Source organism: Python bivittatus, unplaced genomic scaffold, assembly GCF_059951505.1.
Source record: "Python bivittatus isolate LINGU-HERP-01145 unplaced genomic scaffold, Pbiv_v1 ctg000340_np1212, whole genome shotgun sequence".
In the NCBI taxonomy this organism is placed as follows: Eukaryota; Metazoa; Chordata; class Lepidosauria; order Squamata; family Pythonidae; genus Python; species Python bivittatus.
In genome coordinates, this window is record NW_028277056.1 from 23,000,534 (window position 1) to 23,072,622 (window position 72,089).

Sequence of the window (72,089 nt, forward strand, 5' to 3'; positions counted from 1 at the left end):
GGATACGATCCAAAACCGAAACACTCCCTGTGCAGACACAAAGGTAAGTGGGGCTGGAACATAAGGAGCAATCTATCTGGTTTTCTTCAGTTTTGCTAAAAGCTGTGCCAGCTTTGATAAGCAAAAGCTGCCTCTAGGTGGCCAGCTAAGAAGCTGTAACATAATGGGAAAGTGTTGGTTCAAAGCCATCTTTCAGACCACCAATGTGTTGCAATTAAATGACTAATCTCCCACCCATAGCCATCCTAGATCCTTGAACAGCCTAACAGAATATTAGCATCTCAGTTTTCTTTAAGTCTATTTAGCTGGTCCTAGAGAAATATGGGATGGAGTGAATTTAGAATAAAACTTTCCTCAAATATTTGTACTCTAGATGTTTCATCCCTAAAAGATAAACACAGAGGCATATTATTCACATGTACCCTCTATCAAACCACAAAAACTGAGAAAAGGATGGACAAAGAGTTAATTATTCTAGTAGTTCTACTGGAAAGGACCTCCATAAGAACTTTTCCAGCTATGAGGATCCTGCTCAAAGGTTCTCCTTCAGATTCTCCCTGTCTTCCAAGGAGACCCAATGATAACTCTTGATAAGGTTTTTTTTTTTTTTTCCTCCTGTGCATTCCAGCTTTTAAATGTTCAGTCAAGGCCCTGTCTTTTCACTGTCTTATTACTGCTCTTTTAATTTCTCTCTTCATACATTGCAGAGTTAAAGGATGGGATGCACTATGACTAAATGTGTTGAAGGTTTCAGGTGGGCATTAGATAAGTTCATGGAGTATCAGGATCTCAGTGATTAGTTATTAATCATAACTGAAGCAAGTTTATCTCCAGCATCAGAGGCAGAATACCTAGCAACTCTGGAAGAATAAGAGTGCAAAGGTGTTGTTTTACTCTTGTCTTGCTTGTTTATATTAGCCTACATGCATCTTTTTGCCCACTTTGAGAACTGAACTCTATGTGCTAGATAGCTCTTACACATATTCCAGCATAACTTTTATTATACACTTATAAACCCAACTTTTAGATACCAATTCTTGTTTCTTTTAAAATGACATATGACAATCTCTCTTATGCTCCTATGTCTGTACTTTCTGCAAGAGAGAAGATGTAGATGGAAGAAATGGCATAAACTTTTATCAGAGGGGTGTTTTTTCCCCCAGATAAAAGCAGTATTTGCCTTGGATGCTGATTAAATGGAAATACAACAGTAAACAATGTCTTGTTTAGTAACATCGCGTCTCTTATTCTGTCCAGACATTACTCCTTCCTACAGTAGCATGTTTAAGGCTTTAGTGTTACTGAACTAAAAAGAAACAAAAAAACAAGCAAAAAAGTGTTATATCAAAGTAGGTGATATTGTAAAGCTATTTAGTCATGATAATTCTAGACCAAGGTTGTTTCAAGATGAAGTGTGTTATTGTTGGATAGTCCTGCTTTATTCTTACCATTTTACAGTATCTGATTCCAGCTGATCTTGTCTTCTAGTTGTAATTCTCCTACATTTTCTGGGAGAAAACTGGAGCATCCTTGGTAATGGTTTGTCAGTTATCCTTATTAGACCATCTTAAATGTTGTTTGAATCAAGACATATACAGTACATAGTTAGTTTAAAAATACAGGTAGTCCTTGATTTACAAACATTTGTTTAATGACCATTCAAAGTTATGATGGCACTGAAAAAAGTGACTTATGACTGGTCCTCGCACTTACGACTGTCACAGCGTCCCTGTGGTCATGTGATCAACATTTGGGAGCTTGGCAACTGGCATGTATTTTCGATGATTGCAGTGTCATGGGGTCATGTGATCACCATTTGCGACCTTCCCAGGGGGCTTCCAACAAGCAAAGTCAATGGGGGAAGCTGGATTTGCATAGCAGCCGCAGTGATTTGCTTAATGAACATGGCAAAAAAGGTCATAAACTCGGGTATGACTCACTTAACGACTGCATCACTTAGCAATGGAAGTTCTGATCCCAATTGTGGTCATAAGTCAAGGACTACCTGTATGTATGTATGTATGTATGTATGTATGTATGTCAAAGCTATGGTTTTTCCAGTAGTAATGTATGGCTGTGAGAGCTGGACCATAAAAAAGGCCGAGCGCCGAAGAATTGATGCCTTTGAACTGTGGTGCTGGAGAAGACTCTTGAGAGTCTCCTGGACTGCTAGGAGGTCAAACCAGTCAATCTTAAAGGAAATCAACCCTGATTGCTCATTGGAAGGATTGATAATGAAGCTCAAGCTCAGATATTCACCTAATGCGAAGAGAGATCTCTTTGGAGAAGACCCTGATGCTGGGAAAGATTGAAGGCAAAAGGAGAAGAGGACGGCAGAGGATGAGATGGTTAGATAGCATCACTGAAGCAATGAGCGTGAAACTGAGCAAACTCAGGGAGGCAGTGAAGGACAGGAAGGCCTGGCGCAATATGGTTCATGGGGTCACGAAGAGTCGGACACAACTTAACGACTAAACAACAACAACAACCTGTATGTTATTGGCACCAAACTGTCTTTCATAAGAGCACCTTTAATTAAAATCCATATTTTATAGATTTACCCTGTGAAATAATTTATTGACTGATTTGTGCATGCTTTTATTTCTGCTTTATCCTCCAGCCCCATTTTCCAAGGATAATAGCTGCAGGCTACTTTATAAATTATCTCAACAGAAATAACTCTTATTTTGTCATTTCATTTCCTGTAGATCTCTGCTTCCAGCACCTTCTCTCTATGGAGAGTTTATTATACCTTTTTTTCTCACTTTATGGAAAAATAATGAAACTTCTGGAAAAAAAATTAAGAACATAAATAAATCTTTCAGTTCTATGTTAAATTCTCCTTCTTCCTCTTAACATTCGCTTCTACCTTTAGAGGCAAACACAAGAAACTTCTGATAGGCTTAAAACATCTTTTTTTTCCCCAAAAGATACAAATCACTGATGACTACACACAATTTTAGAATAAAAGTGGCTTCATTCTTTCCTTCATCAGAAATTACATATACTTTAATTAAGGTGCTATAACAATGTTAGATATCTGACATTGCTACAGTTTTGTTTTTTTTTAAGATTTTTTTATCCCGCCTTTATTATTTTTATAAATAACTCAAGGTGGTCCTCCTCCTACTTTCCCCACAGCAACAACTCTGTGAGGTGAGTTGGGCTGAGAGAGGGGGAGAGAAAGAGACTGGCCCAGTCACCCAGCCAGCTTTCATACCTAAGGCAGGACTAGAACTCACAGTCTCCTCAGGTTTCTAGTCTGGTGCCTTAACCACTAGACCAAACTGGCTCTCATTGGAAGATATATTCTTATCGGAAGATGTATTCCCACTGGAAGAAGTTGGAAGATATAGACCATTAACTTGGCTAAGTAAAATATAAATAGGCAAAAATATCCATGGGTCACAGACAACCACAGCCCCATTTTTGTGGCCCCACGACTCCTCAAGAACTGGTATTGACTTTCACTGATGAATCAATTATTAAGTTTATCGTCCTCCCCTGACCTCCAAAGAGCTGAAAATGTTGGGGCCACTGCCCCAGTTGTATCATTATCACATCCCCTGCAGGCATCAGGGGCTGAAAATTTAAATTTTTAAATGTATTTTAAATTTTAAAAGAAGGATGTCTCTTACTAAAAGAAAGGGACTTGCTCCTGATACACACCGACTGTAGCAGCTTTGTTAAACGATAGAGGCCATTTCCTAAAAAAAAAAAAAAGCAATTGCACCATCTTACATAGCCAAACCAGTAGAGGGCAGCTCCACCATATTTTAAAAGCATAAAGAATAATTGTTTATGAAGCAGCAGCTATTTACAGCAGATTCCAAATCAGGTTAAGCCTCTTTTGTACTAAAACCCTTAGGATTAAATGGAACTAGCTATTCCAACGGAGTAGATTCAGGATGCTTTCAGACAAACATGACAAGGGTTACCAGTCAGAAGACGTACAGCTGTTTCATTCTTCTCACCCTTAAAGAGTTTATTATGGAAAGAAAAAAAAGGCACATACAGCTGTGGAAAAACTTGGGAGAGTTACATCTGGAAGTCAACATTGCCTGGGCCTTCCATACCATTCTGTGAATGAGGCGGAATGTTACATAATTCAAGCTTCACTTGGAAATAACTCCAAATTGATCAGCTTCAGCAGTCCACATTTTATAGTCCTCTTTTGCATATATAAAGTCAAATACAGCCTGACCCTGCGATGGAAATAACTTTTAAAGATAAAGCCATTTTCAGCACCAACTCAGTGTTCTGTTGCCTGATGTGGAGATTGATCCATGAAATCCCACCCACTCATTTTCCAAGACTAAGACAACATTTCAAAAATGTTGAAGGAACAATTCAACATGAACCCTTACTCTTTTTTTCTGCCTCTCTAAAACTATCTGATCCAGAGGGCTACACTTTAGAGCCAGTTTTATTTTACCTTGTTAAAACTCAGTAAAAAAAGATAGTTTGCTGAGAACTCCTCACTGGCTGTGTTCACACAATGTTTTTAAACAAGTCACTTAAATATCTAGTGGGTGCATATATACCAGATGCTAAACCTGGTTAGTTTTAACCTTGGTTTGTTTTCTGCAGCTAAGCATGTTGTGCAAAGCCTATTTGGGCTTTTTAGGGTTCAGTGTATAGGGAAACTCAGAAAAGTGATTAATTAAACATGTTATATAAATCCAGCTATGATGTATAAGCAATGACCCCATTTCTATGTTGTCACTATCAGGCTAGAAGGCACCAGACTTTGGGAAGATGACCTAATGAATCCAAATGCAGATGCTTTCTTCTTTGTACTGGATATAATTCTCAGCAAGATGTGCACTCCTATGTACATCTCTCTCCATGCTCTGGTGCAAATGCAAAAGTACATTTTAAATATTCAAGGAAGTTGTGCTTCCATACACCGCAGCTTGTTATTCTCTTCACTGATGGCTATCAAATAGTATTAACTGAATTTTGCTACCATTAGAGTGCTACAGGGTTTGGATCAGATGTTCCTGAGGTCAGCACTTGCTTCATCCCAGTTTCCAAAAGAGGCTTCTGTATGTTAGAAAAATGTGGTGGCAAAACTCAGTGCTATACTACCAGTCACGGTCACGGTTTTCAGGGTGTAGATTTCTGGTTTTCCTGTCTCTGAATGCTTTCCTATGTAAAATTCCCTGTGTGTTATAAATGAGCATGTCAGGGGGAAATCTTTAGCGCAGCCATCTCTCTGTGCTGTGTTAAACAGCACCTACCACGGGTAGCGCATGCTGTGGTCTGGCATGGAATTTTTGAGTTTGCAACAGAATGATCTTCCTTTAATATCTATGGAAGAACCAGTACTGTAGTGGGTAAATAAGGTCTGTAAGACCTAGACAAGTGGGGAAACGGTCTAGAAGCTTGAAGAGGTTAGAGTCAGGACTGGGACCAGAATGTGAAAGAGAGAAGGATGGTATAGCAGAAAATACATGATTGTGTTGGAGAAAGAAAAGGAATTTGTAACAGAGAAAGGTATTGGAATGCTAAGGTGACTGAATGTTTTGGAATTTAGCTGAGGTCTTCTGGAGAGTGCGAAAAGACCCTGATGCTGGGAAAGATTGAAGGCAAAAGGAGAAGGGGACAGCAGAGGATGAGATGGTTAGATAGCATCACTGAAGCAATGAGCATGAAACTGAGCAAACTCAGGGAGGCAGTGAAGGACAGGAAGGCCTGGTGCGATATGGTTCATGGGGTCACGAAGAGTTGGACATGACTTAACGACTAAACAACAACTTCTGGAGAGAGGTTAAGGACCAAAGAGATGAAATTGTGAGAAGACAAAAGTGAATATTGCTAAAAATGTGGAGAGAGGAATGCTAAAAGAGAAGATGAAAAGAAGAAAGTGTAAGATTGTTGTTACAAGTGGGAAAGAATGGTTCAACAGAAATCAGTTGGAAATAATTTCATCTCTTTAGCATGGTCATATTCCCTTTGAAGGACCAGGCTTCTTGAAGGAGCTTACGGGTACTTCTCAACCTTACACTATCCTTAACTGCTCAGGTAATGGCTGTCTTCTTTGATTTACCAATTTCATTTTTTCCTAGATAGGTGTGGTGTGGCCTCCATTATTTACCTGCTGGTTACCTCCTGAATATATTACTGTAATATGCTTATGTGAGGATGCCCTTAAAGCAGTGTTCCTCAACCTTGGTCGCTTTAAGCTGTGTGGACTTCAACTCCCAGAATTCCCTAGCCAGTCCACACAGCTTAAAGCAGCCAAGGTTGAGGAACACTGCCTTAAAGGAATCCCAGAAACTCCACTGGGTCTAGAACGTAATAGTCTGGCTTCTGCTGGATGTTTCTCACTGGGAATACATTTAATCTAACTTCCCATGGTTTTCCAAGTCAAAGTCAGTGCTTGTTGTAAGATATAAATCCCTTTATTGCTTGAATCTGTATTCCTCAAGGAGTAACTTCCCCAGTATGTTACCAATCTGAAGCTCTGCTTACCCACTATGGCTTTGGTAATGGTGCCAGCTAGAAACAACTAGGGTCAAGACCTTTTCAGTCGTGCCCTTATGCTATGGAACATTCCCCTTGAGGTCCAGACTTGACATTCCTTAGCCAATTTTAAGAGAAATCTGAATGCTCTTTTTTCTTTTTTTAATGTAAGCCTTCCCTTCTTAATTGCTCTTTATTATTGATGAATATTAGTTTGGTATTGGATTCTAAATGGTTTTCTAGTTCATTTGCCAGGGATTTCATAAAGGGGACATCTTGCTTTCTTCAAAGCCCTGAATGAACTCTGAAAGTCAAATTAGAAGTAGTAATTTGTAAGAGGACACATCAACACTTATGATCTGGATGTTTATGATCTGTTTCCTTTTTTAAGGAGTCATCTGGGGTCAGTCAGCCTCTAAACTGTATAGAAGGCAGGCAGGCAGGCAGGCAGGCAGGCAGGCAGGCAGGCAGGCAGGCAGGCAGGCCTCCTTATGAGACCTCATTTTCTGTGCTAAAGAATTTTGCATATCTGCAGTTTGGGACACATGGTTTTGCATAAAAGTATAAATCAAGCGTCCATCCCATCTTCTCAACAATCTTTTGCCAATCTATCCCTCAACCCACTCAGCCCTGATCTTCCTGCTGTTTACCTACCAATCTTTACATATAAGTCCATCATCACTACCAAAAGTAAATAATTTCTATATATCTGTTTATCCCAATATGAGTATGTATTCTTTTGTAAACCTACAGAGAATAAACCCGATTAAGCATAACTGAAAGGACTTCTGAATAGATATCTCTAGGATTGTGATATGTTCCTGGGTTTTCCTGTTTCTGAATACAAACATTTCTAAGAAATATGACAGAGCACTTGGAATCATGTGGAGAAAACCTGTCCTGGTAGAAACGTCCTTTTGTTCTCCTCTGTCCCAGCATTAAATCAGAATGATCACGCTGAACCGCTGTTTGACCAATAAATATACCCAATTCCATGCAATTTAGCTTTAGAGAGATTCTCAGAATCAGCTGAATCTTGAAGTGGCAAAGCTATTAAAACTTTTCCAAAAATGTTAGGGGAGAAAAAAAGAGGAGACAGATGTGCAGCTATTAGACAAATAGATACTTCATGATAGACAATAGGTGTTAAATAGTAGAGGAAATAGAATGGGCAACAGTGTGTCTGGGCCCCCTAAGTTAACTTGCATGCACTGAAATAAGATTCAGTTGGACTTCTATACATGGAATGGGTTGAAATGGGTGGATTAAAATGCTATCTTCTTTTTGCCTGGGGCAACAAATATTGAGTAAGCACTATCAATATGTGATTTTTTTTTGTTGCTTTCTTTCTTTTCCTAAGATGATGATGATGATGATGATGATGATGATGATGATGATGATGAAGAAGATGATGAAATGTTGTACTTTAGATTCTGAACTACTGTTGCAAAATAATTCAACCATAACTGAGGAAGTTCTGAGCAGCACAGAGATAAATCCAACAGTTTACCTCTGTAGGTGACAGGGATCTACTGCACTTCACATTCAAAGACAATAAGGTGCTTTGGAGTGAACCATGTCACACATGTCAGCACCTCCTAAAAGAAACTGCATTTTTTCCTGGGCTCAGATGGTAGCCATACAATCCCACAAAAAATATGTGTTTCGAGTGAAAGAGGTGCCAGCAATGCACCCATACCCTCTCCACAGCACCTTGTCACTTGCTGTCAGCACCTTCACACAGCTTGGGTGTGATACCCTACACAAGCCACTCATGTACAACTCTTGACTTTTCTGATGCTACCACTTTTTCACAGAAAAACATCTTCAATTGTCATGACAACCTACAAGAGAGAGAGCAAATAGCAGAAACTAGTACATTAGCTGGGATAGGAAAAACCGTACAGAGGAAGTAAGACATTTTAATATTTTTAGATTTCATCTTTCTTTGTGGGTTTAAAACCTAGATTACATATTGAAATTCAACTGGATCAGTTTTCTAACTACCACAAATGAGATATGAATGAAAGGATACCTTGCCATTGTGCCATGGTTACAAAGACACAGGAGGTCTGTTCTCTTGCTGATTAATCAGAGAGGCGTCCAGGGTGTGTTACATGGGTGCTCAATAAAGCGCTTTTAAATATTTTTATATAAAACTGACAATTCACTTCACATTAAGAGGATTCTAAGGAGCATACATATGCCCCTCAGCAACTAATTTCAACTGCAGCCAGATTTTGAACTGAACAAAATTGGCTCCAACCACCAACTTTCTGCCATGCAGGCAAACAGCCAAGTGTTGGACTCCTGCCCCTTCATTACCACAATAGCAACAGAGAGTTTGAAAAAGTCCTTCACTTACCAAATTTGGTAACTTCCATTTGCCTTTTCTTAATTCGGGTATTAAGATGAGCAGCCAAGGTATCAAAGGTTGCTTCCATACTTCATTTATTCTTTGAGGCAACTCCAAAATGTCAGCAATAACTTCAGCCATGACAGAGGGCAAGTCCACCAAATACACTCCCTTAAAGCTTGCAATTGCCATCAAATTAGCCAGCTAAAGGAAGTATTTTGTAGCTAGTCTAGTCCTGGTCTCCTGGACGTTACCTGATCCCTTTTCCAGAATTTGGACTTGAGGCTGGAAGCAACTGTTTCAAGAAGGGGTTGTTTTCAAAACCAATTCTATTTTGGGGCATAAAGGAAGAGAACCTGTTCCTTTAACAACATAACAGCCTTCTGGATTTGGCCTAACCCCATCTAGTCCAACATTCTATAGAAGCCAACCAAATGATAATAGGAAGCCCCAAACAGTGCAAGAATTGAAAGGTGCTTTTCTGCTCTGTTTCCCCAAAATTGGTATTTAAAAGCCTTTTATCTGTGATATTGTACAGCCCTTGATTATTAGGCACTGCTAATTTCTACTCCATGAATTTCTCTAACTTGCTTTTAAAGTCGTCCGATTAGGTGGCCAATCACTATGTTTGTGGTATCATATTTTGATGAGGTGGACTACACTAAACAGTATATACCAGTGTTGTCCAAACTTGGCCACTTTAAGATGACTGGACTTCAACTCCCAGAATTCCCCAGCCAGTGATGCTGGCTGGGGAATTCTGGGAATTGAAATCCACTCATCTTAAAGTGGCCAAGTTTGGACAACACTGGTATATACACACTATAATTGGCAGGTGAGGGAAAGAAAGTAAGCAATAAAGTCAAAAGGAAATGCAGAAGCTATGGAGAGTATTGATAGTATCCCTTGAAGATAGCCATGGAAGCCTGATCAATGCATATCATGCCATTAAAGACCAAAATGATGAAACAAATCATAGTGTTAAGAACTTGGTTTTGATTCATGCCTTATCTTTTCCCCATAGGCACTCAAAATAAATAACAATAAAGAAATACATACAATATCTGTCATAAAAACTCTTTTGAGTCCTTTCCTAAAAGCAAAAAACGTGAAGGCGAAGCACAGCTTGCCTAACTGGGCCTGTGTAAAATAGATTAAGAACAACAAAGGAGAAGGCACAAGGAATAGATTTTATTTATTGCTCCCTGGAAAGCAAAAATTATACAGATGGATTAAAGGCTCCAGTCAGCCTATTTTCTGTCATGTTGATTCAGCAAAGCATCAATACTCAATCTCAAAAGAGTCAGTTCAGTTAATTTTATTCTACTGCATACATCAAATTATGCACAGCAAAATATGCGTATCAGGCCAGCCCTACCATTAGGCAGAGTGAAGCAGTTGCCCTAGACTTCAGTTGCTAGAGGGAGGGAAGAAGCAGTGGTAAGGTACTGAATTTCCATACAGCATGTCTTGCATCTCCCAAAGGTTGCCTCTGCCTCCTTGGCTGTCCCCTTCCAGTTATATTAAGAAGCAATTGTTGGCATTTATAGCTGAACACTTTCAGAGGAGACAGCTTTGGAAAATATGGGACACAACATTACATCTGGCTGCTTCTGAAAAGAAACAGCCAAGTTATTTAGGGCGAACAGATATTCACACATGGTTTTCTGCAGTAGAACGGTACCATCAGAAAATGCCAACTGCTGGTGCCTCACATCTTAATTGTTATAGCATGCAATCTTCACAATGTGAAGATTCCTCAACTCTTAAGGCTTGCATGTGCTCAATGGAACTGAATGAACCAAGTAAATTGAATTTAAATGGACAGGGTAAGAAATCTTGTAACATTTAAAAAAAACCAATAAACAAATTACATGACATAAGCTTTGAAGATTAGAGTCCTCATATGTACCTGGAAATATCTTATATATAACTGGTTTATACATCACATGGATTGAGGACCTTCAGTCTGCAGGCCCGATCTGGCCCATCAGGTTAGGCTGTGATTATATTACTAGCTGATAGAGAAATAAGTCAAGAATTTAGTGTGAATGCATTTGTGTCATTTTGTTAGACGTGCAAGCAGTAGCAACTCTAAGCTATTGCTCAGCAGAGAGGCTTCAGGTTGTTCAACCCAGTTCTACTAAAGTAAAGAAGTATATACTACTATATTATTTTTAAGTAATATTAATAAGAAAACAACTATTTCAATAAAACCCCTGGGATATGATGTGGAAAACATAAATGAGCACAGCCAGAATTCTATGTGTGGCTTCTGCTTTCACAATACAGACATACTACTACTCATTATGAAGTGCATTTGGCAGCAAACATCATATCTACTCATGCAATAAGAGTTTTACATATTGCTCTGCAACATTTGAAAATACATATTTCAAAACATAATACATTGAGTGTGTGTGTATTCTCAAAAATAGAGGACCTTTTCTATGTTGTTGCCTCTACTCTGGAAAATCCCTAGAGGATTTTCATGGCACCGTCATTGCAATCTTTTGAAGCATTTCCAAAATGCATGTATTTTACCCTAGTGTTTCAGCATCCAGAATCACTTTATTGTATTTTTCCTAGCATTATTACTGGGATGATGGTTATCTTTAGACTCCAACAGATTTGCAGAGGTTTACAACATATGAAATCCATAAAACATTAAAAAAAAAAAAGCAAACTAAAATCTGAATCCAAGCTTCCCACACCAGAAAATTCCTCAGGAGTTTGGCTTTGACTGCCATCCCAAACGTAGTAAAAGAGGGTACCCTTTGGATCTCCAGAAGTGAGGGGTTCTATAATGAGAGTGGGGAGGAGAGGGAGAAAACAAGAAACCCTGGGCTCTAGTACCCCCTGACCCTGGTCTCATTCGGGACAGGAATTCTCCACATGCTGCTCTTGGCAGAACCTTCCAGATGAGATGATTCTCCCTAAAAGAAGGTGGTCCTGCAGATACCCAGATGCAAAGCCATTATAGGCTTTATCAGATAAAACCTGTATGTTTGATTTTTAGTGTCTGTTTGTTGCAGCCGAAGTGGGAAAAGAATTCATTTGAGATCAAGCACTTCAAGCTGGGGAAAGTAAGAAACAGAAGTAATAGCTCCAAGGTAGAGTATCTACTTTACATGCAAAATGTGATAACTTCAGTCCTTTGCATCTCCAGCTTTAAAAGGTAGGGAAAGCATGCAGAGACTGGCTTCTGGGATTTTTTCCAACCCTTTTACCTGGAGTGGCCATAGGGGGTTTCTGTATTTTCTTCTGTGCAACGAAGTAAAGTTTGTGTCTATGTTTGTGCCCTTTTCTCCCCAGGAACTAATCTGGACGTGGGCATAAACACACTGTATGTGATGTGCATGTAAGAGAGAGAGGGAGAAATGCTAATCTGAGCAGGTGCATATACCTGGCTTCTGTGTTTCTGCTGTTCCATCATGTTGCACTCAAGCTTATGTGCGTATGGGTGCACTAGGAAGCACAGCACAGGTTGCACACTTTGCTGTGGATCACAGGACCAGGATGGGGGTTTAGAATGGCACAGATGGCAACATTCAAGCTGCTGTCTCTCCTAGAATGTTTTGAGGATTTTTTTTCTGGAATATTTTTCTCTAGAGCCTCCACCAGATCTGGTCCATTTGAAAATGTGGTGGTGCTTCTGCTTATTTTTCCCCCCAAACCAAATTTGTCCTGTTCTGTTTTCAGAGTTATCCTGCTGACAGACAAATAGATTGACAGAGTCCCAATCCCCTTAATTTCTTTCCATCATTCCACTGGGTTAGAAAGAATAAAGAGAGTCTTGGGAGAGACTCTCTACCTGAGATTCTGAATCAGGGCCAGGTAACCTGTGTACTAAATGTTGCTGGACTGAAACTGTCAGCATCTTTATCCTAGTGATGCTGCCAGGAATTTTCCTTCAGCAACTTCCTGAGACCTCTAAGTTCCCCATCTCTAGGCTTGAGAACTACTGCCAAGCAGGAAATATACCAGTCTAGAGGAACAAATTGCCTGATTTTTGACAATTTCCTCTGAGCAGAAAATCTGTCTCTAACTGTTCTATATCTGATGTTGGCAAACCTTCTGCTTGTTACTCTGAAGAGCAACTTGGTGATGTATTATGGTTCAGCTCCCATAATTTTCAGTCAATATTTCCATCCTACCTCGGAATTATGAGAATTGATGAAAGTCCAAAAATTCTAGGGAACATAAAACAAAAGCTCTAATTTTTTTTTAACATCACAAGATACTGATTGGCATTCATGTACCCACTGTTGTGTTGTTTCTTAGCTTGGATACTGCAGTGTTGCCCAGAAGTCCTTTGTGCAATTTATTTAGCTCATATGACTTATATTTATAACTTTTTCTTAGAGTTGCTATGGTTTCCATTACATTCATCCCCAGCTCATTTTTCTTTATCTCCATCATTGCAATGTCCTCTTCACTACAATCTTATGTGTGATTTCTTTTTAGTTATAATTTGTGTCATTCTAGACCAGTATGGACAAAAGATCCTCATTAAGCCAATGGTAGCAGAAAAAGCATTAGAACAGTAAAAGGATTAAAACAGTAATTTCAGGCAACCAGAATCATAAAAGGCAACACTCTGGCCCGTTCATTGACCAAATCTAGAAAAGTAAGAGAGACTGGTTTCTTCTAATTAAAACAATGTCACTTGTGATTTGTGTATCATTATAAACTGCAGCACAGTAGTATATCGCAACTGTATCTCTTTTGTTAAGTAGTTGAGAAGCTCAAGGGGAGGATCTGATTTTGGAACTGCTTCTCTTTAAATATAATTTTCAAATAAAATAATAATCAAAACTACCAACAGTTGTTAAAGAAGAATAATACACATACATATATTGTTTTTCTGCTACAAAACAGACTGTTTTATAGCATCACTGCTGTAATCTAAACTGCAGTCTTTAACAGTTGCTATGAAGTTTAAGAAAGTAATTAAAAATCACACATTTAATTACAGGTTTCCTGCCCAATATCTACTTCAGCCCCAACTTACTTTTAACAGACATACTGTGAATTATCAACAGCTTTAAGAACATTAATTCTTGGCTCAGCAATTTATTCATTAGTAATTTTAGGCATATTGTTTCTCAGCTGAACTTTGTTAGCTCTGTAAGATAGAACTGCAGAACAACAAAGGGGAGAACAGGAGTGAACCATTCTAAACACTAACATGGAATAAATGTTTAACAGCTCTAAATGATACTGTAGGTTTAAGAAATTGAGTATGTTTTATGAAAATGTTGAAAGTGGCAATCCCATGCAAATAAGGAAAAAAGTGTTCTTGGCATTTAATAATATTAAAAATCGTTCTGTAATTTTTCACAATAAAATTCACAATAAAAACTAGTATTGGTACTTAAGTTATTCTTTCCATTCCACACTGATACACTTCCAAATTGTTCTCAAGACTGCACTGAAAATTCAATAATAATAATAATAATAACAACAACAACAACAACAACAACAGTCAGTTGCAAAAGACAGCTTTACTTGGAACAGTTTATATCCTGCGACGATATCATTAACACCATCAAACAACATCTGCCCATCCCAGCTCCTTAGGAAGGACTTGATAGGTGAATAAAAATGCCAGATCCAGTCTAAACAACTGGCTAACTGTGCGAATAATAATAATAATAATAATAATAATAATAATAATAATAATAATAATTTTCATTGGATGTTCCCATTAAAGGATCAAGAAGAGTTTTCAGATTAAAATCAAAAATTTAAAGTACCTTTCGTCGTCAGAAGTAGAATAGCTGCAGTGAGACTTCAGAGAAACTGCTGCACCTCTCAGTGCTGAATTAGTATTTAATAGTGCTCCCTGCTCCAACAAAGAAATACTGATACCCATCTTCTCCTATCATCCCTGTAGCAAGTGACTAAAGTGGTAATCTAGCACATCTGGAGTACACAATTGGATTTCCAGAAAATAAAACAACAGAGCAATCCAAATCAACTGGGAGAAACTAGCAAAGATTGCCAAATCCAGTAGGTAGGTAGGCAGGTAGAATTTTGAGAATGATTTTTACCTTTAACATACAAGTACTTTGTGTTCAACTTAATTATTTATTGTGATATCTAGCATTTTTTTAAAAAAAATTAATGTGCATGTATTCTCAATAAATTATCATGCTGAAATTATCATGCTGATATTTTAGGATTCCAAAGATTTCATCTATCTATTTTTGTCTATTTCTGAAGTACAGAAAATGTGACAGCAATAAAGCATGCAGTTTCTTGTAAAGAAAAACAGCAGAGGGTCCTAAAAGAGTTTTATGTTTCCCATGACAGTCCTTATTTTCCTTGCAAATTACAATGCCAAGTCCACTTTCTTCACACAGGAAAACAATAAATGGATCTAAAAAAGGTTATGCTGTTAAAACTGGAAAATTTGGTGAGATACTGATTCCCTCATATGCTTCCAGAACATCACTGCCAACTCAGCTACAGCAGGAGTGCAAAAGCTGTCCGCAGAACAAAAACTGCCACATGAAAGAAAAGTGAGTCATCATTAGGACATTTATTATGATTTCTTCTGTTCAAGGTAAAAGCTGCCTTTTATTGGAAATGAACACAATGTACCATTCACAGTCTTGACACAAGATGACTTTCTATTTAAATTTCAAGAATTCTGGCTTGAACTGAATCATCTTGTATATGCTCATGCTGCTTGATCATTCCCACTTGGCTCCTCCTCAAATGGGTGTGGCTAAACAAAACAGGAAATCCATCTATGGTTTGTTTAGCATTATGTTTGTTTAGCACTGATTGGTATCTTGGCTTTTTCTTCTAACAAGCCAAAGAGATAGACTAGAAAAAAACAAACAAACCTGGATTATGCTTATGGCTTTTAAGAGAAAGAGAGGACAACAATCCCCAGTTCTCATGTAAAGCTAAATCACAGATAGGACATTCTGGTTTGTTTATCTGCTTCCACTGGGAGGAGGAGCCAAGCACCAACAAGCTTTCTTGATTACTTACATTTAATATTATGTGGAAACTGGTGTAATGTGTTGTAAACACAACCTGCATAGTTTGTCATACGTAGTATAATAGGTCTCTCCCCATCTGAGCACTTTCTCTTCCTTACTGAGCCAAACCAAATCTGTCTCAGCTATTTTATCTTTCTGCTAGGAGGAACAGCATTGTATAAATAAAATATTATTAATATTTATCTACAACTGTAGACATGCCCAAAAATTCTGTCAAAAAGTTGGTTATCAAAATGTATAAGTAATTACACATGAAATCGTTGTAAAGCAAATAAAAGCTAAGTGTTAACTGTTTGGTAGTTTACGTGGGAATTAAACTAAATTAAGCTGAACCTAAAATACATCAACAAAGAAGAGATACCAGCTAATTAGAGGTTCCATCAGTCACTATCAATTATGATCATTCTTAATATATGCTGGGGAGGGAAGGCAGAAAGACTGCCAGAGATCTGTGTATCTTCCACTTTGCTTACTGGCGTCAAAAATGACAAAAAACGGGCAGCTTTGGGGCAATTCCTCCAAATGCAAAGATACAGAGCATTTAAATACTTATCTGACAACAAAACCTTAAGTTTGGATTTTCATAACTTCTTGAAACTCATGGGATGCAATCCCTCTGACTTGCAGACAGCTTGGTTTGGAATTCCCAATCCATGTTAACTTTTCTAGAAACATATTCAGAACCAAAACCTGGCAGGAATTTGTATCACACAACTTTCTTCAAAAATAAATAAATAAATAAACAAACAAACCAGATCCACCCATACAGAGGATCACTTCAAGATTTCAACTGTACTTCATGTCTGCACAGATCTCAAAGACAATGACACTGTTTTGTAACACTTTCCACGTACACTATTAAAATATTGTTAGGCATGAACATAAATTGCTACATCTGGGAATAGCATAATGTTTTATAAAAACCAATGACAAATACTAAAAGAATTGAATTTTTTTTAAAAAAGGAGAGGGAAGAGAGTATTTCTGGATTTCAAGAATGACAATTCTATAGCTTCAAGTTTAGAGTGTCACTGTGTTCCAATTCAATATCCTATATTGCAAACACACAACTAGTGTTCCTAAAATATAATTCAGAAAAAGATGAGTGTAAAAACCAGCTAAGCAAAACCTTGCAATGGCTAGTTAAATCACTAGTCATTGGAATATACACACATACAGTTTTAGAATGGCTAAGATAGTTGAAGCACTGATATTTACCTTGCTCACAGTGGTATATAGAAATTGCTATGGATTTATATCAGAAACAAGAGCAACAGTGGTCCTGAAATTTCAAATAACAAAGTATAATGCAAGAACTCAGATCCCAATGCTTCTGATTTTGATGCAGCAACTGAGCTAATTGCATTTAATCCACTTGCTACAGTAAACATCCACAGGACAAAACTGATATGCATATTTCTACAAGTGATGGATATGATGCCAAAGAGCTGTGTTTGGAGACATACATTTCCTTTCACAACTTCCAGGTGTGCTAGGACTGCAACTACCAGAATTCCTAGCCTGCCTGTCCAAAGATTTCTGGAAATTCTGGGAGATGTAGTCTTGATATATCAGGAGGGCAGCAGATAGGGGAAACTAAAACAGTTTTGCCTTATTATTGGATTCTAGCAAATACCACTGTAGCCATAGCAACCTGAACGCAGCATAAAATGATCCCCAATATTTTCAGTCTAGATCATACTGATAATCTCTGCATAGAAGGGGAAAAGACAAAATAAAAACCCACATTCAAGGAGGTCAGGATCTGATGCTAATCTGACAAACAATACAGCCTAACATCAAGGATGCATTATTTTAATTTCTTCCCATCCAATCTCATATCTGATTAGCAGATAAAACTATATGGACAAAAATAGGACACTGGCATTTACTGTTAAAGTGCAGACCATCAAAACTACACAAGGATTCCCTCACTCTGCTTATCAGTTCAACATTCTTCTATGGAATACTACAACCTCATTGTATTGCATTTTCATTTGTTCCCTCAAAGTGCAAAAAGAAAAAAAAATTAAAAAGGAATCTTGTCCATAAGAAAAACACAAGCCTAAAAGGTTTCAGAGTCCTTCCAACATTTTATAATTGAAAATCTGAAATCCTTCATAAAGAGTTGTCTTCAGGATTAAGCGGATCCAAACTCTGACATCCACTTCTCGTACTTCTCCAGATCTGCGGCTGAAACTGACTTGGAGATTTTCTTCAGAGCCAAGTCAAAGTCCCCTTTGGTGACAGGCATCTGAAGCTCTTCTTTAGAGAGAGCACGGATCTCTTCTGGTGACAAGCCGTTAATGCGGCGCCTCATTGCCATCAATGAGGCATCCCTAACAGCAAAAGAAAGTACATAAACACTACATATTAGTAAGGATGTATAACAGTAAGACTGAAATCACCATTTTACTTATTCATGACAGTTTTTTGCATTGTCAGTAAGAATTCTATTAAATTTCATTTCTTGCATTTAAAATCAACAGCATAAAAACTTGCATTTGTTTACACATTTTCTTTAAAGCATGAATTCTTGTATGGCTTATCTCCTTAAATTTTGTAATTTTCCAAGCCCAAAATAGGACTGCAAAATTTGAATAAGTGTACATCCTGAAAGCTGATTGTTCTAATTGGGATTTTAGTCCAAGTAGTTAATAAGGAACCAAATAGATTTCTATTTATAAGTTGCAAATTCCCAACAGGAATAGGTAAAGCATTTATCCTGTCTATCTGCTTACCTCCACGTCCAATATAGAATCAAAATATATGATTCTACATTAGATGTGTTCAAGTAGAGGCTGGACAGCCATCTCCACAGCTGTAGTGGGGGGGGGGCAAGGGGTAGAGCAGGTGGAGGATTAGAGTCCATGGTCTAAATCAGTATTCTGGGAGTTGAAGTTCACACATCTTAAAGCTGCTGAAATCGAGAAACACTGGTCTAAATGGTCCCTTCCAACTCTATGATTTTATAATCAATCCCTCTTGACAAGGTTGGCTTAGTTGTCTTCAGGAGCTAAAGATGATACAACACAAAGGATGTTTTGATATGAAAATCCACCAACATATCTAGCAAATAGGCAGACGTAATGAAAGCTATACAGCAACTGTTCTGTAATAATGTATAGAAATGTTACAGCAATTATTTAGATCACGAACTAAAAGGCAGTTTAAATTCTATCACCCAAATGATTCTCCATTACACTATGCAAAAAGATCATAATCTGGTTGGAAAATCAATTTAGTATACATAGTTGGATACAGAATATTAAAAGAAGCCTTCTGCACTTCCTTCTGGGCATCTTATCTTCCTCAGCAATTCTTTTACATCACAGAACTGTTGCTAATACTGTATGTCAAAGAAAAGGGCCAAAGATGATGCAAACTGGAGAAGGACACCTACCAGAAGAACAAAACAGCACAAATACCAGCTTTACATGTAAGCCGACCCATCAGATTACACTCCTTCAAACAGTTTTAGGCTTATTATGCTGCCCTAGAAGGTGTCTCTTTCTACTGCCACAGACACTGCCACTTGCCACTGGGGACTTTTCTTCTTTATAAAACTAGACAGTGCTATAGACCAGTGTTCTTCAACCTTAGCAACTTTAAGATGCAAGCTAGCTGGGGAATTCTGGGAATTGAAGTACACACATCTTAAAGTTGCTAAGGTTGAGACACACTGCTATAGACAGAATTAAAATTCAGCCAGGCAGCCTTGCCAGCACTGGAGACTTAGCAAATACTTGACCCACTCCTCAAATATATGCAAGCTAAATAGCAGAGTTGCCTAATCAAATATTGTGGCTGCTGTGACATCTGCCTATTCACAAAATGACTGAGGATGGTGGGCATGACAAATCACTAAATATTCATCTGTCAGAAGGCAAACTGATGAGATTTGTTCTCTATCTTCCCCTCTAGCACTTTCACTTAGATGTTCAATATCACCCCAATTTAATTTTTTTTCTGTGCATGTGGGCACATTTCCAAACAAGCACTGTTGAACAGCCACCCATTATTTTTTACTTCACAACAAAATGTTAGGCAGCCTAAATATATTCTTAGAAATAAAAATGCTGGCTAGAAATTAGCACTTTGCAATATGCCCATTTTATGTTTTCATTAAAAGAATCTGAAGAAAAATAATTAGATGGGGCAGGAAACTTTCTCCAGTGGTATCTTCTTGTCCCATATACTCCATCTGGATGGGCACGCTTCAGGTGCCTTTTCTGAAGCAACGTCATCCAATGGGACCTAGAAAGCATGACTCTTCCACTGCAGCGCCTGCTGTCTGGAATGATCTCCTCTGATCCTGCTGACCTTTAAAATAACATTAAAAACATGACTCTTTCCTCTGAGGCTGACTGGAGTTCCCACCTGGAGGGGTGTAATGTATATTGTGGATTCCCAATCACCTATTAATTGTTAATTGTTGTGATTTTAATTGTAATCTTGTTCACTACACTCTGCCCAGTTCTATTTCTTGTTCACTGCCCAGCGTCACAGTTGTTGAGATGGACAGCCATATAAATATTATCAATCAATCAATCAATCAATCAATCAAAAAAGGTGCCCGGGGAACCATAATTTGAAGTGGAATTCTAGGGACCAAGTTGAATGCTCCTAACCCAAAGACACCTTCCCATGGAAAACAAAGCACCTGCTCAGCTATATGGTGTCATATTGGGTCATTGCCCCATTACGTAACACTTTCTCAGGAAAACTACACCATCAGCTTAGCCACAGGACATTCAGAAGGCCAATGAATGATGATAAGTTTGGAAAAAAATACTGGAAGGGAGCAGATCTCTGGGAAAGCAAAAGAAAGTAACTCTCTAAAAAGAAACTATGTTCATGGAATAACTGCCTCTTTCTCCCTTCAAGGCCCTGCTGTCTTTGTAGTCCTGTCCCATTACCTCATAGTTATACCCTAATGGCCTCACTAACCTAACTAAGCACATGATATGTTATAGCCACTAAAATGCCTAGCTGCTATATCAAATCACATTCTAATTTGCATAAGTCTATAAAGAGGGACTATAACTCCAGCTCTCTTTAGGCTGGTCTTTTACTCCACGCTGTCAGTGATCCAATTTGTCTTCCAGTGTAGTGCATCTTGGTCTCCAGTTTAAATGAAGCCCTTTGAGGGAAAATATTTCTTACTGCAATGGGCATTATTGGACATTATACTGCCTACCTGGTACTTAAGAGTACTTTTTTTTTAGATTTTTTATCCCATCTTTATTTTGTTTATAAATAACTCAAGGCAGAGAACATACCTAATACTCCTTCCTCCTCCTATTTTCCCCACAACAACAACCCTGTGAGGTGAGTTGGGCTAAGAGAGTAACTGGCCCAAAGCCACTCAGCAGGTATTATTACCACCCAGTATTAGAAATACAATGAACATAAATGCAAGCAATATATAGATGACAGAATATCTGTAGCAGGAAACAAGGCCTTTTTCACTAGAAGTGCACAATATTAGGAAATCCTCTCCTGGGGCAAATGGTGGAAGTGAATTAAGACCAAGGACTTTAATGGGGATTATTGTTACTCAGTATTGTACTTGTCACCCATGTATGAACCCTGAAAAAAAATATGCCGTATCTCCAATGAACTCCATTTGCTAGCCACAAACATACTACTTGACAAAATGTTAATCTCAACAATTTCAATGACTCTGAGAAGCCATTTTATAATTCAGAACATGGAAACAAACTCCTGTTAACAAGCTCAAACCATTTTGGCTTTAGTCATAAAATATTCTGTTAATCTGACCATCCTTTCATTTTCAGCCTTGAGAAGGTTTAACGGTAAAAACTGAGTTAACCTGTTACTCTTCCACCTGTTTTTGCAGTATGAATTCAGTATTTCACTGAGTGAGTAATGAAGTAGTATCTGCAGAGGATTAAAGATAAATATTTCATTTATTTTTCAATTGTATCTAACCAATATTTTGGTGAGCTTTGTGTTTCTTCAGAAACTTCTTAGAGATCCCTCAGTTAGTAGGGAAATACAGAGAACTACTGAATATACTTCACTGACAGTTCAGAATAAGCAAGAATAAGGCTTAGTAAGCTTGTTCAACATCCTTTGTGTAGAAAGAGAATATCCTAAAAAATCCCAAAGATTTTCTGTACCACCTTGAGATTATATGAAAAAAAAAAAATACTGGTTCTTCTGCAAAAAGTGAGATTGAAGGAATTTCCAGAAAAGTATGAAAAAATGTAAATTCTGAAAGATTCAGAGATCAGCAATGTTCTTGGAAAAGGGTGTTGTATATTCTAACCAGTCTAGACAGGAAAGCAGGATACCTGCAGACGTTAGTGATATCAGCACCAGAATAGCCTTCAATCTTCTCAGCAATTTCTTCCAAACTAATGTCAGGATCCAGTTCGACTTCCCGAAGATTAATCTTAAGCAGCTCTACTCTGCCTTTTGCTGTAAAAATAAAGTCATCTGATTAGAGGAAACTGACAAACAAGTCAACATTTCTACCACATTTAAAGTTATAATTTGGTTTTCTCTGGAGGAAAAAAACTCTTAATCAAAGGAGTTCTGCAAGCAATTTTGTTAATGGCTCTCGAATACTCTTCCCTAAATTGGTGCTCTTTAGATGCAATGTTACTACAGAGGCCACATAGGTTGCATGCTTGGAGAGAAAGTCCCAAATCCAATGTGAGTAGATTGGACGTGATGATTATATCTTAAAACTATGAAGTATATAACAATGTTTCAGGAAAAATAATAGGTAGCTTTGTGTATTCACCTAGGGTTATCTAAAAACAGATAGGTTCTTTTTTTCCCTTTATTTAAATTTATTAACAATGAACATTACAGTGGAGTATATATAGAGAAACAAACCTTATAACCTTATTTAATTAGATTATCTAGGAATCTGGTACTGGGTAATAGACAATTGTTCTGCCTGTGTTGTACATAATTAATAAGTTTAAACCAGATGAAGTAAAAATAATCTTCTGTATTAGTATGATGGTCTTTTTTGGGGGGGGGTGTAAGTTTTTACAATAAAGCTATTTTCCAGCATATTTGCCACCAGATAAAAAAATTCAAACCCTTTCATGTTTTCCAGGATCTTGTTACTACCTTTCTGGCTATAATAAGAATAAGATCTATATAATAAGATATACAATAAGATATATAGAATAAAATAAATAATAATACATAATAAAATAATATAACATAATAAAATAACAATAAAATATATAATAAGGTATACAATAAGAAACGATCACCTTTGATACTGGTTATCTTCATCATAAAAGCATGATGAAATATAAAAGATTGAAGCAGTAAAAATTTTCTAAATTTGAAAATATTCAAAAGAAATGGTTTCTGAGTAAGTTCCAGTTCCTGAGAAATATTTTCATGAAAAAGAAGTGCCCTAATTTTCACTGACAATATATTCATACATTCCATTTTTAGTCATGGTGTTAATTCTTCTGAATTTATCAACCTAAAAATGTTTGTAATTAGCATCCTAATAAGATTTAATATTTGGAATTCCAAGGCTGCCTTCACTGACATTTTTACAGAGAATCTTTGAATTTATTCTTGCTTTTTTTGCCCAATATGTATAAATTTATTAAACATTTTCTGCCATTTTTTTCAGGGATATATATGTATATGTTGAAGGGGAGGGTGTTTGAGAAAGATATAAAAATCGAGAAAGTAGTGACATTTTTACTGCTCCTATTTAACCAACACTATAATTTTAATTTTGACCACTCTTTCAAGTAATGGTTTCAAGTTCAGTTGAAATAATTACAGGTAGTCCTCACTTAACAACCATTAATTTAACAACAGTTTGAAGTTACGACAGCCTTGGAAAAAGTGCTTTATGACCTGTACTCAGAGTTAGGGTTAGGGTTAACCCATCGCAAACCGTTGCATCACCCCCCCAATGTCACGTGATCACAATTTGTGACCTTTTTATGAGAGTTGTAAAGTGAATCATGTGGTGGTTAAGCGAATTCCAGCAAAAACTGTCCAATGGGGAAGCTGGATTTAATTAACGACCACATGATTTGCTTAACAACCATCGTAAAAATGGTTGTAAAATCAGGTCTGGTCACAAGGTGACTCGCTTAATGACTGCTCTTAACAACCAATTTTCCAGTCCCTATTGTGGCCTTTAAGTGAGAACTACCTGTAGTTCAGATTTTTAGGAATGGGAAACCCTATATATTTAAAACAGCATTTACAGTTTTTAATTCCTGATTTACATAAAAAGTTTTGCACTGTCATAGGTGTATTTACACACATATATTCTTAGAAAAATGAATACTTAAATCTGCTAATTTGCAAAAATTGCAAAATATTAATAATTCTGGAAAATGTCTTAAGGGGATTTGATACAATCAATGCAAATCAGTGTAGTAACATACAGATACATGAATATATGAATATATTAGAATCATTTATCATATCAGGACAGATACAGAATTCCTCATCCCATCAACAGTAACAAATGTGAAATGGGGGTGGGGAAATTCAGAGTCCTCATGTGGGAAGGAATCTTAAGCGCTGTAGTGAGACAATCCGTCTTGCAGTATAAAAAATATTAGAACTTTAAATGATGCAAGCTACAAATGTTCCAGTCCTAAAATGGTTGTTCTGAATGATTCATGTTTAGTACAACACACCTATATTCCAAAAGTTCTGCACCAGCTTCAGAATAAAATACTGTTGTATTTAAGCTCAAGCAGTGGTGTTTTGAACGTTGAGGGTTTTTTTAAATTAAGTGTCCAATGAATCAACAAAACATTGAAAATAAATCACAAAAGAACAAACATTAACATAGAAGAGTTACTATGTAAAACCAAAAAACTGCATGGTCTGGGAGAGTTTATAAATATGCTCCTAATCATAAGGAAAGACTGAAGATGTTAATCAATCATGTTCCATATTGCTATCGACAAATGTAATCTATTAGGAATTATTAGGAATTAATTTGGTAATATAACCTAAACACAGAGACAAAATAAATAAAACAATCTTTAATTAAGGTTTCTTCAAAACTCACTGCTGCTGTGATAATATATCACCCAATGTTACTTCCCACATTTTAAAATTCCATTAATCCAGAGAAAATTGTATGCTAGCATGCCAAATTTTGCTACAGTATATCTGGCAGTCAACAACAAATAATTTTTGAAGCTTTTGTATGTCCCTGGAAAAATGGACAACAAAACTAAAATATCAATAATTATTAAGGACAGTGGGAATACTGCACATATTATTCCATAATATAACATAACTGCAAATGGTTTGCCTGTGTGAGCTTGTTTTAAAAAAATCAGTATAACTAGTAAAATTGCAGGGCCAAGACCAGATGAGAGGAGAAAGAATGGTGGGTGAAGAAGAGGCAGCAATTATTTAAGCAGTTATGGTTAGAGATACTTGTGCTGGCCCTGTCATGGACTCATCTAGGTCAAATTGAGTTTTATTGACATTCAGAAACAATTCAGGATGGCCAGTCCCAAACATAAAACTGACAAAGATCATTATCTACTTTCTGCCTGCCTTTTGCTGTGTTTATTTTTAATTGCTAAGAAGTTAAGAGTTCGTGGATTATATGTTGTACATCCAATTTTAAAGAACTACCCTGGTAGAGAGCACAATGTCTATCTGTCACTGCTGCTATTTGACCAGGACCCTGACAGATCTTCCCAGGTTGTCTGATTTTGTGCTATCATTTGTTGTATCCATCCTACCTATGGCTGACGTTTAGCACAAATTTGATCACCACTGCTATTTGTACTACAGTTACTATAGTAATATATTTCATGTAATTTTATTGCGTTTTTTAAGTTTTGTAATAATTACAGGTCTATGTATTTTATTGTTGTGCTTTCTGGCCCAAAGGCCGTAATAAAGGTTTGATTTATGTTCTTGTGCTCCATGCTGCACCTTGTTTTGCAGGCATGTAACCATTAGGCAAATGCATGGTCTGTGCATTATGTAAGTCTTGTTAATAAAGCTATTGAAGTTTTCAGGTTGTAAGTTGCAAAATGCAGATTGTACACTTTTGTTGAACTTTGGGGTATGTGTGTGTGCGTGTGTGTCCTTGTTGATACTGTGCTTTCCAGCTGCATGTTAAATGTAAAAAATTTGTCTGCTTTGGTTTGTTAAACCCCTGTGGCAGGTTGCCAAATGACCAAGTGAATATTGTGTTGAAAATTTGGAAGAGAAAAAAGCTTTAGCCCAGTAGTTAGAAAAGTGTGCTTTTCTTGCTGTTGTTCATGAGCTTTTCTAAAGTGAATTATTCTACATGTTGCTCTTTGTTGGGTTCTATGGATATCTGTGCTGGGAAACAAGTGTGCTTAGCCTGTTGTTTCTACTGTTTCTTGCAGGAATTTTAAAAATATATCCTTTAAAAAAAAAATCACCCTCTTGGTCATTTTTTTCTGTGGATCAGGAATTAGGCAGCAGTCAGATGGATTACCACCCTACCTACTTTTGTGACCCTAGGGTAAAAAAAAAGGGAGCAATGCACTTGTTTCAGCTTCTCACTATTCCCTACTTGAAACACTCTTAGAGGTGCTTTTTCATTAGAACCAATTGAAAGCATTTCAGTGGAATGTAAGGCTGTTTGTCCAAAGCTCGAAACAAAATGCTTTTTTTTTTAAATGCATATCCCTAGCAAGGAGGAAAAACAAAGGTTAAGAAAGTCTTCCTTTCCACCAAATTTCATTAAACTGCTGTCACTCTGTGTTCTTATTTAGAGCCAAGTGGAGAGAAGCAGGTAGCATACCACTCTAAATCAAGAGAAGAAAAGCTATACAAACCTAAGATGATACAGAATCTTGAAGTTAATAGTAGTTCTGACTGACAACCTGGAGAGTCATTCTACAATGAAGCTTCCTCAAGCAGGGGAACAAATCAGCCAACCACTCTATGAAGAGCTCAAAATCTAGTCATAAAGTTCAGGCAGGAGTTGATTTACAACATGGCAAGCTTGAAAGTGAAAATTAATGGCCCTGCTTTTCTGTGTTCAGCAATAGGCACACGGGAATGCACTGGCAATATTTCTTTAAAGATGTCTACAAGGCTCAATCTGTGCTCCTTTAAGGATTGCCTGTTAAACATTCAAAAAAGTTTACAAGTTCATTAAAAAGCTTGATCCCTCTCACTGGGTCTACATTGAAAGACTGCTACAGCTCTTTTATTCTGCAATCTCCAGCAACTTTTTACTTTATTCCCAATGATCAGGAGAATTATTAATGCCTGAAAATCCAATGTTGCTGCATAAATTTCAATGTGTTCTTTAACAGCTCCCGGAGGAAGTGTCAAATAACAAGTGCCAGACAAGCACATTTAAAAAGAAAACCCACCTGTTGGCAAAGGTATATAAATCCTTTTCTCCAGCCTCCTTCTCAAAGCCTCATCGATGTCCCAGGGAAAATTTGTAGCAGCAAGCACCATCACCATTCTTGCAGGATCATCATTCTCCAGAGCTCCACCTACACCTAAAGGAGCAATAATAGAGCTACAGTACATGGGTTTTCTATTGTTGTTCACTTTAATTTGAGGTTTTACATGCTCCATACTCTGAATCTTTGAAGAAAAGAGAAGTGAGATCTTAGTTTCAGCAGCACCACATATTGTAGGGAAAAATGAACAATAAGAGACCCCACATATTTAGGAAGGGCAAAGAAATCTCAGGGGCCAGTCCTAAGCGCAGCAGGAAAGAAGAGACATAATATAATATCTATTTCTTTCAAAGCTTTATTAGCTCGTGCACTGTGAATGAGATCCCTACATTTTCCATGCCTTTTCAAGCTGTTTTTTAATACCCTCTGGTTTCAGAAATAACAAGGGAAATACATACACAGCCTGAGGGTGATGTACCTGAAATGCCTTGGATCTGAGAGAAGTTGGAGCAAAATCCACAGATTAAGTCCCACCACCACCACACCCCATTTGAAAACAACCCTACCAACTGCAGGCAGAAGAACTGGCAGAAGATTTTCAACTGAAAGTTCTCCTTGGGTATAACTGGCTATTGTTCTTACTCTAACTGCCAGGAGTGTTGTTTTGCACTATAAAGCCATTGGTATCATTTTGCGGTCTAACATATGTTCAAAAAGCCATTGGATTCAAATGCACAGAGTTTTTGGAACAAAAAAGCCATCATGAGTTATCACAGGATGTTAAAACATCAATTAAAAAAGTAATGTGGGGGCAAATGTCAGAATTTGTCTCAAAACCACATTAAGAATCGTAACATTAATTTTCAGCAAAATACAAGTAACTATGATTAGAAATTTGTGATTAAATCATTTGTGATTTCTAAAAAACAAGTATGAGCATCAGGGCTCCCTGAGCAATTCTAATAGCTTTAGGAAACAGCACAAGAAAAAACAAAGATAAACATGACCATTACCCTTCCCCTTCTCCCCCACCTCCCACCTGATCTTCAGAGCAACCTCTTGAGCTTGTTAATTATAGAACAACAAAAAGGCACAGGAAAACTTAACCATAGACTTTCTGCATCATTTTCACTGTAGTCTATTTTATTGTGATGATTTTAATGCATATTTTATTATCATTTTTATAAAAATACTTCAGTAAAATAAACCAAATGGTAAAATGTATCTCATTTGTAATTTCTCTACAGTTGTGTAGGTCTTCCTTTTTCCAACTTCTCTCTGCCCTGATTTATCTACATTATTCTTATACCATCCAAGTGCCAAGTACTAACCAAACCTCACCCTGTGTCTTTCCGACACTGTCCAGTACACTTAAAAGAACAATGGGCAACCTAGGGGTGGAATGTGAACTTTTTGGAGCTCCTGAAGACCTTTCCACATTATGTCCTCAAATTTGTGTGTGTTGGGTGTGGGATGGACATAAGCTCCTGATACCTGCTTGAGTTCCTAATATCAGAAAGGTGACATGTAATTAAAAACTGAAATAACAATATCATAAGAGCTAAAATAAATACAGGTAGTCCCTGGGTTATGACCACTCGTTCAGCAACCGTTCAAAGTTACGATGGTGCTGAACGAGGGGGACTTCCGACCGGTTCTTGAAGTTCTGGCCATCGCAGCATCCCCACGGTCATGTGATTGCGATTCGGGTGCTTGGTAACTAGCTCACAGTTACAATGGTTGCAGTATCCTGCAGTCACATGATCGCCATTTGCAACCTTCCCTGCCAGCTTCCCACAAGCAAAGTCAATGGGGAAGCCAACAGGAGTTCCAAGTCACTCCTGCTCCTGCTGCATTTTTGCCTGCCTGCCGGCAGCACCTACCCACCTGCCCACACCCCATGGTGCCTGCCCACAGCTCCCGCCCACCCACCCATAGCTGTCACCCACTGGCCTTCTTGCCTGGGACTCCCGCCACTTCTCACGTTGCAGTCACGTGAAGTCCTCGCTTAACAACCCATACAGTCCTAAGGTTATGATGGCTTTACAACCATATCACTTAGTGACAGAAATTCCAGTCCCAATTGCCATCGAAACCCAAGGACTACCTGTATGTTAAACTTTTTAAAAAAATCATGCCCCAAAAAGGGCAACATTTTCAGCCCCATCCCTTCAGGGAGCTCAGCAATCCCTGCAGTTCTCAGAGTCCCCAAAGGTTGACTTTTTAAAGGTGGCCTCCGGGTGCAAAGGTTGCCTGAACCAGGTTTAAAGAATGAGGATATGGAGCTTTTTCTTTAAAAAGTTACTTTTCAACTGCCTGCCCTCCTTTGATGAAACTATCCTACAACAACATATAAAACAGGAAGAAGAGTCTCCAATGCAGGCAGAACAAACCCTATTTACCATCCATCTGAACCAGCAGTTCTGACTTGACTCGGCGGCTTGCCTCATGTTCATCCACAGTGCCTCTGCGACTACAGATAGAGTCTATTTCATCAATGAAAATGGTTGTAGGTGCATAAAACTTGGCCTTGAAACAAAGACAACCATTTCTTACATGACTTAGGGATTCATAAGTTTTTTATTTTATCATATGAAACATCCCACAGCATTACAGTCATATTTAACAAAGATAGACTGCCAACAAATTTTCTTAATAACCCTGTATATTTCTTGCTAAATCAAAGGCAGTTGTGAATAATTTTAAGGAATGTTCTATGGATGCACAAAAACAAATTACATATCAGGTTAAGGCATAGATATGCAGGAAATTGGTGATATTGTCCATTTAACTTATCATCCCCAAACCAATTCAATATGGACACTTATAATAGACTCACTGTAATGTATATTGAGTGCCCTGAGATCATTTTACAAAGAAAAGCAGCTAGCAAGAAATTATGCAAATAAGTAAGAATCTAATATCTGAGGGAATCAACAATACATACCATTTCAAACAGCAAACGAACTAACTTTTCAGACTCGCCTCGATATTTTGATGTGAGGGTGGAAGAAGACACATTGAAAAATGTAGTTCCACATTCTGTAGCAACAGCTTTTGCTAGCATGGTTTTACCAGTCCCAGGAGGGCCAACCATAAGCACTCCCTGAAATAAAAATCCAAACAACTGAAGAAACCACAAGCCTGGTGCAAGCATATAACAATGTAGTGCAATTAAATTCATCTAGGCATAACTTAAATTGTGGATTCTCAAACTTAGGCCTTCTCAAACAATGATGTGATGTGGCTTGACTATCTACAAATCCTGCATATCCTGGATCTCTTGGCAGCTTTCGATACCATTGACCATGGTATCCTTCTGGACCGACTGCAGGGATTGGGAGTGAAAGGCAGTGCTTTGCAGTGGTTCTCCTCCTTCCTCTGTGGTCGGTACCAGTTGGTGTTGGTGGGATGGGAGAAGTCCAGCCCTAGGCCACTATAATGTTGGACACCTCTACATGAAACTATTGGATGGGGTCATCTGACAGCACGGGGTTCAACATCATCAGTACACAGATGATGCCCAGTGATGATACCCAGGTGATGCTGTCTCAGTGCTGATCCAGTGCCTAGAGGCTGTGAGGGTTCAGAGGGGGAGTTTCTTTTTGGGTGCAATTCAAGGTGCTGATTATCACTTTTAAAGCCCTACGTGGCACAGGGCCAGGTTATTTGAGGAACCACCTCTCTGAGGGTATCTGCCTGTCCCACTAGATTAGATAAAGTAGGCATGCTCCAGGTCTCTTCCCTCAAATGTTGCCCTCTAGTGGGACCTAGGAAGCATGCCTTTTTCACAGCAGCCCCTGCCCTGTGGAACACCCTTCTCTTTCAGATCTGGCAGGCCCTCCACCCTCTTAACCTTCCAGAAAGCTATTAAAAGCTGGCTTTTCCCCCAGGCTCTGAGATAGCAAGGTTAGAGCCCAAGGGACTGTATTGCTAGATAGATGCAGTTGTTGAACTGAGCGCCTGACTTTTCTTATTTCTGTTGTATTGTTTTTATTATTGTGTTTTTATTACAGAGTTGTGTCTCACAAGATGGGTGGCCATATGAATCTTTTTAAATAAACATTCTCACTTCTGGATCCTGATGAGGAGCTTGCTTCCATTTGCCTTGTGAACAAAACCTAGACAATTAAACACCGGGCAAATGAATTTCTTTGATTATTACTACTCACAGAAGGAACTGCCTGCACATTTTCAATAATTTATTTATTTCATTTACAACACATCTTTCTGTAAAAAATTAGTGTTTCAGGTCATCTTCTTCAGCACTGCAAGCATTTTTACATTGATTGCCTGTTATATATTTAATGACCAAGCACAGTACTCTTTACTTTGTGATACAAGAACTGGATGTGCTAGAAAAGACAATGTGAGTCTGAACCCTTGAGATGGGTGAGAGAGCTGCATCATTTGTCCTGGCAGTTTCTAAATTTTACAGAGCTCTTTCTTCAGAGGCACAACTATATGCACCTTATAATTTTAAAAGAAATATCAACTAAAATCCTACTTCTTGTACTGGCTGCCTTGTTGCCATGCAGGATCCCTACTCAGGCTCCTGGATTCAATCTCAGGTCTGGTGTTGAAGTTCCATCACCTTTGGGTGTTGGATGACTTTAATCTCCATGCACTGGGGCTAGAACTGGAGCAGCTGGGATTTCATGGCCTCCACCCATGAAGAAAGACTAACCATAGGTAATCTTTGGCCCATCATACCCAGGCAGTTATAATTTAGAGCTCATGTTTGCCTCAGAGCACTTGTTATATTATCTTGATATGGTTGGCATCTCTTTTAGCCCGCTGGTATGGTTAAATAATTTCCTGGTTTAGATAAGACTGTCACCCAGGTCCCTTGTAGGGTGAACAGACTGATTAAGATGGTCCACACCAGGCATATTATGGAAATGGATGGATTCAACAAGTGCTCAAGGGATTTCCCAGCAATCTAGTCAGTTATTCTGATGAATGACTGGTGAGCTGCCTGTAACAGGAGATGATCTAGGCTCTTGATGTGATTGCTCCCAACCAGCCCTGACTCTTGGTTTGACTTTTCATGGGCAGGGACTGTTGTAGAGACTGGGGGGGGGGGGGGACATCTTGCAATATTAGCTCGGATTCCTTTGGGGCTATGAATTCTAATGAAATGTAGAGGGTGCAGTCTTCCATGTCCTCTGCCATTACCGACTAGATCTATACCTTAACTGACTCCTTCAGGGGAGTGTGACTAGCTGACTGCAATAGTTTCCATTCCTGAATTACAATAAAGATGGAGCTCCTAACTGTGTTGTTCAAGTCTCCGGGACAATTCTGCCTAGTTTATGCCTGCCTTGGGGAGCTTCACTATTATATGTTTTAAATGACATGTCCCCAGCACAGTACCAGTGTGCCTAGCAATACTTCCTTAGTTCTTACCAGACCGCACAGGTCATCTGATTTTACTGTTTTGTTTAGACTTCTTTTAGACAGCTGGTTGCCAAAAAAAAGAGTAATAGAGAATATCTTGGGAGGAAGATTTTTCTTTTGCTAAATGTGTGCTTTATGAACAAATCCACCACAGTAGTCATTTTGTGAGGGTGCCCACAGAAATTTTCAAAATTCCATGTATATCCATTGGTTCAGAAAGGTTAGAACTCATGATTTAAACTTCTTTTCTTCTTTTGCCCCCAACTTATAAAGGAATTTAGAATTTACCTTGGAGAAGGTATGAAAGAGACATTGATGGGGGAAGGAAGGAAGAAGCTATTAAGGAAGACTGGGAAAAGAGATTGCACAGTCCAGAGACTGAAATAAGTGTGAGAATTGCACTCAAAATAATCCCACCTTGATTTTGTTTATATGAGATGGGACAGAGAGAAATTTGGACAGGCTTTCAAAATTCAATATTATACCCTACAACAATAGAGTAGCTTTTCTGGAATCCCTGAGGTGTCTGTTTCTTGACATGGTCGATCTCAAAGAGCTAATTCCATCTGTCCTTCAGCCTGGACCTGCTGCTCTAACTATAATCCTTAAAGTTTCCCTGTTCTAACATTACAAAGTAAATTTTTCATCTTGGTCTGTTATATAATATGGCTCATGAATGCTTAGAATTAACATTTAATGATCATCCTTTATCTTTTTTTTTCATTCACACTGTTCATCAGTGCATACTTAGAACTGTTGAAAAGTCACATATAATTCATAAAGCAAAGGTTAACCACTTCTGTGTAAAACCAGGTTCTTAATTACAGAACATTACATTATTTCATAAAAGGAAAGCAATGAATAAAGACACCACACACTTATCAGTTTTGCTGCTGTTACTGACATCACAATACACTTTGCATTGTTATCAACTTATACATTTTCACAATAAAAGAGCTAGTTAAAACTAAAACAAAGTTTACAAAATATGTACTTTCTTAAGGAGAAAAATATTTCAAAATAATGATACAAAGAAGACTTATAAAAATAAATAAAACAAAATGCAATTATTCAAAAATCATGTCCCTTCACAATACTTTGGATTCTCTCCAAGAAACTCCTAAATTAGCATCCTTCACAACAAGCAAAAGTTAATCACCAATGCTATCTCTACCGTGGAACCCAGCTATATCAGGACTTTGCCAAGACAAGGCAACACACCTTTTCTACAGAGCTTGCCTCCTGGAAGAAAAAGAAGGGGAAAAAAATATCCAAGCATCTATAGGCATCCATTCACTATAATGGGAAGGTTCTACAGACCTAGCACAACAATGTGAATATGTCCAGCTACATGCTCAGCCAAGCTGAAGAGTCCATTCTTGCACAAGGCTTATTAACTCATAAAAAATACAAATCTGTGCAGTCATTGAAACATTTTTTCTCCACTTGAGACATAAGGAATACTTTCAAGACAAGAAACAAGACATAGATATATGGTCACTATCAACTCAACACATCCTGGAAAAACACACAATTGCAGATCGCCTCAAATGACAAATGCATTAAAAAAAACACATACACACAGACATAGATGTGGTTTTTTTCTCAACAATGAAAGTTTTCACCAATGAACTCAACCACAAACTCAAAAATCTCAGCAGGGCAGAACAAGATACCACCCAAGGCCTCAACATCATAATCAAACGAACTAACAAAGGAGGAGCAGTGGTCATTATGTAGCATTCCCAACTACATAAGAGATATTGCAGACTAACAACACCATTTTAGCTACCATGGATGTTGAGATACTATATGCTAACATCCCCCACAAAGACTTCAAGCCATCAAGAACATCATAATTCATGTCAACACAGCATGCTTTGCTACCAAACTGTATGACTTTGTACTCACCCATAACTACTTCACCTTTGGCATAACATCTAACTGCAGATTAGTGGCACATGCATGGCTCCCAGATATGCAAACATCTTCATGGCTACCTAGAACAACACTTTCTCAACTGTTATTCCCCAAACCACTCCTTTACTTGAAATTCCTTGATGACATATTAATCTTCTAGACCTATGAAAATGAGTATCCTGTTAAATTTCTTCATGATTTCAACAACTTCCATCCCACCATTGGCTTCAGCCTCAATCTATCTATAGAGCAAGCCCACTTCCATGATGTCATGGTAAAACTACAAAATGGGCACATAAACAACATGTTATACAGGAAACTTACAGATTGCTATACATTCTGCATGCTTCCATCTTCCATCCGGAATACACCACCAAATCTGTCATCTATAACTAGATTCTACACTTTGCAACCACATTTGTTTTGAGTCAAAACAGGAAAAAGCCCCAGCAAACTCCTACCTATTTAATCTTAAATGGAGGTAAATTGTGTTTGCTCAAATTTAGCCAACTAACCCTCATAGGCTTATCTAACTAGAGGCAGAATGGATTAGTTTACAGGTCAGTTGTGTGTGTATTCTGGTATATCAGGGATCTCTAGAAGCTTCGACTGCTGGAGATACCCATTACAGAATCAGATAATAAAAGCAGTAATTAAAAAAGGCTGAAAATTAGGCCAGCAGGAGTCTGATAAATGAATGGTAGGGATGTTTGGACCATGTTTCACCAACATTCTCCAAAATGAAAGGTTTCCAATAAAGCAATAATTCAATCTAAAATTAAAACGTAATTCTTTTGGGGCAGGGAGTGACTAGCCACAGAATTAAAGCTCTCAAAAAAGTTTTCCTAAGAAAATTACTAACTGATAATGACCATAGCCCCAACTATATTCATTTCAACAGATAGTGAACCTGTTCCAAATAAAAACATTTGAGCTATAAAATGCCCCATAATTTCATCCACCTCTATAAAGTTCTAATTCCCAAATAAAATCAAACATGAGCAATTTTATTAGTAAAAAAGCTTGCAAATTCATCTGCAGTAAAGATATCTCATATTTTAGAAATGGTGTGGGGGAAGGGTATTAGGACATTTATTACTTGGAATAAATCCACTGGATGAGATTTGCTAGGTAAATGGCAATGGAAAAGCTGTTAATGCTGTCATAGCACCAAGCCTAATCTGATGGTATCTTAGAAACAGCCATACTGGTGACCTTACCACATGAGCTTGGGGCTATAAGAGCCTTCACACAGCTCCATTATGTATAGTAATTAAGACTTCTTCTGGAGCAGGAGCTGTCCTGAAAGTCACGCATGCTTTAGTCACCTCTTGCTTGGATTTGTACAGCCACTTTATTTGGGCTATTCTTAAAGAACATTTGGAAGCTACAGATGGTTCAGAATACAGCAACTTGAGTAGTCATGGGCACATCTTAATTCAGTCATATAATCCCACTACTTCGTGAGTTACACTGATTACTGATTGGCTTTTAGATGCAATTCAAGGTTCTGGGTGGCACCTTTGAAGCCTTGTATGGGTCAGGACCTGGTATTTGGGACTACCTACTCCCAACTGTATCTACCCATTCAATAATATTTCTGTATGTCTTCCCTCAAGGAATGTCAGCAACAAAGATCACAGAAGTGAGCTTTCTCAATTGCTGTCCCCCTTCTATAAAACACAATTCCGCCTGAAATGCAAAAGGCTACTATTCTATTGGTTTTTAGGAAGGCCATTAAAACATGGCTGTTCTAGCAGGCCTTGGGCATTGGGATGTTTTAATGTTGCTCCCTCTGGCTTTGGGCTATTTGTTCAGGGTAACTGATGTTACCAGTGTTTATATCTATAGACATATTTTGATTTTTGTATTGTAATTTGTACCTGATTTACAGAGGATGAGTATGTATGATGCTCAGAGACATCAGCAACTGGAGTACATAAGCACAGCAAATGAATAAATAAACAAAATCCTAGACTTATGTGGAGAAATACTATCACAGGAAGAACAGCAGCTTCAAACAGATTTTCTAAGATGGTTTAGTATCATCTGATCATACCCAATGAGCAGATTCAATTCTTTAAACCAACATACAATATTTCATTTCCTTTCTTTAAAGTAATACAAAAGATCACATTTAATATGCACCCCAAATTGGTATAGATTTACGGCAAGAGGAAATATTTGAATATATACTACAATATTATGCATGAGTATATATTCATAGTGACAACACACACATAAATAGTAGCTAGAGGTTTCTTACCTTCCAAGGTCGCCTGATTCCTTTGAAAAAATCTGGCATCCATAGTGGAAGAACAACTGCTTCCCTTAATAATTTTTTGGCTTCTTCTAAATCTGCTATATCATCCCTGTAGAAAATAAATTCAGATTTAGAAGAACAATTTACAAAACCTTTTTTTCAATAACAAATATATAAATAAATGTTAAGTGCTTGCATTTCATTGATAAATATATATAATGACAAGTTGTTACGCAGGATGCTAGTACAATCCAGTGTCCTGAAAAATGACCTTCCATTTAAAAGGCACGAGGAAAATGACTTGCAGTTAATCGCAGAACAAAGTGTTCAGTTTAAAAATAGGTTTCTTGAAAACATGATTATCAAGGCAACACCTAAAAAGCTTTTCAGCATTGTTGCACATTTTAATGAGTGTCTGTAATGAGCCTTTTGCTCATGGTACTATTTTGAAATGAAGTGTGCTTGGTAAGCTAAATAGCACACACAATTAGCTCTAGAAGCTTTTCTGCTGCAACAGAACTGGAATGAACAACTCCAGTCTGATAGGGAATGTGACTGCCATCTGGACTAGCTTCATGTCTGCTTTCAACAGTCTGGATTTGGCAACAGCCTCCAGACTCTAGAGGACAACATGGCATGAGACTCAAAGCTGGCCCATCCACTGAGTGCTTGAAACACTTATCTCAAATATCTCCTTAGTCTTTCAATAATTACCTATGTTTTAGTCATAGCAGTTATTTTAGTCAAGGACAGGAAAGTAGCTATAGCTGCAGCCCAGGATCCAATAAATGAGTAAATTGGCAATGGTTTTGCAGATTAGAGACAATTAAGATGATACTGTTATTTTAGGGGCAGGCAGACTGAATAGGAAGAAAAGCTGGATCACATACAGAATGTTCAAATGACAGAATTGCTACTTTTCAGTGAGCTTCTAAAAAAATATAAAGCCCAGCACTGTGTGATCTTCAGAGAAAATGAATAATATGGGAAATGATGATGAAAGATAGTGATTTTAGGTCTTCATCTTATTACATACCTTACCTGCTAACTTAGATAACATCACAATGGCTGTAAGAATTTGCAGACAATGTTTCCAGAGACCTCAATATTGCCTTAGCAGCTAAAACAACTTGAAAATTGAAGACATTTCTGGGAATGTTATTTGAGATATTTTCAACTCTTTTCCAACTCCAAACTTCTATGATCCCATCTAGACTTAACAGTAATTATTATGTTATTATGGGTGCCTTGTGAAGAGCTATAATGCTTCAAGACAAAAGTAACTCCATATGGCATCTGTAACATGCAGATTTCTCCAAGTAGATTTTTATGGCTGTATAAACAGCTTATAACATCATAATCTCTCATAAAACAATATGTAATAATACATTTAAAATATAATTTAACATCATTACACTTTTATGTAATGATATAGAGTTGCTATTGATAAATATCAGTAGGATATTTTCCAAATCTAAAAATTCTAGTATACATGCTTCTCTTATTTAGAAGACAAGATTCTCAGGATAACATGCTCTCAACATACAAACTTCTCAAAGCATTTTAGCTGATAAAAGGCTATGCCAATCTGATCTTCTTTTGACAAAGATGTGCTGTGACTTAGGACTCCTAAATTATTTTAAATATCATGGATCTATGAAAAATCGTCCTATCCTTTTCAGACAAGATAAGTGCTGCAAAGATATCCAAAGTCCTCAAAATAACCCTAGATGTTTAAGAAATAGTTGTGATTATGTATTATACTCTCAACTGATTGTTTTGCACTTGGACTAGTCCATCAGGACTTACAAAACCATTAACCTTTAATGTGCAACAAACTTCTCAGTTTTTCTTAATACCAGTCGTTACTACAAAATAACCACAATAATTGTCCCCATGTCAACATCTGCTGGATATGTATCCACAATAAATATTAGTATCTCTCATTTTACAAAAGAAGCACTATACCAATGAATACTGAGATTTCTTGACACAATATCTCTCTCAAGAGCTTCAACCAGGTCTTTATCATATCCTGTCCCATCAAATTTCTGAATTTCACTGTCACCACCACCATCCTGGGGGATCTTCTTTCCCTGGATAAAGAAGTTAGAAGCAAACAAACAAACAAAATACAACATATAAATTATACATCTATATTTCCTTTTCTTCTCTTAAACAATTACCTGGGTGCTACAACTCGAGGAATTGTAGTTCTGGGATGAGGGAACCAAGACTAGTAACCAGCTATCATTAATACCAAGGATTTCTAATGTTATCTTTCATGAGATATGGAAATTTGAAAGGAGATCTGAAGGGCATGTGAGCATTATGGGTAGGACAAAATAAGCAGCACTCCAGAGCCACTTCTGAGCTGTTTGGATGTACCCATCTTAATTAAAACAGAACAGAATTATTTTCTGAGTAATTATCCTTTTTCTTCTGAGGGCTGTATTTCCCTTGAGTATGGTTTCAAAAAATAAATGCCTGCCATTTGCAAGACCAAATCCACCCAACACTGGCAAATGCATTACTATTTAAGATCAAGATCTAGTCTTTCTTTCTTTATAAGATATATTAGCTACCCTATAGCCAAAATTCATAGAGCATTGTAGAATAAAATAATTCAATAAAATCCAAAATCCATATGTAGCCAAAAAACAAAATCAGGTAAAAGCAGAATCAGCTAAACAACGCCTTTTTAGAAGGAGGGAGGGAGGGAGGGAGGGAGTTTTCTATTTCACTTGTTTCTGGACTATTTCTAAATTAAACTTAGATAATATATTGGGGTGATTGATAGGGTGGTAGCTAAGTGAGAAAGAGCCCTGTCTGTGATACCATCTAAATGCAGGGCTAAGAGTGCAGATGCTTCTCGGCCTACCCTTTCTGGGAGCACAGACCAGATTTCTTCTCAGCCTGGAGCCCCTGGTCTTAGCATCTGTGATGAACCAGTGAACATCTCAGCTTTGTACGTCTCTGCCTGTGCCTGGCTGAAACTGGCAAGCTGCTACCCTAATTCCAGCAGTTGCTCTCCTGGTATGTGTGCACTGAGGGTGGTGCTTTCTGTTGTTCGGGACTACAGTCAAACTGGCACCCTTCCTTTCCTTCCCTCCTTGTCTGTCAGCCCCTCTGTCTAGTTTGCTCTCACCTCATGTTACTATCACAAAAAATGGGCCGAGAGCAATGCCTCCTTCTGTTGGCCTATATCTCACCAGACACGAGCCCTGTGGGGGTTATTCTTTCCTCTAAGTATTCTTGTGAGCCACAGAAAATGAGTTTGAAACCTCTGCTCTAGAGCCTTACCTTTTCATCTTTCCCTTTTGCTCTAGATTCCCTCTCTCGACTACTGGCAGGTTTTTCATTTTTTGATATTGGTTGAGCTCTGCCCACAGGTCCCCGCTGTAATCCTGGCAATTCTCTCCGCAGAGGTTTCACTTCTCGATTGGGTCGTTTTATCTGAGGTGGGATTCTGTGTCACGTAAAAGAAATACACAAGAGCAAGATTATTTCCATCTTGTGTTCCTACTCAATTTCAGTCTTCCCAACATGTTGTCCTCCAGATACATACGTACAACACCCAGAATTCCCAAGCAGCATAGCCATTACTGAAACCTCTGGTGAACTAAAGTCCACACATTTGGAAGGTCTCAAGACTGAGGAAAGCTGCTCAATTCTGGGGGAAAGTTAATGTTCAAACTGCATATGTTGATCTCTGAGGAGCCAATGTATGACTATGCTTTGGGGCAGAGGGTGGAACTACACTGCCTCATAGCTACACAGTGCTTTGTATCCGCACAATACCTTTCATCCCCTTTCAGTGATGTGCAGATGATGATGAAGATGATAGAAATTATATGAAGGCACTTAAAAACCACACACATACCCCACAAAATGGCAATAGACTTGCAGGAACTAGGAAATTGGGGGAATTGTGGAAACAGAGCCAGATGCTAGAAAAAAAGTAAAATGATGAAAAAAATCACAGTGAGGAGTTAGCAACACAGTCTGGTCATAACAGGTGCAAGAAAGAATCAGAATCAGAAGCTCAATTAGGCATTGTACCAAACCATAACTAAGGAAAGTTAGCTACAGTTCTATGTGAAGTCCAAATTAAATTAAGGTTTTCAATAGGCCAGCATACTAGAATCTAGGAAGTATGGTTAGAAGTGGTTTTGAAAATAACAGTACTTTGGTAAAATGTCTTAGCTGAAAATCTGTAATTATAACTGTAGTTCCTCTTTCAGAGACCACTGCATCATACTAATGGCAACAGTCCGCAGGAAAAAAAAACGGACCTAAATGTTATATTTGTAATGCAACCCTAGTATATCAGTTCTGAATAATAGTTCAAACGTTTGATGCGATACCACAGCCAACACTCAGATTTTTAAAAGTGAGGAGGAGGAGTAAGGCAAAATGGCTCTTTTCTCAGTCATTATACTGTTTTCTCTCTCAAACTGTAGCTGGTAGAGCCAGCAAGTAAACATGCCATCCTATTTAAACCCAATTACCTGTGCTCAGCTGGAACAGGAGGTGGCCAAACAGTTGGATCTCTAAAATGTTCATCTTGATAAGATACAGGAATATCTGTAGGCTTGTCTATTTTAAAACTCTCTAAAGTGTTGACAATGCTCTTTACTTGTTCAAATTCTTCTAATAATTCTTGCCGAACCTGAAAAACAAATTGTTAAGTTGCTAGATATTACAGCACAGAGTTTAAAGCAGAGCAGATAGAACTGCTATGTCAGTACAAACCAAGAGCCAATTTGTAGGGAACTGTGGATTTCTGGTATTCTTTCCACAAAGCAAACTAAACTGGGTAAAAGTCTCTCTACACACAAGGGTTGCACCAGTCTAGGATTTGCACCATACCTGTGTGTTATACACCTCATATGAACATCCAGATAGGACTGCCTGTTCACTTACTTGCTCTTTCTAGCCAGCAGAGCTGAAGTGTTTAGAATATAAAGCGAATTTTACAATTCTGCTAGATGAAACACTTCCCTTAATTTTCAATTAGCAACACAACTCACCAGGCCCCTGCTATGTACCCCAGAAGCCTCACCTCCCTCACCAGTTTTGCTCCCCTTTGCCAGCAGATCAAAATTGCCACAGCACTGCTGCCAATCACAGTAGAATGAGTTTCTCCCTCTTCACCAGTAGGGGAATAATGAGCCTATAACTTTATTCTTATTTTTGAGCAAAAGTTCTAGAAATGTCTTTGCTTCACTGTCAATGCTGGCAAAGTACAGCAGAAAAGAAGATTCTTATAAAGTTATCATTCATCAAACTTATTGCAAGGAAAAAGAGATTCAGTTAGAAAGATCTCAACTGGATCCTTTCATTGTAGTGCCCAATTTATTACTAAGTGCTGTAGAACTTAGCTCTCTTCCTTACAACCATTTGAGGATGGAAAGGTAGCTAACCATTTTCCTGAATATTCAGATGTTCTAAGCTAATAATGGGCAAAGTGTTACTTGCTTTCTCAGGCTCCAAGAAGCCTATAAGAGAGGGGCTGTTTGTGTAAAAAACTGAACAAGAGTGTATAAATATATGCCTATGCATTTGTGACAGAGAACATTTTTGTATTTCCATGTATATTAACCTGTGGGAAGGTTAGCTATAGGACTCACAGGAAATGTGCATTCATTTGTTGAGCTCAGTGGCAGGTGTGCCTATCCTCCATGCCCCCAGATCCATAAGCATGATTTGATGTCAATTGCATGAAAAGATTACCTATCTCTGCCTGAAGCCTTTAATTCTGACTTCTAAGCAAAGCAATTTTAATCAAAGCAATCAATTACATTTTCTCTTACTTACATTCACCTCTTGTAAACCCTCCTTCATTCTGCCATTTAGATCTCAACTTTACTGGATTTACATTTAAAGGTATAAATGTAAATGGAGAATATATTTTCTTTCAAGTCCAGAAGAAATCATTGAATCCTTGATGTTTTCCCAAACCATTTTGGGTCAACTATTGGAATTAGAGTTCACTGGATTTGGGCGGCTAATAAATCAAAATAAATAAATAAAGTTTCCAAAAAGGATTAAAGACCTGGCTCTGCCAGCATGCATGGGGCGACATGGGCTCTAACCGTTCCTGGGGGTAGTTAGTGCCCTGAGGACACTCCCTAAGTTATTTGCCAACTCTCCATCTTTCTTGGAAGCTATTTATTATTAGGATTGTTTTTATATTGTATTTTAATGAATTTTATCTCTGCTGTAAACTGTCCAGAGTCGTTTCAACAAGATAGGCGGTGACAAATTTGATATATAAAATAAATAAAAATAAATAAAAAGTTCAGTAGATAGAAATCTCAGAATACATTTGCTTGGGTTTGGATGAAACAAAATCCAGAGGAATCCTGCATGATTTCATGGGGCAGGTGACACTCTTCTGGCAGCAGCCTGGACTGGAACTGATTAATCCCAAGAACAAGTATGAGTTCAAATTAATAAAAATCATTAAGGAGGTTAACATAACAAAAATTCTGATGAGTACCCAACTTTCAAATCAGAAACCTATATATGGGCGATATGGAGTGGGAAGAGCTCTTCTTTCTCATGTGCTCTTCAAGAAGAGGCTTGTCTCTTTGGTGAAGGAGTGGCAGCCTGCACTTATTGGCTGTGTGGAAATGGCTGCCTGACTTATAAACCTGAGAACCAATTTTACAGCAAGCGGGCTGATGTGCATCATCACCTCTCTCCCTTTTCTCAGCTGCTTCCGGAGCAGCGTATCCTACCGGTTTGCCAATCCTCTGGTCCTCCCAATGCCTTCCCTTCCCTTCCATCAGCCACTGCCAAGGCCCCAGATAAGTGTATTCCACTGGCCCACCTGCTCCCAATATGCGGAGTGCCTTCTCTTCTCTCCCTTCCCTCAGCCACTGCTACTGCTGTGACCACTGATGTCAGAGCATAGTTGTCAGACTTTTGCTAGCTGCCTGAATGGAGTGATTTCCCCCCAAACACAAATCTCCCAAAGTTGTATTTGCAAGCTTTATTAAGATGAAAGCAGTAGTGATACAAGAATTCCAACAAGTGAATTATTTTCAATACAGAGCCAATATCTCTGCGTACATTAGGACAAAGACTCCCTATGTCATTTTTTCCTCACAGCACCACTGTGCACCAGGGAGGAGACAGGTCTCTTCTGCAGCTCTGAATTATTTATACAACAAAGCTGCTAATAAATAAATTGAATAAATCTGAGAACCAGCCTCCCTCCCTGCAAAAAAAAAAAATATATCAGTAAAATAAAAGCCTCCTTCTTCCCTTCTTATCTAAGAGAGTCTGAAGGAAGAAAAATAAAAATCAATCAATACATTATATGTTGGAAAAAATGGAATGAATAGAACAGAATGAACTTTTAACAGAGAAAAATGTAATATTATCCACTCCGAAAATAAAACTGAAATGCATTTATATACAATGGGGAATATCTACCTTAATAATAAAAAAGATTTTGGAATCATGGTTGACTAAAAATGGAACATGAGTCAGCAGTACAATATGGTGCAAAAAAAAACCAACAACCCCCAAACAAGAAGGAAATATAATTTTGGCTGCATCAACCAGAGTATTGTTGCCAGTCAAGATGAGCAATAATTTGAATTTATTCTACTTTGGTCAGACCCCATATCAAATACTGCAGTGTTGTCCAAACTTGGCTGCTTTAAGATGAGTGGACTTCAACTCCCAGAATTCCTCAGCCAGCCATGCTGGCTGGGGAATTCTGGGAGTTGAAGTCCACTCATCTTAAAGCGGCCAAGTTTGGCAACACTGAAATACTGTATCCTGTTCTCGCACCACACATTAAGAAGGATTCAGAAAAGAACAGTGAGGATGAAGAGGGGATGAGACCTAAGTCCTATGAAGAGAAATTGAAGGAATTGAGATTCTTTAGCTTTGAGAAAACTGAGGGGAGATACTACAGTACTTGAAATACCTGAAAGGACACCCAGAATAATGTTAAATTACAAGTAAGAGGACTCTGATGGATTTGTTAGGAAAAGCTTTCTAACAATAAGAGGAGTTTAACAGTTGAATTACCCAGAGAAATGCTGGATTCCCTTCCCATGATGTATTTAAGCAGAAATTAGACAATTATCTCTTTCATATGCTTTAATTTAGATTCCTGCAATGAGCAAGGGCTTGGATTTAGTGGCTTTGAAACTCTATACTGTAATTATATTATTCCATAGTAGCCTATTTATCATAATTCTAGAATTGTTCTTTATTAAGCAGCATGATTAAAAAGTACTGTTGTAATGTGTTATTAAGTGAATCCATATGATACAGCCTTATCCACCTCCTTTCATGATTAGAAATTACCTGCTATTAAGATGTTCAACACTTGTTTTTAAAAACATCAAAGGATTACATACAAAAAACTGATGGGCTTGATCAATTGGAAACATCTTTAAATTGTTATATTGTTTCATATTATGAATGATCTAGTAAATAATTGTTTATAGGAGTTTTAGCAAGTTATTTAGCACTTGTTTTTGCTCTGTACTTCCCTACTTCTTACAGCAAAGCTTTTCATCCGTGATGCAATGAAGGGTTTGTTTATCAGCCGGCTTGTTGCAGAGCCTGTCACTGATTTATTGTTGAAAGGCAGTGACTGGTTGTCCAAGGTCACTCACTGTCTTCCATGCCTAATGGAGCACTAGAACCTGGGTGTCTGCTCTAAGTCCAGCACTTTAACCAGTAATCATGTTGTTTTTATTCCAGTTAAGGTATCAAAATTATAACTGAAAAAGACAACATACCCAAACCTAAATATATTTATTTAGAAATGAGGCTCAACAATTTCAATCAAACTTACTTCTCAGTAAATGCGCTTAAGTGGACTGCATCTCTAGAAAATGAGGATATATTTATATATCCTCTCGTGGGATGTGAGGAGGGGTAACCAACCCTGGGGGTGGCTGGTACCCTGAAGACACTCCCATAGGTTAATAATTTTCATTTACCATCTATTACTTGGAATACATTATTTATTTATATACATTGTTTTTATTGTATTTTAATTAGTATTTATTCTCGTTTTATTGTAAACCACCCAGAGTTGCTCCTTGAGAGATGGGCAGTGACTAAATTTGAAAAAAAAAAATTCCCTCTCACCCCTATGGGTGGTGCGTGTCTTCCTCAATCTCCGGTCCTCTACCAGAGGCCTGGGAGTTTGAAGGTTCTGCGCAGTATCTTAGCTGTTCCTAGCACTGCACTCTTCTGGACAGACAGCTCTGATGTTGTTCCTGGGATCTGTTGGAGCCCCTCTCCCAGCTTAGGAGTCACGGCCCCGAGTGCTCCTACCACCACTGGGACCACTCTGGCCTTTACTTTCCACATCCTCTCTATTTCCTCCTTCAGGCCCTGGTATTTCTCCAGCTTCTCATGCTCCTTCTTTCTGATGTTGCTGTCACTTGGCACTGCTACATCGATTACTACCGCTATCTTCTGGTCTTTGTCTACTACCACAATGTCTGGTTGATTGGCCAGTACCTGCCTGTCTGTCTGGATCTGGAAGTCCCACAGGATCTTAGCCCTGTTATTCTCCACGACCTTCTGTGGAATCTCCCATCTGGACTTGGGTGGGTCTAGTCCATACACTGTGCAGATGTTGTACACAATGCCAGCTACTTGGTTGTGCCGTTCAGTGTATGCTGTCCCTGCCTGCATCTTACACCCTACCACTATGCATTGGACTGTCTCTGAGGCCTCTTTGCACAATCTGCATCTTGGGTCCTCTCTAGTGTGGTAGACCCCTGCTTCTATGGATATGGTCCTTAGTGCCTGTTCTTGTGCTGCTATGATCAGCGCCTCAGTGCTGTCTTTTAGTCTGGCCCTTTCCAGCCACTGGTAGGATTTCCCAATGTCAGCCACCTCAGCTATCTCTCGATGGTACATCCCATGCAGGGGCTTGTCTTGCCATAGTATTTCCTCCACTTGAACTTTATATACATATACATATACATATACATATACATATACATATACATATACATATACATATACATATACATATACATATATGATTGTGATATACATTCTTCCTTCTAGTTCAGTAATGAATATTATAAATGTACTGGATGACTGACTCCAGGAAAAAACATATTAAAGAAAATGTAACACATTTTCTAAACTAAATCAATGCTTTTTAGTGAATAGTGAATGAAGTTCATCTGTCATAGTTTCCTTGCAATTTAGGTGACATCAACATCAGACGGGTGAGGAGAATCGCTTACAAAATAGCATTTATAATCTCTGTATTGAAGAAGGATCAAAGCAATGCCTAGGAATTAGTATTAGGGTGAGAAAAAGGAACACTGTAAAAAGAGTTAAATCTGTCAGTTCTAATTAATGTAGAAGCTTTGTTTTGACATACTGTACTGGTTACCAGAAGAATATTACCCAGAAAAATAAAAGACTGAATACTGTACAATAAAAAAGACAGATTTTATCTATTGTAAAAACACTTATTTTAAAAAGAGAAGTGAACTACTCTAAATCTCAACTATAAGTTATGGACTTCAACTGAATAGTAGCTATATGATGATCAAGCAAGTAACCACTTATAAAACATTTAAATACATCTCACAAATGCTTACATTTGGAATCCTGAACAAATTGGGAATTCAGTTACCCAATGCCCTAGAATGTCCTGGATAGCTTTCAGTCATGGTTCAGGTATGGGCAAACAACAGGAACAGCACTGATAATGCTGGTGGATAACCCCTGGCAGGAATTACTGTGAACCTTCTGGCCCTATTGAATTTCTCAGTGGCCTTCAATTCCATCAACCATAGTCGTATCCTTCTGAACTGTCAGGGGGTCGGGGTTAGAGATCCTGTTCTGCAGTGGTTTCACTCCTTCCTTAGTATGCAATTCCAATTGGTGATTTGGCTTAGTGAACCTAGGGGGGTACTGCAGGGTTAAGTCCTCCCCCCTCTTTTTTAACATCTGTATGAAGCCATTGGAAGAGGTCATCTGTCAATTCAAGATAAGGTATCATCAGTGTGCTGATGATAGTCACACTGCCACCTCAGGCTGCAGAGGTGATGTTATGGAAATCTTGTCCTAGTATCAAGGGATATAGGGGTCCAGATGGGGCAAAATGGGCTGAATCTAACCCAAATAAGATGGAGTTACATTTCATTCATCAAGATTCTTGGTCTATTCCAGTGTTGTCTCTTGAGGAGAAGGCACTACCCCAAAGGTGCTGGACTGCAACATGGGGTTCTCCTGGACTCATGTCTACAACTGAATGGACAGGAAGAAACTGTTGTCAGGAGGACCTTTTTCCAATTTTGGCTGATACTCCAATTGCAGTCCCATGGACCATGAGGATCTCACAATAGTGACTCATGCCCTCATTACTAGGCAGTTGGACTACCACAATGCACTCTACATGGGGCTGCCTTTGAAAATCACTGGGAAACTGCAGTTGGTACAAAATGTCACAGTCCACTTATTGGCAATGTCAACCATGAACTGCCAACAGGTTTTTCAAGGTGCTGGCACTGACCAATATGGCTTGATGTTCATATGCAGAATGCCTTCTCCAACCACAATCAGCCTGTATTGTATGTTCATCTCAGGATAAGCACTTGGTTGCACTACATTTTCCCAAAATGAGGGGACCAAAGACTGAGAGAGGACCAAAGGCTGTTCTTCTGTTGCAATTCCCTGTCTTATAGAAGAATCTCTCCTTGAAACTGCAGTATGACCGTTCTGTTACAGGTTCCAGTTGTTACTTCAAATGGAGGGCATTCAATAATTAGTATCTTGTTGCCATATTTGATATCTTTATTATCTGTTATGTTGTATAATGATTATACAAAATAATCATCAGGATCATTATTATTTCATTATGATGTCGATTTTTATTGGTTACCAGTTATGATGTTTATTGTAGATGCATTAATTGCTTTTATTATTAATATTTACCATGGAAGCTTTAATTATTGATTTATGATTATTAACTGCTGGATGTCCACAGCAGATTTGGCAGCACCCATATGGAATAAATAAATGAGTCCTCCCAACCCTACATTTCTATAATTTGCATAATTCTTGAAGAGATCAACAACAATACTATAAAATAATGCTATAAAATAAAACAATTAAATAAAATGATCAACATTATTTGTGAGAAACAGAAGCTGGAGAAAAACCAACACAAACAGATAAAAGTACCTAGAACAAATTGACGTTGGATCCTGGCACATCATAAAGATGTCATTCTGCACAGGGCAGGCATCACTGTGGAAAAGGTCCAAATCTACATCATTGCTAAATGAAATCCTGCTTTCTAATTTTGGATGTAGAACAGCTGAAAGGGCACCTTCTGCAAATGTCCTCTACAGTTTATGTAATATTTAGGGAACTGTATATTCCAAGTAGCACCTCCTGTCAGAGGGGTCTCTTGTTAAGCAAGGCAAATCTAGCCAGTTTAGATAAGGAAAAATAATCTATTTTTTCTGTTAAGAAAGATTTTAATTTGACTGATGGTCAAGGACATTTAATAACAGAAGTGACATGTTCTACTCTTAGTTTGTTACCACTATACAGGGTTATATTGTCTTTCAATGAGTTCTGTTTTCATATTGTTGTTCTGCTACATGAGAAACACCATTAGCAGTGATTCTTTTCTTTAAGCATTAGCACTCAAATCCCTTTTTATTATACCTGCTGCCATTTGCCCTTTAACGTTGGGTCTCTGATCGACTGACAATGCCGCTGAATTTGCTGGATGACACCCTGGTAATAAACCATGGAAGAGTCATAATTTCCCAGAAGTGCATATTCTCTTCCTTTTTTAGCATTATCACAAATCTCAGCCAAATTCATCTTCTTTGAGAAACCTGTAATACAACATGAAACAATAAAAATTAAATTACTCTCTGAGACAAAAAATCCTCATTCACTTAGGACCATAACTGCAATTTTTATTAAAGTGCATTTTATTGTTGTTTGTTATACTAGTTATGAAACCTAGCAATCATTTTTTTAGAGAAGCTATGCAGTCATTGTTTTGGCTTTTGAAATTTCAGCAAGAACTGCCCACGTGTTTGCTACTATTACTGTATATTCAGAACAGTAGAAACCTGATTTTCTGAAGAAAAAATGACAGCCAAGTACTTAGCGCTATATATTGCACTTTTTCACCTCCCCTCTCCCAAATTGCAATGCACACAATACATCCCTACAAAATGGGCTTTTCAGCCCATTACAGGAAAATCCTGGGTGTATAACTAAAAATATACTTGACAAATAGCTACAGTGAGTTCTGGCTCTCTGATTCCCCATCTCTTTTCATTCATTGTTAGTTTTACTTTTTTATATTTTTATATTAATTGTATAATATTAACATTTCTATGTAACTACCTTGCAATTTTTTTCATGAAAATGCTAAACAGTAGCAACACAATTTCTGGTGGGGGACAGATACTGTTTATAAATAAAATATATGAATAAAGACCTAAATGTATAAACAATATATTACATCACCAGGAAATGCAGCTGTAGCATTCATACATAAGAGGATGCTGAATGACAAAGACTAACAGCTTCCGTCCAAAACTTAATTCTTCAATGAAAATAATCTTCAGTCTCCTTTAATCCTAGATGTTAAAAAAAAAAACCAAAACCCTCACAACCCGCAAAGCCAACAACTTCACCCTATTTTGTTTGTATATGCTTCAGTTTTCAAAAGTATGTCTCAAAACATGAGCTACATAATATTGCAAACAAAGCTGTTTCATTTGAATATAGAGAACTATTAATTGCTTGTAGCTGGCATCTGTTCAGAACATTATCCAAACAAATTAATTCACTTGAGATACAGCAAATCCGTATAGATAATTTCTCAGTGCGTGACAGAGGAAAAACTGATGTCATCCAGCTATAGTTGGTATATGGCAGACACAATTCAACATTACAACTTATATGATACAACAGGAAACATGTCCTTAAAGATTTGTATTGTTCAAGAACCACCATTCAACACATTCCAAACTCAAAAAATTGATTCTCCATCTCAGAAAGAATATCATCCACATAAAGAAATGCTCTAAACCACAGGTGTACAAGTCTTCTCAGGCTGTGGACCCCAGTTAGCCTTTGAGGAGTGTGTCAGGGCTGCCCTTCAACAAACAGTGCTAAAACAAAATTAAATTGGATTGGATGGATTATTCGTTTATTTATTTACTGCCAAGACTCTCTGGGGGTTACAGTAATAAATACATAAAAATAAAGCAACTACAGCAAATAAATAAATCAATTTACAAAATTGTAACATCATAAAACCAAAATTATATTCTAGGCATCATGTATCACCATAGACCCAATAAAATGCAGACAGTATGATTCTGTTCTATACATTTTCTAAGTTTCCTTCCTGTGACAATGAATGTTGCAATTTGGTGATTTGGGGTTTATCCCCTAGAGCCCCTCCAAAGCCCGGGAGGGCAGCACATGCACCCTTGGAGCCTCAAAACGTACTTCCCTGAAATTTCAAACCATGGGAAGCAAACCATCTATTCATTCTCTATCTGCTTGCACAATGGCTACCTTGATCCAGTCCTTGCTAATATTTCCCCTCATTTTAGGTTTACTTCTAGTAGTCATTATATTTTTTCAAACTGGTGTAACAGAACTCAAAAGTAGACAGTTCTCAGTTTACTGGTGGATAAATTACATGTATATTCCAAGTTGGTACTAAAACTGGCACTGAAGTTTAGCTTAGACTAAAGACTTGACAAATCATACATTGCAATAAAAAGTCGCTCTGAAAATGTTATCAGTAAAGAGGCATTATCCCTGCCACTGGTTCCCATCTGCTTCTATTTCTTATATTACAAACAATTAAGCCCCCAATTAGCACCTACTTTTTCAATGAGTTCCATAAAAGGGAAGGGCCTGTTAGGGGCTCTGAGACCTAAACCAGGAACCCTGGTTTGGGACTTCCTTAATAACTGACCCACAGTGTATGACTGAGTTTCCTGATAAAATTACTTTACAGTGGGTTGTGCATATTATAGCCTTCCATGATAAGCAAACCCATTCCAAAATTTAAGCCTTGATTTATTCTTGCAACAATATGAAAACATGGTTTGCTCTCAATTTATAATCAAGGCTTGTTATAGCTTACTGAACCAGAATCCTGGCTTATTCCTGGTCTATTTTCATGCTGTGCCCATGTTTTTCTGGGTACCAGCAGAAATAATAGAGAAAGCAACTAAGGAACTGGCAGAACAAAGCATGATTCTGATGACTGGTTTACTGAGCAAATTAATGATTTGTTGAGCATTTTGTACAATTACAGCACATACATGTTCAAGATTCAAAGCATAATAATAATTAGTAGTAGTAGTATTATTATGATTTATTAAATTTATATGCCGCCTGACTCCCAGTGACTCTGGACAGTTTACGAATTATTAAAAACATTATTTAAAAGAGCCATATGAATAGGAAGGTGTTGTGGTGTACCTAGACCTGAAGCTCAGGTTGCCTGCCTCTGCTCTAGGGCAAGAGGGTCTGCTACATCAGCTGAGAGGTACTGTGAAGTTTCCAAACTGGCACAACAGGTAGTTGCAGCTGTATAGTGCCACCACAATCTGGGTACCAACTCAGAGTACAAGCCTAAGGACCTCTAAAATAGAAAATGCATCAATGAAGTTTTTTGCCACCTAGAATGTCATCTTACCAGTGGCTTTCAAAAGTTTACATGAATGTAATATTATTGCTTTTATAATCTTATTATTTACCATTTAAGAGTTTATTTGGAAAAAAATTATCTCACCATTTTCTCTAAATATTTAGGTACCAAACCAGATTACAACATCAAAAGGATATATAAATATTATCTGGAATACTGTTAGGACGCAGGATGAGAAAATGAATACTGTCAAATTTTGTTTTAGGACACCACAGCACTGGGCACCACAAAAGAGAAAGTTCACATAAACTTCAGATAAAAATTAAGTTGTGGGATACAAATCCAAAACTCCTATGATAACTTTAGTGAAACAGCAAGACCGTACGTTAAGAAATGGCCCTTCATAACCAGATCCCAAGCTATTTAGAATTTTACATTTCAAAAGAAAAAAAGAAAACTAGCACATGGGGGGGGAGCCCTCATTGATGGATCATGGATATGAGAATTGTTTTACCTGAATGTATAAAAAGCTGCTAATCCAATCCGATTTAAAAAAAAAACAGTATTAAATCACCCAAATGTAACAAAACTTACCAACCTTCATTGTTCGTGAAATAAATGAAGATCACCTTTAACCAAGTTAAAAAGAAACTGGTGTCTCCTGGATTGTAAACAAGGCACTACTAATCTAAGCTGGAAAAGAATTTCCTTCTTTGCACCATCCTCTCAAGTCTCTTAGATTTTAAAACTTTCAAAATCATTGTACCATGTACATTATGTCATTCCAGGTTCTACTCGTACAGTTTCCATTATCAAATCTTCTACTACAAGCACAAATACACATGCTAATGAAGATATTATACAGCCTACTTGACCAGTTCATTTTCCTTAGTTTTCCATTACTTTTTCCTCTATGGACAAAAAAGTACATGCTAATAGATTATGGATCTTGCTTTCCAAATGCTGAGTAAACACTGCTTGCAGTATTTTCTGGGTTTTCCTCTCAATCATAATTGCCATACATTACCTGTTTTTTAAGAAATGAAAAATAACCATTTTCCTCAAGACATGCTGATTTTACATATTCTTTCTTAAAGTAATAATGCATCAATATCCTGATGACGCATACAAGCTCCAACCCATCCACTGTCCAATTGGCTGGTGTCACCTTGGGGCTGGTCATTTTTATGAGGAAGGGAACTGTCTATCAAGGGAATGGACTGTCGGAATGATAGCATGGAAAAAACTGCAAAGTTGTATCAAGGGATAGACTAAAATTGTGTAAATTGTGGCAAAGTAATTTGGAGAGGAAGCTCTAAGAAAAGAACATACTTTATGGATGGTTCAGCGTGAGAATCTTTGCTTCCTCAAGCAAAAAATTTACATTTTGTGCATTTTAGGATAATCCTGTCAGATAGTACTTCTCAGATGGCTTATGATAGGAGAACACCTTGAAATATAGGAAATGTGAATTTATTACTTGAGTGTGCAGGATTGTCACTGTAGATTTGTCTCATTCATCCATCTCTATTACTATCCATGGGCTTCATACCCTAGGGTTAAAAAAATGATATTAAAGCCAATTCTACAATACTATTATCAAAAAATAATCTCATGCTAGCAACTGTTCGCATTAAAATTCAAGCCTACATATCTTATCAAGTAATGCATACACAAATTCCTACTGTTATCATCAAGGAAAAACTCTATATCCAGATATTGCATAGAATAGTTAAATTAATGGTGGCTGATTCACATATATAAATCATTATTGACCTCATCTATGTGAGAACATGTATCATTGAAAGGTACAAAAGAACTTTGAAAAGATACATTCCTAGAAGGATTGCTATTATTTTCATTCTTTTGATTACAAAATCCTAAACCTGACATGGATCTAGAGATCTTCTAAACATTTACATTAAATACATGTTAGAGGGAAAACAATACAAAGTGAATTACCACATACATAATTAGGTTATTAACTGTCAAGCCCTTTAAGATGACATCTGAGAAATAATAATTTTAAAATACATTTTTTTTTATAAAACATTGATTTTTGTTTTGTTTTAAACAGGGTGGGAAATTGAGACACGGACAATGATCTCTATCAACACACCTAAAGAGTATGTCTGGGTGCAATATCCTCTGTCACATGACATTTAGCAAATTATATCCGAGAAAGAAATTTTATTGTACGTATATATATATATACACCCATTGGGGGATTCCTCTTTGGGATAAATCATAATATAAGCATAGAAATGGAGTAAAAAATAAGTCAAAGAAATTAAAGGCATGAGATAAGAAAAATGAAAGAATTCTAGCTAAATATAGTTTATAACAATACCATTCACTATACCTCACCCTATCTTTCTCCCATTGCAAACCATCTTTGCATCCACTCCACCACATCTGTTCACCATTTTATACATTGCTTTTCTCAACTCTTTTTGCGAAGCTCATTAATTCCCTCTAACCACAATTTTCTCGCCTTTCCTCTATTCTTCATGTATTTGTTTTGCAGTTAAAACTTCATGCATTCATTAGATATATACATATATATACTTCAATATATTTCTTTAATGCTAGTCACTCTGTTTCGTATTCAAGCCACATTCATTATGATATTCTGACTATACCAGGATAAGAGCAACAGCATGTTAGCTTTCAAGACTGTCTCCAGATCCTAGCTTACACAGAATACATGAGCCCACTTGGGGTAAAACTGGGATGGGCTGCACTTGTGGCATACTGATCAGAATGTGCCAAAAATAACCGGTTCTTTCCTTAGTTTTAACAGGGATTGCTGCTGAATGGGCAAGAGTATGACTAAAGCTGATAGTCTACACCTTCTTTATTTTACTAAAATGTATTATGTAAAATGTATTATATGTTTGTTGATTTAGATATAACAAAGTAAATAGGTTTGAATTATGAAAGGTTTTATGGAAATAGGGAATTGAAGGTTGAATGCTGAATGCAACAGTAACACTATATGATAGAGGTCAAGCACATGTGTTAAAAAATAGAATAAATAGATAAGAATATGTGATGGTATCCTTGATTATTCAAGATATTTATGGTCAGATATAGAAGGAAAGTTTGTGGTGATGTTTAAAGGTATTTTGATTAGGGAGTTGAATATGCATGTATTTTGGTGTGCAGACATTATCATGTCGTTGGCTGAGAACCCAAATGATTTGCAACAAACGTTTACTGCACTGAGTATGGATTTGAAAATTAATGTACTAAAGACCAACATAATTGTGACTTATGAAAAAAGGGATTAATAACTGCATGTTATAGATACAAGGCAAAAAACTAGAACAAGTAAAATGCTGGTGATTTGTTGTGTGTTTGTTGAAAGAGGCAAGAAAGCACTTCTGCCCACTTTGTTACATGGAAGTGAGAGTTGGGTATGTCAGGAGAAACATAAAAGAAAGTTGAATGCAGTGAGAATAGAATATTTAAGATGTGGTAAAACAATAAAAGATAGGGTCAATAATGAATGGACGCAAAAGTGAGCAAGCAAGCATGAAAGAAATATATTGAAGAAAAGACCAAATTGTAAAATTTGCATTAAGAGTGAATAAGTCAAGGGAAGGAAAAGACTGAGAAAGTCATAGATGGATGAAGTTCATAACATCCTCAAAAAAGAGATAAGTTTAAAGAACAAAAAGCAATGTATGAAGTTATACAGACATAGTAAAATTGATTGATTGATTGATTATGTGCCATCAAGTCATTTTTGACTCCTAGCGACCTTGAGGTGAAATCAAGGATGACTGCAAAGACAGAAAAATTTGGAACAAGATGGTGAACAGTATTGGTGAAAAAGAGATTTTGGTTTCTTAGCTCATGCCTTTAATTTCTTTTGCTCACTATTTTTATTCCATTTATTTATTTGTTTGTTTCATATAACCTTGTTTACCATGAAAGTGAGTAGCATGATGGGTATGTAACCCCTCTTGTCCCCACTATCGCTTTTGATTTTGCAGCCATTGCAATACTGCTCATTAATTTTCCATCTCCTTACTATCACTGTATCATTTTTATCCAGATATCTATGATTCCCCCATCCTGCAACAGAGGAGCCTCCCTGGCAGCCCATCGCCCTCAGTAAACTGTCCTGCTAGCTGAGAATGGAGGCAGCTGGAGTCCCACAGATCTATAGGACGCCAGACTGGAGGAGGAAATCCCAAATGACCAGGCCTAGCAACTGACTCCCCCCACCCAAAAATAATTAAAGAGGGACTTCTCTGCGCCGTTATTATAGGGACCCAACCCCACTTAAAATCGCTCCGCACCCAACTCCATCCATTACATAGGCAAAACATGTCTTTCCCCCCGCTCCCTTCGAACAAGCAACAAGCATCCCAAATCTGATCTCCCCCTCCCCAAAGGCACACGGGAATCTCCGGCATGCGTAGTCTTTTGAAGCCCGCTCTCTTCGAGCAGCCAGACCAAACGACCGCCAGCGAGACTACAACTCCCATCATGCTTCTCGAACAGAAAAAAAAATCCTTTCTTTTCAAGGGCTCCCTGACTTGCTCACCTGGGGAGGAACGTCTGTTATGAATTCCGGAGGCTCGCGATTCCGAGCGTGGGGGGCGTGTTTCGCATCCTCCGTCTTCGAAGGTAATCCTTGGGACGAAAGCAAAAAGGATGGAGCTGCCGGGCCTACATCAGGGAGGGGCCACCGCCTTCGCGTGCTCCTGCGCGCAGGGCGCGCGAGAGAGGAGGGGGCGCCGCCTTCTGGGTCCGTCAGCCCGTTGGCGCGCGTGCGGTAGCGGCGGTGATTGGTTACCATGGAGGCAGAGGGAAGGGCGGGTTGAAACCTCCTGTCGCTCCTCCCCTTGCTGGGGGGAGGGAGACCCGAATCCTTGCGGTGCAGGCGCTTCTCGGCGCCTTCCTGGATTGATCGTTTCCGTCTTTTTTGGTCGTCAGTGCTTCCTTCCTTCAGCCTAAAGTGAACTCTCTACTCGTATCAACTTTCTCAAGCCACAGCAGAATTCTTCGGGATTTATATGGAACGTGGCTCCTTTTTTATTGCTGTGTGAATACACACAGCCTTAAACCGTTATGGGAGTTGTGCGGACCTGGCCAGTTGGAGCTTCTTCATGTTAAAATAAACCATGACTAAGCGCAATGTGGAAATGAGATCAATGAGGCCATGCTTTGCCTCATTATGGTTTGTTGAATAACCTCCAGTTGGCTGAGTTCACACGGAACCTCAAACTAGGAATGCAAAAAAAAAAAAAAAAAGTGAACCTGGAGCCCCATTCAGGCCAATGGTCTGGAATAGCATAAAAGCTGCCTCAGCCCCTCCATGCTCACGAGGATGGTGAGCAAATGCATGAACGCTGCAAAAATATAACTTCATACTGACACCTGACACAAGTATGTCAGTTCTTTCTTCATTGGCACCCTCACACATGACCATACACACAAATCCCCTTAATATATTGATGTAGGCTTTCACTGCTGGTTCTGTTGGGCAGTGTTGGGCTTCAGGGTTTAGTGACTGTGGTCTAGAGAACAGATTTCCTGATGTTTCGCCAGCAACAGGAAATCTGTTCTGTAGACCACGGTCACTAAACCCTGAAGCCCAACACTACCCAATCCCCTTAATATTCTCTACATGTTCACTGCTGCTACCACCTGTTCACTGTGTCTTCTTATTTGTTTGTTCAATTTATATGGCCGCCATCTCAAACAAGTGACTCTGGGTGGCAAACAATCATAAAATCAATTAAAACCAATTACAAAAAATAAAAAAAAATATATACTGCAGCTGAGAAAAATTATAATCCATAGGTGTTAACATAACCAGGAAACGGGGCCCTTAACAGGGGTGACATTAACAATAAAATAGAAACAAAATAAAGTAAATCTATTAAACTGAAAGTGGCATTTCCTCTTTTGGGTAGTAGCCACACCAACTTTCGGACAGATGATCCCAAAATGGCTGGTATGGAATGGAAGTTTCACACTCTGCATTAAATTATAGGATCACACAAGACACAACGCAAACGCCAAACAAATCATATGATGGTTAGTACAATGTGTGTACCCAACCTACATTTAATTTTAACATCCAATCTTCCTCCTGTTAGGACCCCCAGGATTGTGTTAAATTTTCCATGTGATTACTGTATAAAATAGTGAACACCTTGTTTCTTTATGGAAACATGTTGACTCGGTACATTAATAATTAATGAATTAATTAACCATGATTAGTTTAATTTTCCCTGAAAGCAGAGTATGGATTCATGCATTTAATAATTTTAAATGTCTTTAAAACTATAATCATGCACTTAATAATTACAAATATACCCACTAATTTAAAATAAAACAATAACATTCTAGAAAAGTTTACCCAGAAATAAGTCCCACTGATTTCAGAAGAGTGCGCACAACCCAAGTTCACACACCATGCAATGATTGTATTTACCATGGGGTTTTCAATAAAATACAATTGCCTGGACTGAAATACTATGCTAAGCCATAGATCAGATCCAGACAATTTTTTCAGCTTGGGGCTATGCTTCCTCTTTCTTCCTTGCCTGGGTACCACAGGGAATATGACTGGTAATGCTATCATATTATCAGACTGGACAGAAATATTAGATATTTTCCAGGCTGGGAAGAATGAAAAGGATGAAATTACTACTCCTTTTGCTCTTTAAAATCCCTGCAAAGTAGAAAATAATTCCAACTTAAGGGAAAGTAATTCATAAAGCATTGGTTATCTGGGACTTAATCCTGGATACTTGTGCTGATGTACTGTATATCATATATATATGGCTGACAGAAGAAGGAGAATTCAGCTTTTCCCAGATCTGTCCTTTGGGTTTCTATCTGGTTCAGCAGGTTAGGCATGGAGAAGAGGGAGGTGTGCCATTTGAGAGTCAGCCAATTTTGAGTGCATAGAGCTATGTTTGGGTTGCCAAGGCAATCTGAGCTGTTATGGTGCTATCTGCTCTGCTGCCTAATGGTCTCTGTTCCTGAGCTGCCTAAAGTGAGCTTGGGCATTACCAGATGATCCTTGTCTGGGGGATTTCAACATCTGTACTGAGCTTGTCCAGACAGGAGGAGCTAACGACTTTTTGTACTCTGTGAGGACCATGGACCTATCCTAATTAATTGCTGCCCCCCTCCCCACCCTACGTGGCAGGGCCCATGCTGAGTTTGATATTCTGCTTGGGTGAAGCTGTGATGCAGAGGAGCCATGTAATGGATAGGTCACTCCCTAGTCAGTTTTAGGCTGACAACTGTTAGACTCTTCTGCAAAAGAAGGTCCCATTACAGTAGTCTCAACCCATTGACTATTTCCTGACACATGTCCATCTGCCTCCACTGGAATCTCAGTGTCATCCCACATCTGAGACAGCTTAAGGTGCCATGCTCTGAAGTGGTATTTCCCCTAATACCCCACCCTTAAACGCTGTGTGCTATCAATATAGGGATGTGTATCAGGGAAGCAGTCAGGCCTGAAATGGTATGCTTTGTGCCTGCAATCATGTGGTTCCAGTTGGTTCTGCTAATTTCCTTCAGTCTGGTCTGTCACCTCTTCACTTACCTCTCCTTTGGCTGAAAGGGAGACTGGAACCAGTTTCCACAGTCACTTTTAATAACAACAACAACAATGACGACGACGATGATGATGATGATGATGATGATGATGATGATGTCAACCAGAGAGCATGAAGTCTTAAAATTGAGCAATCCCTGCCTGGCTTAATGCATGTAATTGAAAGTGTAATAGAAAGAATTCAGCTCTTATACTTCTATAGCTTGTCTGGCTACTGACAATTCCATTCCCAGTGGCTACTACTCCTAGAAAAGCCCTGGATCCTCATTTTCTCCCTTCACATTGTGTTCTTAGGAGAGCTTATAGCTCGCACACCAATCTCCACAGATAGCTTTCTCATCAGAGGCAGTTATGCACTGACTGCAACTTGGGTGCATAAATCCTCTTATGTGTAATCCTCATAGTGTCCATTGATCAACCCCAGAAAAATGGAGAGCCTTAAGTAGGGACTCTCCTCCCTCTCCACGTCTTTCCCTCCATGCACTCTCCTGACCATAATAGTACTCTGCCTGCTGTCACTGCCAATCTCTGGGTCCCACTTTCTTTGCCATTCCTGGATAAGCTGGCAAACGTGCACATTCCTGCTTCCTTCCCTGAATGCACAAGGCCAGGCAAGCAGGACACTGCAAGCTGTGGTGGCAGCTGCTACTGTAGGAATAGGGCAGCAAGAGAAAAGCACTCTGCTCTGGAAACCATTTCCAAGGAACCTGGGGGAAGCATGTTGTCCTGCCTGCCTGACAAACTGTGTGACCAGAGCTGACCCTCCTTCTCAAGGCCCATTGCATCCCAGAGCTGTGCAGTTGCCACCAGCCAACCCAGTGTCACCCAGCCATTCCACTGCTGCCAGCCATTCTACTACCACCATACATTGCTTCAAACCAACCTTTTCTCTACCGCCTGTTATGACTGAAAAGTACAAGAAGAAAGTGGGGAACATGCTGCTGTGCCATCCTGGGCCCCCAGCAAATGCCATCGCAGACCAGGCAGGCCCCTCCTCCTGTCCCATTTGCTGCCTGCAACATCTGAAGAGGGAAAGGAGAGAAAGTGTTAGAGAATGTAAATACCTGGTAGTCCTTGCTTAGCAACCACAGTTGGGACCAGCAACTTGGTTACTATGCCATGGTTGCTAAGTGGAAAACCACGTGACCTCGATGGGCTTACGACCTTACTTCCCCTTCGGTTGTTAAGCGAAGCACAGTGATCACTAAGCAAAAAATCATGTGACTGCAACTTACAATTTTATTTCCGCTAGCTGTATTAACTCTGCTTGTCACAAGCCAGTTGCAAAGCACACAAATGGCAATCACATGACTGCAGGATGCTGCAACAGTCATAAATGTGAGGATTGGTCACAAAGTTATTTTTTTAGCAGTGTTGTAACTTTGAACAGTCACTGCACGAGGCAGTTGGTAAGCGAGGACTACTGGTAGACGTACAGATGGAGGTGATCCAGTTGGCACTGCATATTTGGACTTTCAAAAAGATTTTGATATCCTTCATAAAGGACTCTTAAGTTAATTGTGCATTAAGAGGACAAGTCTTTTCTACAAGGCTAAAGTATAGGAAAACTGTGGTTATACATAAATGAACACTAAGTATTTCTACAAATATAGCACAAACAAAACATATAGACAGGCAGAAGTTGAAGAGTGACTGCATAAGGTCAAAGACAAAAATATCAGATGTAGATGTAACTTAATTAGTGGAAGAAATTATAGTATTGTCATGCATGCTGCCCAAAGAGGTAAATAACTGTCTGTTGGTGTTGAAATATATTTTGAATAAAATTCCTCATTTACATTTCAAAATGTAACCACTGCAGTCAGAATTTTCTTGTGCATGTCTGTTTCAGTTGCTTTAGCAAATCAAGGTTTTTCAAAACTGAAACTAATAAAAAGTTGTTTGAGATCTACAATGAGTCAAGAAAATTGATTGATCTGGCAGGAATTACAGTTGAAAATGACATTAGAAAACTGATTGACTGATAGCAGTATTTCTGAGACAGAAAGCAAGGACAATAGGATTTAGAAAATAATAGTAATGTATCTCTCATTGCCAGAGTCAATGTTTCCCTAAAAAGAATTCAAATTTAGATTTCTTCTGGATACATGTTCAAATTTTTGTTTAGGTTCTACTATTTTGGATTATTTTCAGCTTGTAGATCTAAGGAAGTAGACAGAAGGTGTGGGGGGATGTACGTTCTTACTTGCTGCCTTGTCCTTTCTGGTTATTTAAATTAGCTAGGACAGGATTGCCACCCTGTGAAGAGATGTGATGAACACCTCCTAAGCATTCCCCCATGCCCTAAGGAGATATTTACAAGATTGTCTATTTTAAAAAAAAAATCCTCTGGCTTGGGAGAGCTGTACCATTACAGGCCGATCTCAAATATTCCATTTTGGGAAAATGTAATTGGAAAGGTAGTACCCTTACAGCTCCAGGGACATCTGAATTATACTAAGTATCTGGACCTTTGTCAAACAGAATACAGTACTAAAACTGATTTGTTTGCCTTAGTGGATAACCTACTCCAGAAAACAGATGGGAAGAGTTCAGCCCTACTAGTTCTCCTGCCCTCTTGGCAGTTTCCAGTACCATCAATGTCTGCACTTATTTTACAAAATTGTGCTTTAATGGGTACATTTCTACAGTGGCTCCAGTCCTTCCTGCTGGGATTTCTTCAGAAGGTGGTGCTGTTTCAGTTTTGTTGAAACTGGAGAATTCAGTATATGTATGTGAATGTTCCTGAGAGCATGAGTCTAACCTGAACAAGGATTAGTGAAGCAGGTTTTAAGAGAAAGGAGATGTATTGATAGCAAATACATTATAGGGATAGGCAAACCCTAGCATCTAGCTAACAACACCCTACCAGGAGAAAAGTTTTTATGTGCTCTGTGCATGCATGCCTGAATAGAAAGGCAGAAGGAAGTGACCTCAAATTAGCCATCTCTTAGACAAAGAGCAAGCAGAGAGTAGATAAAGAGGGGACCCAAGTAAATCCTTAATCTCTATCTGCACCTTTCTGTCCCCTGATGGTTAGTAGATCATGAGGTGCTAAAAAGCCAGGGTCATTGGCTTTGTAACCTCTATTGTGTTTGACAGGGCTCCATCAACATCTACATAAAACTGCTGGGAAGGTGATTCAGAGTTTTGGAATGGAATGTCTTCAGTACCAGCTCTATTGCTTCTTATCTCCAAGGATGTAGACGGTACTCTCAAAGATGACTGAAGTTTGATAATGATCTGGATGAGAGAGAATAACCTGATATTAAATCCAGATAATATGAAGATTCTGCTGGTAAACAAGAAACTGGGCCCAGAAACTAAGGTTCTTGTGTTTTGGATAAAGCTCCATTTGTCTGAAGAACAAGTGCACAGTCTGTGAATGCTCCTTGATATATGGCAGATGCGGTAAGGAGTCTTTTCCCATAATTATATATGTTGTGCCAGCTAATCATTTGGCAATAATTATCCACACATTGGCTACATCTTGTCTTAAGTACTGCAACAGATTCTATGTGAAAAGTATCTGAAAGTTGCAACTGGTATAAAATGGAAGGCTAGGATGGTAAGCCATGTAGGTAACAGAGGTCATTTTTTTTTTTAATCTGCGCTCAGTCGTTACCAACTCTGCAGTGACTGCTTGGACGAGTCCTTGCAGTTTTCAAGGCAAGGTGTTTCGGAAGTGGTTTGCCAGTGCCTCCTTCCTAGAGCAGAGCCCAGCACAGGAGGTGGAGTTTCCATTGCTTCGTGCCCTTTTCAGGTGAGCGCGGTTTCGCGCTTACTGGCAACTGCTCCCGACTTCTTTTGCAAGGCGCCACCAGCATTTTTCCTCCCACCAGAGTGAGAGTACCCATTTATCTACTCACGTGAGTTTTCGAGCTGCTGGGTTGACAGGAACTGGGGAGGAAAAAGGAGCTCACCCTGTTAACATGAAGGCTGGACTCGAACCGCTGAAGCGTCGACCATTTCTGGCCGGCAACTTTCAGCATCATTAAGCCGCTGCACCACCACGTCCCCTAACAGAGGTCATATGATGCCTCTACTTAAAGCCTCTGTATTGGCTGCCAATTCTTACCAGGCACAACTTAATGTACTAAATTTTACAGCCCTTAGCAGTCTAGAGGAGTGTATGGAGTGTCCAAGGAGGGGTAGCACCTCTGGTGGAGGGGCCTGCTGTGCCCTTTCTAGAGCTGCTCGTTCACCTTTGCTCCTCACCTGGCGCTCAGCTCTCATCTATGGCTCCAAGTAGCTGTAACATGCGCAGTGGCCCCGGTAAGCTGTGTCAGCAGATGGGCCAAACCAGGTGACGGTAGCCAACAGGTCTTCAACTCTTGGTGAGATAGGGGATTTATCTATCCCAGTGTGTGAAATCTGGCCCTGGCAGATTGAGTGGAGGAGACTGATCAGCTGTCCAACAGTCAAGAAGGCAGGCCCAGCAGGCATTGTGGAGCGCTAAGAGCACAAGACACTTACACATCCTGGTCATCCACTGCAGCAGGAGAGGTCTCCAGCCATAATGGTTCTCCATGCCGCTGGATTAAGTACTTTTATGCCAAGAGAGTGGGACTGCCCCTATGCAATGGCTGTTCTACTTAAAACTCCATCACGCACAGGTTTCTGTTGTGGAATTCATCTTCATCTATAACTCATTTGCAAATCATCTCAGTCCAAACCTAATTCATTGAGCCCTATGGCGATGGGGGATTGGTGAAGCAATAGGTCGAGATGACCACTGGCAGTTGTAGTCACAAACCTGCACCTGGGCAGCCCTTGAACCAGTGGTCATTCATCTCAGTACCTGGGGCAGTAGAGATGTCCGGCAGTATCCAGGGTGACTGGGCAGCCCTTCTAGGATAGCAATGCCCACTCTCGCATGAGGGAGGGGTTTAGAAAAGGTACCCTAAACATTGCCACGGCTGGCAGATCATCTCCTTAGTGGTCAAGCCTCAAGAAAAACAAATCAAAGAAAACCCATTTTCGGAGCCTGGAATGTTCGCACCTTGCCAGATAGAGACAAGGTGTCAAGGCCTGAAAGTCAAACAGCACTCGTAACAGCCAAAGTTTGCCATTATAGCATTGACATTGTTGCACTTAGTGAGACCAGGTTGGCAGAAGAGGGTTCATTATAGGAAGCAGCGAGTGGATATATGTTCTTTTGGAAAGGGAAACCACAGACTGACAACACAACTTACTGAGTAGGTTTTGCAAACAAAGCTCTTCTGCTGAAGAACATCTCTACTCTACCCACTGGAATAAATGAAGGCATTATGAAGTTCTGCATTCCTCTCAGCAAGTTCCAGTATATCACCACTGTCAGCACCTACGCACCAACTCTTATCAGTCCAGATGAAGACAAGGTAGGTTTCTATGAGGACCTGGACCAGATTATTCGAACAACCTCCGCCAGTGACAAACTCATAATTCTTGGCAACTTCAACGGTAGGGTGGGGACAGACAGCGACAACTGGAACAGAGTCCTCGGGAGACATGGGGTGGGAAAACAAAATAGCAATGGCCTGCTGCTTCTGAGCAGATGTGCTGAGCACAACCTGTGCATCACTAACACAATGTTCAGACTTGCAAGCTGTTACAAAACTACCTGGATGCATCCCAGGTCCAAACACTGGCACCTACTTGACTGTGTCATAGTACGTCAGTGTGACCTTAAAGACGTCTCCATCACCCAGGCCATGTGAGGTGCTGAGTGCTGGACAGATCACAGGCTGGTCCAGTCAGTCCTCAACCTGCACATAGCCCCTTTATGTTGTAAGGAACCAAGGGCTATCAGAAAGTCATTCAATATCGGCAGACCACAAGACCCAGACCAAACCCAACATTTCCAAGATGTACTTAATGAAAAACACTCCTGCAATTTACCACTTGTAGGAACCTGTTCTGAAAAGTACACACAGTTTAAAAATGTCATCACACAGACTGCAACAACTGTACTCAGACTGAAAACCCAGGTGCATCAAGACTGGTTTGATGAAAACCATGAGACCATTTCAGCAGCCTTCCAGGCTAAGAACAAGGCCTATGCAGACTAGCAGAACGATCCATCGTCTGTCTCAAAGAAAGACAAGTTTAAGCACCTGCAGTCCAAAATACAGATGGAACTGCAAGAAATGCAGGATGAGTGGTGGCAGAGAGAGCCTGAGCAGGTGGAATGCTATGCACACATGCATTCCACCAGAGAGTTCTTCAATGCCATAAAGTCAGTTTATGGTCCTTCTAAATCAGGATGCTCCCCACTGCTGTCATCGGATGGGTCAAGCCTCATGAAAGACCAGGAAGGACTGAAAAACTGCTGAGCTTTTCCAACATACCCAATAGGCCATCCACAGTTGATCATGATGTCTTATAGCAGACATCAGCTGCTAGTCTTGGATGCCCTAGAGCTGACTCCCTCTACTGATGAGATCTTGCAGATGAACTCAAATAAAGCAACAGAACAGGATGGCATTCCTGCTGAGATCTACAAAGCACTAGACCCAAAGGCCTTATAGGTGTTCCAAGACATCTTGGAAGACATTTGGTCCACAAAGGAGATGCCTGAGGATTTCTGCAATGCCCTCATTGTGGCTGTAGGGAAGGGAAGTAAATCAGACTGCAGAAACTACAGGGATATCTCACTGCTGTCCATTGCAGGCAAGACCTTTGCCCACATTCTCCTGAACAGACTTGTCACTGTCTCAGAAAGGAACCTCCCAGAGGTGTAGTGTGGCTTTCGGCCAGAACAGAGTACAGCAGATATAATATTTGCTGTGAGGCAAGTCCAGGAGAAGTGGATCAAGCAGAACAAGCCTCTTTACTCTGTCTTCATTGACCTGACAAAGGCATTTGACACTGTAAACATGGAGGCTTTCTGGATCATCCTGAGATGTTATGGATGCCCAAGGAAATTCATGAAGTTGATTCAGCTCCTGCATGACAGAATGACAGAACAGATTCTTTACAACGTGATATATCAGATGCATTTGCCATTTCCAGTGGGGTAAAACAGGGTTCTGTGCTAGCCCCAGTCCTATTCAATCTGTTCTTTGCTTGCATGTTATCACGTGCTGTCCAGGTCTGAAGGAGGAATGTACATCAGGTACCGATTGGACAGCTCTCTGTTTGACCTTCGCTGCTTGACTGCACAAATGAAGTGCCTCCATACAGTCATCCAAGAAACCCTCTTTGCTGATGACTGTGTGCTCCTGGTGCACAAACATAGTGATCTACAGTTGATGCTGAAGAAATTCTCAGACACTGCTATGCTTTCCACCTGACCATCAGCCTGAACAAGACTGAAGTACTTTACCAGCCCATGCCAAATACCAACCCCTATCAGTAGAATCAAAAATCATTGATGACGACACCCAGCTGACAAACGTAAACACCTTCAAATATTTAGGAAGAATAATCTCAAGCAATGGGTCTTTGGACAAAGAAATTGACTCCAGGATCAACAAGACCAGCCAGGCACTGGGGCAGCTGCGTACTAGAGTGCTCAGTCAACACAACACCTGTATCTCCACAAAGCTGAAAGTCTACAGAGTTGTAGTTATCCCTTCTCTCCTATATGGATGTGAGTCCTGGACTCTGTACCAAAGGCACATCAAATGACTGGAGAAATTTCACATGCACACTCTCCGCTCCATCCTCAGCATTCATTGGCAAGACCGTGTCTCCAACCTGGAGGTCTTGGATCATGTGGAGTCCACCAGCATTGAGTCCCTGATTATCAGAGTCCAGATGCAGTGGGTGGGAAACATCATCAGAATGGATGACCACCGTATGCCTCGCCAGTTGCTCTATAGTGTACTGGAGTCTGGAAAGAGACCTTGAGGTTGATCATACAAGTGCTACAAAGATGCTGTGAAAGTAACCCTACCCCACTGTGACATCCAGCCAAGGGAACTAGAAGCTGTGGCTGCTGACAGAACCCACTGGTGAGCCCTGTGCTATGAAGCCTCCACAGGCTTTGAAGACAGGTGCCATCAAAAACTGATAGAAAACTGTGAGTGAAATCACAGAATAACACCCACAGTTACTACAACTATGGACTTCCAGTGCCCCCATTGTGCTAGACTCTGTGCTTCCAGACTGGGACTGCAGAGCCACCTCCATGTCCACAGGTGAACTGCACAACAGCGTGTCTTCTTCGAACCCAAAGGACTACCATATAGCAGTTTAGATCCTGACTATCTAAGAGACAGTCTCTCCTGTTACAAACCTATCTGACTGTTCTGATCTGCAGGAGGAGCCCTTCTGAAGATGCCCAGAGGCTTGTTTTTCTGGCACTGGGGAAGGGATCCAAGTTAGCAACTGACTCCCATTTTCATTCAGAAATCTGTAAAGACATTTTAGTTAGAAAATGTTAAAGACACATATCTTTGGCCAAACTTTTAACTATTAATTAGTGTTAGCATCCATATTATGTTTTTACCTTTACATATTCTGTTGTGGTCTTTGTTAAAAATATTGATAGCTGCCTTGAGTGTTCTGCAGAGTTTAGTTTTAGCTTAAAATCAGGAGGAACTTGGTAGCACCTTTTCCTACTAACACATTTTATTAAAAGACATATGCTTCCATGAGTTCCAACCCACTTCATCAGATGCACGGAATGGCTAGATTAACGTAAGATTTAAATTGGGGTGAGTCTATGCATATGATGAAGTAAACTGCAACTCATGAAAGCTTATCCTTTTTAATACAATTTGCTAGTCAGAAAAGATGCTACTAGACTTCTGATTTTTTTGCCCCCACAAACTAACACAGCTTTCCTCCTACATGGTTTTAACTTAGTGCATTATGTTAGCCAGCCTGTATTCCTAGGTACATGGAATTGTACCCTTTTTTCTAGGTAAGTCTATATAGGATCACAACTTATGTTCATAAAGCCAGATTGATTAGTTTTCATTATTCTGCTGGGGGAAAATGGAACAATTTCATCAATACTAATATATTCCCTATTGATTTCAGTTTGCACAGTTTAAGTGCTGTATTTGGGGGGGAAATGTCTCCCTTTGAAAAGAAATCCAATATTAATTGTCTCATCTGCTTGCAAAATCTTGAACCAAGTTAAGAGAGTGACCGTAATCCACCATATTTACTATAGAACCAGTTTTCCATCACTCATATTTCAATAACACTTAGGTTTACTTCCAGCCTGAGAAGTCTTTATTGTCCACAGTGAGACAAATACTATCAGGGCTAAGTCTCTGCAAAGGCAGTTATTAAGCAGCATTTTATCAGGCTGCACAAAATACATGGAAAATGCTGTCAGGCTAAATTCAAGAGTTTAGACACAAAATGGCTTTCGTAGAGAGCAAAAACAGAAAATCTAGCAACCAGCAAATATTTAAGAACTAAAGGTTCCCTGAAGGAAAAGACAAATTATTGAGAGGGAAATGACCAAAAAAGAATGCTGAGAGTAGAGCTCTCCCAGCAGAGTCACACCAGGTGTGAAGGTCATCCCATCTGTCCAGCTAAAGCAAGCAGGCATCTACATCAGGCAGCAGCAATAGAGGAAGATGCTAGAGGCAGATTATCACATCAATGTCAACAGAGAGAAGGCACTGGAAAACCACTCCTGTATTTTACCAAGAAAACCACATGAGTAGAGACAAGATAAGTTGTTTGATGATATCATGCCAGATTATGGGTCTCTCAGGTCAGATGGCACTGAACATGTTCTTGAGGAACAACTGAGGATCTTTCACAGTATTAGTGGTGTTTATGACACAGCTACATTAAAGCCTTTGGGATGTCTAGCTGCTGATGCTGTGATGCAGAAAAAGAAAAGCTGAAGCTGAAAAGACAGAATTACAGTCGGAAAATAGAAGCTAAGAAGCATGATCAACACAGTGAAATATGAAATTAATCAACAATACATTGATATCATAGGCATCAGTGAATTGAAATGGACTAGAATTAGACATTATCAGACTTTTGAGGATGAGGAGGTCATGAACAGCTAGACCAGGTCATAAACTACTGGAACTCTACTTTATTGTTACAGAGTATGGTAAGAGAATTATACCAGATTCAAGCTGGAATAGTCTTGAGTTTCTTCCTCGCTCCCTCCTGTCTTTCCTGACTAAGCTGATGTTTTTGTAACAGCTGCCACATACCCTTCTACTGACACTTTCAGTCAGAACATCATACTGCTTACTACACAGGACACAAAAAACAAAAGGGATAGTGTTGCTTTCACAGTCAGAAAAGACTATACAGTAAAATGCAGTCAATCACTAAATAATGTCAATTAGATTTTGTGAACAATCCATGAATATGACAGTTATTTGAGTCTATTCTCCAACCACTGCCTCAGAAGAAGAGGTTAATGAGTTCATTCTGAAATTGACAGAATGTGCAAACAAGATGCACTGATTGTCGCTGAAGACTGGAATGCCAAAGTTTGAATTACGAAGAAGAAAATGTAGTTGAACTGTATGGCCCGGGAGACAGAAATGAAACAGGAGAATGACAATCCAATGATTCTGCCAATCCAATGATTTCTTCATTCCTTATATCTCTTTCAAACAACCAGAATGATACCTAAAGACATGGACATTACCAGACAGAGCAGACAGAAATTAAATTTATTATATTAGTACTTCTAATTAGGTTATTATATTAACCTTCTAGGTGAGATCAGGCATGCCATCACCTTAATTTCATTCAGAAAGATGCTCAGACTGAGCTCTTCCATTCAGCATTTCTCAACTGACTGATTATCATCCAGGTTGAATGTAGAGTTTGTCTCTTATTTAATGTTTAGATCAATTTACATATTTGCATATTTAATTGAATTCTTACTATGTATTTAAAAAAATATTTACAGTGCATGTTTTATCTGTAAAATATTGTCGTCCTACAGTATTTGGTGGTATACAGCAGTGTTTCTCAATCTTAGCAACTTTAAGATGTGTGGACTTCAGCATGCTGGCTGGGGGATTCTGAGAGTTGAAGTCCACACATCTTAAAGTTGCCAAGGTTGAGAAACACTGATATACAGGGAGGGAGGGGTCTAGGACCACAGCTTTTCCAGTGACAAATAGATTCTGGTCTGTGTGTGTGTGTGTGTGGGTGTGTGAGGGTGTGGGTGTGTTTCCAGAGCTCTAAACTCAGTCCTCAGTATGGATGATTATGCTTTCCTGGAATATTTTAGAATAGAAAAAGTGCTCTCTTTGTTACTTTACAGATTTCCTCAGAACTGAAAATAGTATTACGTCTTTTAATATTCTAAGTCAGCAAACTGCAGTTATGCCAATATGCAGAAAGAAACCAAAATTAAGCCTTAATAAGCCCAAGTGACATTTTTCATTAACAAAATTAAAGTGTGACTTAAGAGAAAATACGGGAAAAGCCTGAGCTTTATCCAGTTTCAGAAAGCAGTGGGAGAAGGTGATCTGATCAGTAAACGCCTGAGGGATGCAAACATGCTGTAACAATAAAAAAATAAGGAGACCATCGTCCTAAGTCAGGGATTGGCAACTTGGAATACAGTTTCTTGCCTTTGACCATGTTGGCTGGGACTGAAGGGAGCTAAAGTCCTCAAAATCTGAAGGGCAGAATGCCTACCCCAGACCTAAATTCATACATTTTTCAATTATGTAAGGATTAACCACAGAAAAAAATGAGCAGCCTCAGGGAAGAGACATGGGAAGAGATCATGTTAACTCTTTGTCAAATTATCGTCCAGCCAGAGTCAGAAGCTCCTATTTGCATTTTGCAGGAAGCTCCCACTGGTTGCCAGCTCATAAAATACAACTTTCCTGATCTAGGGAGAGACTTCAGTCTTCCTCTCCCATCATAATGGTCCTCAGGGAGCTGCTATTTGCACAGCAGAGACAATGCACCTTAATTGCATTCAATCAACCTCACGTCTAGTCTGGCTCTGACTTCCATACAAAAGAATATAGGATTGGGTATCCCTGACATCTTTCAACTACATGTCATAGTCATATACCACCTAGTGATGTGAACAAGAAATGCAGTCTGAGA

General features: G+C 38.8%; 1 protein-coding gene across 5 annotated transcripts; it reads right to left on the reverse strand.

Moving 5' to 3' along the window:
* Positions 1-17,828: 17,828 nt before the first annotated feature.
* KATNAL1 (katanin catalytic subunit A1 like 1) lies at positions 17,829-57,272 on the reverse strand. Of its 5 annotated transcripts, none has more exons than XM_025164178.2 (13): positions 57,054-57,271; positions 53,976-54,048; positions 50,344-50,456; positions 49,522-49,697; positions 41,340-41,500; positions 40,132-40,297; positions 38,797-38,924; positions 36,832-36,937; positions 30,193-30,351; positions 29,648-29,774; positions 27,207-27,341; positions 22,164-22,290; positions 17,829-18,182 (listed from the first exon to the last, which is right to left on the reverse strand). In XM_025164178.2, the coding sequence occupies exons 3-13, from the start codon at positions 50,366-50,368 to the stop codon at positions 17,984-17,986; spliced, it is 1,509 nt and encodes a 502-aa protein (XP_025019946.1). In that variant the 5' UTR covers positions 50,369-50,456; positions 53,976-54,048; positions 57,054-57,271; the 3' UTR covers positions 17,829-17,983. The 5 variants fall into 5 exon arrangements, with proteins under 5 accessions (XP_025019946.1, XP_025019947.1, XP_015742908.1 ...); XM_025164179.2 differs by having other exon boundaries at positions 50,339-50,456; XM_015887422.3 differs by lacking the exon at positions 50,344-50,456 and having other exon boundaries at positions 57,054-57,272.
* Between the last annotated feature and the right edge of the window lie 14,817 nt (positions 57,273-72,089).

Bases quoted from the DNA above. Each gene is read 5' to 3' on its own strand.
- KATNAL1 (XM_015887422.3), bottom strand. From the start codon at position 54,012: ATGAGACAAATCTACAGTGACAATCCTGCACACTCAA. The intron at 38,925-40,131 runs GTAAGGCTCTAG...TTCTTTATCCAG, and splicing joins CAAAAGGGAAAGATGAAAAG to GGAAAGAAGATCCCCCAGGA. The intron at 22,291-27,206 runs GTGGGTTTTCTT...TTATTTTTACAG, and splicing joins TTATATACCTTTGCCAACAG to CAAAAGGCAGAGTAGAGCTG.